This window comes from Chenopodium album, chromosome 9, assembly GCF_948465745.1.
Source record: "Chenopodium album chromosome 9, dcCheAlbu1.1, whole genome shotgun sequence".
NCBI lineage: Eukaryota > Viridiplantae > Streptophyta > Magnoliopsida > Caryophyllales > Amaranthaceae > Chenopodium > Chenopodium album.
Window position 1 is genome coordinate 58643192 of NC_137842.1, and position 72089 is coordinate 58715280.

Consider the following 72089-nt stretch of genomic DNA (forward strand, 5'->3'; position numbering starts at 1 on the left):
AACGTACCTAAAGTTTCATAATATTAAACTAATCTAATATACTTTAGTAAAACTAAACTAAAATAAACTAAACTAAAGTTTCATAATATTAAACTAATCTAATATACTTTAGTAAAACTAAACTAAATTAAACCACATTATATTAAAATAAACTAAACTAAAGTTTCATAATATTAAACTAATCTAATATACTTTAGTAAAACTAAACTAAATTAAACCACATTAAAAAGTAAACTAAACTAAACTAACATACTTACACAAAAAAAAGTAACTAAACTAAACTAAAACACATTATATTAGGGTTTGTAATGTGACTAACCTTTAGATCTGCACTTGTTTTTGACAAATTGTACAAATCCTACATACAAAATATTTTAAAAAAATAATTAAATTAAATAAATAAGGGTTTATTATTAAAAAAAAAAATTGGGGAAAGGACAACTTACCAACTGCTTCAGCCACGGCGAGGGAAGGGAGGAGGCCGGAGGCTGCGGTGGTCAAGGGAGGCTGCGGTTGTGGTGTCAAGGAAGGCTGCAGATTTGAAGGTGTTGTAAAAAAAACCGAATAAAAAAAAAAAAAAAAAAACAACAACAAAAAAAAAAACAACTTACCTAGACGCGGCGCCGGCAACAACCAGAAGCGTCAACGGAGGGTCGCCGGAAAACGGAGGCTCGACCTCTTTCTCTTTCTCCATTTCGTCCTCTTTCGCTTTCTCCTTTTCGTCCTCTTTCACCTTTTCGTCCTCCTTTCGTTTTGGTCTTCGTCGGCGGCAGATTGGTGAAGACCGGCGCCGGAATCGGGACGGCCGGCGACGGATGCCCCTTTTTCTCTTTCCCTCTCTCTTTCTCTCTCCTTCTCTTTCTTCTGTTTCCAATTCGATTTTTTAGGTTTAGTCCAATTTGGGTATTTTTTAAAAAACGTATAATCTTGCGACGGAATTTTTTTCCCTCGTAATTTTAATTTTACGACGGAATATTCCGTCGCAAACATATTTTCGAGGAAATATTCCGTCGTAAAAAGAAAATTACGAGGGAAAAAAATTCCGTCGCAAGATTACTACGGAATTTTCGTCGTAGATATTTAAATCCGTCGTAAAGTTGCGAGGGAAAAAAATCCGTCGTAATATTTGAATTTTGCGACGGAAAAACCGTCCGTCGGAAGTAAACCGTCGCTATTTTGCCTATTTCTAGTAGTGTAGGGTTGAGGAAAACTTCGGATATTTAACTATACGTTAGGTGCTGTGGACTGTAGTGTATTTTTAGCTAGAAAAAGGTTGGTCTTTTATAATCCGAGTTAGCCATAGAGGCATATCGAATTAAATTTAATTACAACTGAAAGCTAGGGAAAATTTAAACTTGTGATCTATAATATGTCAGTACTCTCTCCGTCCCTAAATTACATTCCTCTTTGGAAATTTACACGGGAATTAAGGAAGAAAGAATAAGACAAATAACAATAATTAAAGTACTCCCTCCGTCCCTAAATTACATTCCTGTTTGAAAATTTACATGGGAATTAAGGAGAAAAGAATAAGATAAATAACAATAATTAGATAATGCAATGGGAAGTACAAAACATTAAATAATGTTTTTGAGTAAAATAAAGATAGATTAGTGATTACTCATGACATGTCATCAATCCTTAGCAAAAAAAAAAAAGGACCAATCACATGCTCCTAATTTAAAATTTTTAACCAATCATATTCATTGTAATTTGGCACAAGGATTCTGAAAAATTAAAGGCTGAAAAAGTACATTAGCCAACCAAACATTAAAAGTGAAATGTAAATACATTAATTATACATTAAAAGTACAACTGAAAAAGAGAGTGTATTTAAGATATTTACAAAAGAAAAACTTACTAAAAATAGAAAGTTAGAATGTAATTTTGGAATACCTAAAATAGAAAGGAGAAATGTAATTTAGGGAAGGAGGGAGTATTATATTATCTTTGTTTCTTATTATATGCAATAAATTAATATTATTTGTAAGATATTAAATATTTATTCATTACCCAATTACACATTATAAGAAATTAAGGTAGTACAAAGGTCAATGTTGGTTACTAGGTAAATGGAGTATTTCATTGATTTTGTATGGTGTCAATTGTATATTTGTATGCATCTTATATTATGCGTTCTTTTACAATGATCCGCGTAGTTGTGGAAAGGGAAAACTCTTAAGGCTGTAGAAAGGGCAAAGTCCTATTAGTCTATTGCACAATTCTATGGGATTACGATTACCAATATAACAATGTTAAAGTCTAAGTTTTTAGCTAAAGTGTTTTTTATCCGTTCCAAATACTCGTTCGTTTAAGATACAGCCATATTGTTTTTTTTTTTTTTTTTTTTTTTTTTTTTTTTTTTTTTGACATAATGAAAATAGACAGAATTTTAAAACATAGAATGTCCTCTAGAACTATGCCCTGTGAAGCTGTGAAGATCCTTTTTAAGACCTGTTGTGTGCTTCAGTAACCAAATAACATATATGTGTATGTGCATGGAGAGAGAGAGAGGGAGAGGGATAAGTTCATTAAAATAAAAAGGATGAGAAAAAATTAATATGCATATTTTTATACTGAATGTGTATATATTTTGAACTAAATGTGCAAAAAACTTAAAAACTATGACCTCAAATTTGATGTGCATAAATTTTGTACATAATTTCAGTTTTTTCTTGAGTACTTAATATATATATATATATATATATATATATATATATATATATATATATATATATATATATATATATATATATATATATATATATATACTAGTTTTGTGCCCCGTGCGATGCCCTGGTTGTTTATTAAATTTTAAGATAAATTTATAATTTATATGTCAAATTTTAAAATATATCATTGATACAAAATTAGTTAGGAATTGATGTGTTTTTTGACAATTTGCTATCTAGTAGACATGTAATGACTAATAACAATGTTGGTGAAAATGTTCGCTTTAATACATTAAAAAAAATTAGCAAAAAATAAACTAAATAAAATAAGTGTTGTAAGCACGTTGGATTGACCCAAACTTTGGGCAAGGGTTGAACATTTCTTGACTCGTAACCTGAAGTGATCGACCCAATCCGAGATGTTTCATGACTCAACCCTAATTGACATGTATCCATCCTATTAGATTGTGAAGTATATAATTTTAACCGATTATTTGTACATATGAAATATTGATATTTTATAGATAGTAAAACTCTAAACTAACAACTTTATCCTAGAATTTTATCCATTTAGAATTCTTAACTAACTTTTTTTATCTTACGAATTCTATTTAAATCTATCCAATGTGCCGCGACACTTGACACTTGGTGAAAAATTAGAACGCCAAGTGTCGCAATGTCGTGACCTGGCTAAAAGTTTAGCTTTATATATTAGTTATATGATGGTTACAATTTATGTTAAATTATGGGTTTGGGTTGCACTCGGAACCAAAGAAGAGAGTCCACTTTATAAGACCAAAGAAGGTTTCATCCCACAATCATATACCAATGGGAGGATTAACCCCTTAGCCTTATAAAATGATGTCTCACTTCTCAATATGGGACTTTTTTCACTCCCCCTCACATAGACTTACATATTTTGACCTAGTGTACTCCAATCATTAAAGATCCCAAACTATGATGAGTCTAATTCTATACCATGTTAAATCGGAGTTTGGGCACATCCGTAGCTAAGAGAGGGTGTTCACTTCACAAGATTAAAGATTAAAAGGAGGTTCTATACCTAAGCCATATGACAATAGAATGATTATCCACTTAGCTTCATAAATTATTAATTCACTCTCTCTTCTTTTTTCAATAAATGTGAGACTCTTACATGTATTGTTTAAGAAATTTATTGTCCAACCATTTATAAGCTGCTCTTGCATTTATTAAAGGCTAAGGATAATGGGAGTAAAAATATGGAACAAAACCCTAAATAAGTTGACTCCTTATTAATATAAGCACTCCGAAATAATTCCTCCGTTAATTGTTATTTTCAATTAAGGGGGTTTTCATAGACACCTAGGCAAAACTTCTTAAGCAAGATTATTGAAAGTTATGGGCTTGTGATTAAATATTACTCCGTAATAATCAAACAAAAAAAATAAAATGCAATTAATCAAACCAAAACAGCCAATACACGCCCCCAAGAACCACTTCCCACTCCACCCAAAAGCCAAAACCCACGAACCACCACCCATGCCACACGAAACCCATCGAAACCCACTCATAACCCACGAACCACCACCCACGCCACCCTAAACCCACCTAAACCTAGGGGGCTAGGGATGAGCATGGGACGAGTACCCGTACCTGTTGGAAATAGGTAATGCAAACGGATGACTCGCGCCCGATCGGGCGGAGATGGTCAAGGAAAAATAGGGAACTTTCGCGCCCGATCGGGCGGGCTTCGCCCGACCGGGCGACGGACAAGAGTTTTTCTGCGAGAACTCTCGCGCCCGATCGGGCGGGCTTCGCTCGACCGGGCGGCGCACTCGAGTTTTTGACGAGCCCGATCGGGCGGCTTCGCCCGATGGCTCGCCCGGGATGGGGTTTTCAGATCGCCCGACCGGGCGGTGTCCGCCCGATCGGGCGCGACACAGCGTCTGGAGAAATTCGATTTCGCGCCCGATCGGGCGGCAGCTTGCCCGATCGGGCCCGCCTTTTTTCCTAGGTCGGTTTGCTTTGCGTGTTTCCTTTTCCGGGAGTCATATAAATACGAGTCTTACCTTTTCATGAGATCAATTCACTTTCTAGCCGAAAAACACAAACCTACCTTTTGAGATCTGAACAGTTCTTGAGCAATTCCACTTTTCGAGTTCGGGTGCACGGATTACGGAGAGAGTTGCGTTAAACTTGGGGGGCGTGCGTCGCTAGGAAACTTGTACCGGTGGTGGCGTATTTCGCGTCTAAGGCAGTGGATTTTGTTCCACGACGCGACTGTGAGTTTGAGATCTTCAATCCAGGAAAGTTCTAATCTTTTTGTTTGTTTTGTTCCACGACGCGACTGTGAGTTTGGGATCCACGACCCTTATTTTGTTCCACGACGCGACTATTGCTTTTGAACAAGTAGAAATTGATTATGTTTTGTTTAGGGATGCTCCAAAACCCATTGAGCAAACCAATACCATGATTGAAATTCCTAGTACTCCTACTTCTAGGAATAAAGAATCTAGCTCTAGTCAAAGGATCACTACTGTTATTGCTAATGAATCTGAAATCAAGAAATTTGATCGTGATAATAAATTCGTTAGAGGTCATCTTTTGAACAGCATGAAAAACAACATATTTGATTTGTATGTTAATATGAAATTTGCTAAGGAGATGTGGGAGTCTTTAGAGAAGAAATATGGTGCTGATGATGCTGGGAAAAAGAAGTATGTGACTGGAAATTGGTTGAATTTCAAACTGGTTGATACAAAGCCTATTATGGACCAAGTCCATGTGTATGAAAATTATGTTGCTGAAATTCTTGCTCAGGGTATGAAGATGTGTGAAATCCTTCAGGCTAATATTTTGATTGAAAAATTACCTGATTCCTGGTTTGATTATAGAAATCACCTCAAGCATAAAAAGAGGGATCTAACCCTAGAAGAACTTGTGAGCCACATGAAGATTGAGGAAGCCAATAGGCTTAAGGATGTTTCCTCTAAGCCTAAGAATGTGTTAGCAATCAAGGCTAACCTTGTTGAATCTGGTGCTGACTCTGACAAGAAAACAAGTGATAATCGTGCCAAGAAGGGGAGCTCTGAGAAGAAGGGAAATCTCTAATCTAAGGGCAAGATTGGGAAGAAAGTCACTGTCAAGTGTTGGTCGTGTGGTGAAGTAGGGCACTTTGCTTCACAATGCAAAAACAAGAAGAAGAAAAATCTGAAATCGAGTGGAGGAATCAAGGGTCATGCTCATCTGGTTGAGAATGAGGATGAAGATGTTATTGCTGCAGTTGTTTCTGAAGTCAACCTGGTTGAGAACAACAGTGAATGGATCGTGGACACTGGTGCATCTAAGCACTTCTGTGCCAACAAGGACCTGTTTGTAAGTATGGAAGATGCAAAGGAAGGTGAACAAGTCTACATGGGAAATTCAAGCAGCTCTGAGGTACTTGGAAAGGGCAAAGTGGTTCTGAAGCTGACTTCAGGGAAGACCTTGGCTCTTCACAATGTGTTGTATGTTCCTTCTATTCATAGATACTTAATTTCTGGTGCTTTATTGAACAAAGTAGGAGTTAAGTTAGTTTTTGATGCTAATAAACTTGTGTTAACCCGTAATGGGGAGTATGTTGGAAAGGGTTACCTTAGTGGGGGCCTATTTGTTCTTGAGATTGTAATTGTTCCTTCAATGAATAAGATTTCTACTTCTGCTTATATTGTTGAGTCCTTTGAATTATGGCATAGTAGGTTTGGTCATGTTGGTGCAACTAAATTGAAACAAATGAAAAGTTTAAATTTTCTCCTAAATATGTCATTAGATGGATTCGAAAAATGTGAAGTGTGTGCGGAGTCTAAATTCGTGAAGAAACCCTACAAATCTGTCACGAAGAGAGAGACCACACCACTTGAGCTAATTCATTTAGATTTAGCAGACTTTAAGAACTTGGAAATTAGAGGCGGGAAACGCTACTATATCACCTTCGTCGATGATTGTTCTAGATATAGAAAGGTGTATCTTTTAAGGACGAAGGATGAAGCTGAGTCCAAGTTTCTTGTGTATAAGGCAGAGGTAGAAAATCAGTTGGAGCGGAAAATAAAGAGAGTTCGCTCAGATAGGGGTGGAGAGTATGACTCCGATTTCCTCAAGGACTTATGTGAAAGTGAGGGAATCATTCACGAAGTATCGGCCCCGTATACTCTGCAGCAAAATGGTGTGGCAGAGAGGAAAAATAGGACTATGAAGGAAATGATGAATGCAATGCTCCTTAGTTCCGGGTTGCCAGACAATTTGTAGGGTGAAGCGGTTCTATCAGCTAATTATGTACAGAACAGAGTAACTCACAAGAAGTTAGACAAGACTCCATATGAAATATGGAAGGGTTATGCTCCAAACTTGAATCACATGAAAGTGTGGGGGTGCCTAGCTAAGGTGGGCTATCCATCGTTCAAGCGTTCAACTATAGGTTCCAAGATCTATGATACAGTTTTCATTGGCTACGCTGAGAATAGTGCCGCGTACAGGTTTATGAGTCTGGAAGATCGCTCTATATCTTAATCTCGTGATGCAGAGTTCTTTGAATAGGTATTTCCTTTGAAGAAAATCTTAGTTTTTAACGATGTTTCTTCAGTTTCTTCATCTGCAGAGCCATAAGATACTTCCCCTAGGATTGAAAGTGAAATTCAACCTAGGAGAAGTAAAAGGCAAAGAGTGGAGACAAGCTTTGGACCTGATTTCCTAACAGCCTTTATAGCAGAGTGCGGAAATCTAGGTGAGTTCGAAGATGATCTAGATGAGATCATGCTGTGTCTACAGGTTGTGGATGAAGATCCGAAATCGTTTGAAGAAGCTATGGGTTCAGTAGATACAACATTCTGGAAGGAAGCTGTAAACAGTGAGCTTGACTCAATCATGTCAAATGGAACCTGGGAGCTTGTGGACCTGCCGAAAGGGAGCAGAGCTATTGGGTGCAAGTGGATATTCAAGAGAAAAATGAGAACCGACGGCACCGTGGAAAGGTTCAAAGCTAGATTGGTGATAAGAGGATTCACTCAAAAATTTGGCCTTGATTATTTTTATACTTATTCTCCTGTGACTAAAATTGCCACTATTCGTGTTTTGTTTGCCTTAGCTTCATCTTACAACTTGATTGTGCATCAGATGGATGTTAAGACAGCTTTTCTGAATGGCGATTTGGAGGAGGAGATCTACATGGAGCAACCTCCGGGTTTTGTAGTTCCTAGGATGGAGAATAAGGTGTGTAGACTGAAGAAATCCTTGTATGGCTTGAAACAAGCTCCGAAGCAATGGTATGAAAAATTTCATAAAACTATTCTTAGTTTTGGTTTTGTTGTCAATGGTAGTGATGCATGTGTGTACTCTAAGATTTTTGGTGCGCAATGTGTGATATAATGCCTGTACGTTGACGACATGCTCCTGTTTGGCACAAACATGTATGTCATAAATGAAACTAAGAAGTATTTAAATTCAAAGTTCGAGATGAAGGATTTGGGAGAGGTAGATGTGATCCTTGGTGTTAAAGTTACTAAAACCAAGAAAGGGTATTTTCTGTCTCAGTCTCATTATGTGGAGAAAATTTTGAAGAACTTTAATTGTTTTGATTTGCCTCCATTGAGAACTCCTTTTGATCCTTCTGGAACTTTGGTGAAAAATGTGGGGGACGGTGTGTCTCAAACTGAATATGCTAAGGTGCTTGGTAGTCTGATGTTTTTGATGAATTGTACTCGCCCTGATATTGCTTTTGCTGTTAGTAGACTTAGTCACTATACTCATTGTCCTAGTAAGCAACATTGGGTTGCTTTGAGGCGTGTGCTCAGATATCTATGTGGAACCATGTCTTGGGGATTGAATTTTGTTGGTCATCCTTTGGTTCTTGAAGGGTATTGTGATGCAAATTGGGTAACGGATAGTGATGAAACAAGCTCTACAAGTGGCTATGTGTTTACCCTTAGTGGGGGTGCAGTTTCATGGAAGTCTGGTAAGCAGACGTGTATAGCTAGATCAACAATTGAAGCTGAGTTCATTGCATTGGATCTTGCTACACAAGAGGCAGATTGGTTGAGAAATTTGCTTATTGATATTCCTTTGTGGGGGAAGCCGTCACCACCTGTGTCTATGCATTGTGATTCACAAGCTGCCATATGTGTTGCTAAAAATAGCGTTTACAACGGTAAGAAAAGGCACATAAGAGTCAGACACGAGTATGTGAGGCAGTTTATTGTGAATGGGGTTATTTCGTTGGACTATGTTCGGACAGAGAAAAACCTGGCAGACCCTTTTACTAAGGGGTTAAGTCGTAGACTAGTGGTGGAGTCATCAACTGGTATGGGTTTAGGACCTTTGTTGTAATGACCTGAAATGGTAGCTACTCTAGCTATGTGACATGATACATTGGTTTTAATAAATCAGGAACCTGTTTTGGTTTATTTGTTTCATTGGTATGAATCATGTGGATTTGTTATATATGCATCATGTGTTTGAATCTATTACTCTATAAGAGTGGTAAGTTTTACCAGTTAGATTCTGTTAGGATGAGTTTATCTCTTAATGTCATTAGTCCAGTTGTTTTCTGAGCAGGGATAGATGGAGGTTCTTAAGAGAGTTAAGACCTTTGTCCCAGTAGTTCTTAAAACAGGATAGATAATGACACCGAAAGTTGAAGGGTTGAACTTATGTTCTTAATGTTCTAGTTCCATTGCATGTAATTCTCTGGCTTGCAAGGTGCTTAAACATGTTTAAGCCTGCAGGGAAAGACCTTTGAATTTGCTGGGAACGTGTGTGAGTAACACATAGGATGAACACCTACGTGAGTACGAGAGGTGGCCTCTCTCAAGGGAAGACTGGAGTATTGTTTTCCTGAAGTACTCATGAGAGCCCAAGTGTTGGCCAAGATTGGCGGAGTTGCTTAAGCTCTAAAGTCAAGGTATGTGCATTCAAGGTCCCTTCCTCACTCCTAGGAGTTCAAATCTTAGGATACTCACTAGGGAAGTGTTGAAAACCTTGTGCACTAATGTGTTAGTTCAAACCTTTGGATACTAGCCTTTAAGTACTAAGACTTTCATTTACTGTTCACATTTCATGTTGAAGATCCGCTCGCATTAGTGGGGGATTGTTGGAAATAGGTAATGCAAACGGATGACTCGCGCCCGATCGGGCGGCTCTCGCCCGATCGGGCGGAGATGGTCAAGGAAAAATAGGGAACTCTTGCGCCCGATCGGGCGGGCTTCGCCCGACCGGGCGACGGACAAGAGTTTTTCTGCGAGAACTCTCGCGCCCGACCGGGCGGCGGACTCGAGTTTTTGACGAGCCCGATCGGGCGGCTTTGCCCGATGGCTCGCCCAGGATGGGTTTTCAGATCGCCCGACCGGGCGGTGTCCGCCCGATCGGGCGCGACACAGCGTCTGGAGAAATTCGATCTCGCGCCCGATCGGGCGGCAGCTTGCCCGATCGGGCCCGCCTTTTTTCCTAGGTCGGTTTGCTTTGCGTGTTTCCTTTTCCGGGACTCATATAAATACGAGTCTTACCTTTTCATGAGATCAATTAACTTTCTAGCCGAAAAACACAAACCTACCTTTTGAGATCTGAACAGTTCTTGAGCAATTCCACTCTTCGAGTTCGGGTGCACGGATTACGGAGAGAGTTGCGTTAAATTTGGGGGGCGTGCGTCACTAGGAAACTTGTACCGGTGGTGGCGTATTTCGCTTCTAAGGCAGTGAATTTTGTTCCACGGCGCGACTGTGAGTTTGGGATCTTCAATCCAGGAAAGTTATAATCTTTTTGTTTGTTATTGATTTCAACAGTTATTTTACCAACAGTACCAGTAGTACTAACGATTTGGGTACCCGATAACCAAAATCCATAAAAGTGATATCCATAACCAGAACCGATAAGTTCAGGTACCCGGACTTCGGGTACCCGAATTTTCGGATCGATTATCGGGTACCCAATAAGATATCTAATAATGATAATTACACTTAATTATGTAGTTATTATGATATATGTTACCTCTAATCAACACCAATATCATATGATTTTGACCAAATTATTAATAATATTACTAATTATTGATATTATAAAATAATTATGAAGTAAAGTAAGAGTTTTGATTTTTAGAAAATAGATTTAAGTAGGGAAAAAAGCAAAAAAATGATTATCGAATCGGATCGGGTAACCGTTAATTTTAACCCAATAACAATACTTGATAACAAATTATCAAAACGGGTACCGAACCGTTTTGGTTATCGGATCGGGTACCCTAATTTTCGGAATTGTTACAAAACGGTTTTTCAGGTAGTTTTGCTCAGGCTAAACCCACCCACAAACCACCGAAACCAATCAAGCACCACCACATCTTCCACTCACAAACAACAATAAGGTTTGCATGATGAGGATGTCTTGACGTAGGTTTGCATGATGAGGCTGTCTTGACGTCTCGTTTTAGCATGATGACGTTTGTGCTGTTACGCTGCTGATGTATGCTGTACACGTTAGTTTTTCAGTTAATTTAATTAACGATAAGGTTTATCGTTGACCACTTTGTTTAATACGGAGTACTTGTTAATTGTTATTATTCAAGGGGATAGATCTACTTCTAGATCTATAATATCTGCAATTAAAGTATTGGTATTTATGTGTCACTACTCACTGTCACTACGACACTACTAGACCTTGGGAGTTAGCCCAGTTAGCATTCGCATTTTTTGTCGAGCATTATTAAACATCATCTTAAAATTTTTAATTATTAATCGTGATTAACAATTATCCACCGGCAACCCAAAAATTTAACAATCTATAACTATGATTAAAATATAAATTGCTTACATCATCACTTTATACATGTCAATTTCTCATAAAAAATTTTCCCACCAAGATTGTTATGACATCATTTTTATCAAATTTTTTTCCTTCCAAATTCAATATTAGGAAAAGAATTTTTAATAAATAAACGAAATTTTACATTAAACCACTTTTTATAACACTTTAATTGCAAGAAACCACCTTATAAAAAAAATTTCGCAAAAACACACCTTAATCGTAAAATTTTTTTGCAATCACACACCTTCTCCCGGAAAATACCCATTGACTTGGTTTTCAGGGGTTGACTCGACCATGAGACGCCCTAAAAACGCTAACCCTCCCTTTTCCCCAGCCACCCACTTCCAGTGGCCGGCGACCACCTCCCTCCTTCGTCGCCGACGACCTCATCCCCTCCCTTTCCCAATTCCCGTCCTTAAACCCAACCCTCAAGCCCTAAACCCAATTCTCGTACCTTCGTGAAGTGCAACATCCATGGCGGTTGACGAACAACGGAGTTTGGGTCTGGGCAATAAATCGAACGACGACGCTTTAGGAGGAAGAGGAGGAGAGAGAATTTGTGGGCGGCGCTTTAGGAAAGTGGGTAGTGGTGGTGGTGGATCTTGGGTTCGGGTGGTGAGAGTGAAGGAAGTGATGGTGGTTAGGTGGAAGAGGAGGAGAGAGAATTCATGGGTTGGGGGAAAGGGAAGAGAGCAAGAATGCCGGCGCTAGGGTAGGGAGGTGGTCGCCTTCGCCGGCAGTGGGGTGGGAATTTGGTTGGCCGCTGGAAAAGGGAGGGTTAGTGGTTTTAGGGTGTCACGTGCGAGGCACGTGGTCGAGGCATTTTCGTACAAAGGCAACAATTTTAAAAGCCAAGGTAAAATAATACCTAAGGCAACATTTTTACAAAGGCAACAAATGAAAATTGTTGCCACCTTAGGAGACGATTCAAAATTATTACCTTTTGTCATAATATAAAACAATCTTTTCACATGTTGTATTTGCTAGTAATAATACAAAAGTGTTGCCAAATTTTGTAAAGACAACATTTAGAAAACTGTTATATATAAATTAAATGACTACAATGAATCGGCTATTTTTGTTTTCTATTGCAATATATTACTATATTATATTAAAGGAGTGAGAATGTGTCGTACTATTTTGAATTTGTTATATTAGAAAAATGTTGAACATTAAAACATGTAATAAGCATTTGACTACATAATCCCAAACTTATAAAATTAATTAGTAAAACAGTACAACCAAAACAATATCAACTTGTTTTCAACATCAAATCTATCTAAATAATCTATTGTTTAATAGAATGTTGTAGGCCATAATATTAATTAGTCTAACTAAAAAATAGAAGAAATAATAAAAGGTTAAAGCAACTTCAAATTGAGCCATAAAGTCATATTCTTCTTCTTCTTACTCGCAGCCTTCTTCATCTTCTTCTTGTTCATCTCCCTGTACAAAAAATAAAATTAAATAGATAAATATTTCAACTTAGTATCGCTCAAATACAAAAAAAAAAAAAAAAAAAAAAAAAAAAAAAAGAGAAAAAAATTGAAAGCCTTGGCCACTTTTCTATCTATACTTTACGTATATAGAAATCAAAAGGTTTTTACCTTGGATGTAGAAGCCGAAGATTGAAATCGAAGCATTTCTGTTGTACTACCACCATCCTTCTCAGATTGATTATCAAGAAATAAAGAGCCAAGCATACTTAAATCAAAAGACATTTGTGGATTTTGTTGTTGAATTTGAGAAAGGATGGAGTTAAGACCATATGCTATCTCCCTTCTATCTTGTTGCCTTTTGTCCTCATAATCTTTTTGTAGAGCTTGAACCTCCTTAGCATGCTTCTCTATAGCTTCCTTCATAAAGGCCTTCTGCTTTAATTAAGTTGATGAAACACCTCTTCCATGAAAATTTAATCGAGACTTTTTCTTGTTATCAGAACCAATAATAGTTGAAATCACACTTTCAACCTCCTCATCTGAATCTAATTTCTCAAGTTCAGTCTATATTTTAAAAGATAAAGGACAAAAATTAATATTGACAAAATTAAATGCAAAAAAATTAACATGAAATGACAATGAATCTTACCATCAATTTGTCCCTTAGGTCACCAGGCTTTCGCTTTGTTAACTTCTCCTTGCGTGTTGCTATGAACATTTGAGCTAAATTAGGATTTTTTGTTGTTTTATTATCCTTTTTCTATACAAGAGTAATGAGTGTCAATCATTTTAATGCAGAAATAAAACCAATAATAAAAGTGATGAGAAATGTAAACAAGCAAACAAACAAACTCACCCACTAACATCGAACCCTAGCAAAACTCTTTGGTCCTGAAGTATGCATAATGTTCTTTTCCTTTCCAACTAATCGATTTGCTTTATTTTGCATACATCGTTCCTGACAAATTAAGACGGTGAACTAATGAATAACATTTTTCTTAAGACAAGAAATATACATTTGCTATAAAGGCAGGGAAATATAAGAGACTTGTATAAATGTAATACCTCATATTTGACATCATTCCAAATCTTTAACAAGTCTTGGAACATATTTTTTGGGACTAGTTTTGGTCGTTTGATCATCCTTGTTTTATCATTGTCATATTTATGAAAGTGTACTCTTTTTAAATAACATTTGTACCTTCTCCAAGCAGCACCAATGGTTTGCAAAACCCATTTTTTCCCTCAATTGGGACAATAAAATGTTTCTACAACAATACAAAAAAAGTTATACTAAAAAAAATACAAAAAAAGTTATACTAAAAAAAATACAAAAAAAGTTATACTAAAAAAAATACAAAAAAAGTTATACTAAAGTGATCATATTGGCACTGTTAAACAACTCACTGCCAATTAATTAATCTTAATCACAAATCAAGAACATAAGAAAACAACTCACTGAAAGTCTAGAACCTATTCTAGCACTTACAAAACAAGTCACTGATCTTAAAAAGTAGAAGGCAGCCAAGCAGAACACCATGTAGGCAGATCGACAACAATAATGACAGTTGGGGTTCATTTTTTTTTATTGACATATGCCAATCAAGAAAGTTTAACATGACACTTTGACATGATAGCAGAAACCATATAGGACAAGTTAAGCAATTATAAAACATTTCTACCATATTTATTTAATTGAATAAGTAACTCACCAAGACATAATCCCAAAGTTCTTCTTTCTTCTCGTTCCTTAGTATGGGACAATTCTTGACAGTCAGTGGTAGGATATTTGCTTTTCGAGCTATTGTTCCTAAGAAGCTAATGAACTCATTGCATGTACTGTCATCCGGACCAACAGGTTGTCCATGCTCATTCAAGGTAATTTCCAAGCGTTCTTCTTCGGTGCATCCATGGACTTTGTAGCACATAGTGGGTCCTCTTCTAGGCTTATCCTTTTCAGCTAACATGAGCAAAGAAATTCAAATGTTAAAAAAATGGCTTATCAAGCATGTAGGTAAAGAATTTTAATTACAAATACAAACGATAGCTTGCCATTTTCTTTATCATTCTTGTCATGATTTAAGTGTTCAACTTCTAATCCGAGCATTTCAACTAGTTCTCTTGTGGTTGAATAATGCTGATGTAATGTATGATTAGGGGTAGATGAGCCACCATGTGAAGAATCCAAATCAACATTTCGCCGACGTTTTGCCATCACTGCTTTTCGAGTCAGAGCCTTCATTTTACGAATCTGAAATTGGGAACAAACATGGAAAAAAGAAAGACATACAATACTCTAATATATGTACGTACAAACATTATACAAAAAAAGTTTCACACTTCATAACTCTTGTTAAATTGATAAGCAATTAATTGATCATAGACCACACATTCATAAGGGCATTTATAAGCAATTAAACATTAATGTCTAACTAAGCATGTGCTTCAAGTAGCCTTGAGAATTGTGTTCTTTACTGTTTCAGACACCATATTGACATAAGAGGTCAAATTTGAGCTGATCTTTAGGTATATGAGCATACAAGGAAAATATCACCAAACTGACGGGCCACCAAACCTCAAGCCCAAACCTCTATTGCAATATCAGAGAAGAGGAAAACCACAGCAGCACAAGGGAACAAATTTAATTAATTGTTGAAGGACAAAGGGTAGGGGAAGAGGGGAGTCTCCAGGAAGGGGGAACAACACTCACTAGTGGAGCAGAAAACTTGGAGCAGCATATCAGAGTACATAGAGATAAACAAAATGAATTAAGGCGGCCTCTTTTGTGTTGGACAAAAGCCTTGTATATATAAGAATGTTTTTGCATTGTCGAGAATTCTGTAAGAAGACTATTGTATTGGATATTTGGAGCTTTGTATCCTAAAGATACTTTGGGCAGTAGTAACCTAAAGTTACTAAAGTATCAATATATTTCAATCCATTGGCTATCGAATCTTTGTTCTTGCTGATTATTCTTGTTTTGTATGTGCTTTCTATTGAGTTAGTTTAAGAGTGTGCGACTGTTGAGTCTCTCAGAAAATGTATATGTGCATCAAGATAGACAAAGACTAGGCTATTAGCACAATGCTTACGCAATTTCACACTTTTGCAAATGACATGACAAACCATCCAAGTTTATTTTGGATTAAGGTAATCACTAATGAATGTAATCAAAATCAGAACATCACAATAAAAAAACATACATTACATTATTACAGTACAACTCAATCATGAATCATTCAATCTAAATTGAAACTTGTAGTTTAACTGCTTACAGCGCAAAGCAGAATTTGTGTTAAGTTCTAGAGAAGTATTTGGCAGTAGATTGCAGAACAAGTGTACAGTCAGCAAGGCAAGGGGGCAGCAACTCATGACAATAGAGCAGTAGAATTAAAGTTTCAACAGCCGCAAAGCAATAGGCAACAACAACATTATAAAGCAACAGCAGCACACCAAGACATTTTTCTTACTACTTTCTAAATCTGTAGAGAACTAGACAAATTTTCAATCAATACGTGTTCATAGTTGATGGCAAATCAGAACATTCAAACATCTATTCCTAGTTGCATATGTAATTGCATGAGATAATAGAGTTCCATTCTCAATTTAAAACCTATATTTTAAATTTTAAACCCACATATGACATATATATAGCAGCACAACACATCATCTTGATGCATACAGAATTACATGTGTAAAGAATAGAGACATGCTTAATTATGAATGTACAGCTTAGAAAAAACTACCTTCCATTGAATAGCATTGGACTTGTCTTTACTTTTAGACTGTGGAATGGGTAACTCTTCATCGGTGGAATCAAGCTCATGCTCCATATCTTGGTTAGGCCTATAGAGCTCATCGTCTCCCGAAACCTTTTTCTTTTTATTCTTACTTTGATTGCCTTTATTATTTTGAACTTGCGCCATCAGTGACTTAGCCTGTTCCTTCAAACCTAATTCTTCCATTCTTGTCATATTTTTTCTAATTGTTTCCATTCTCAGCCTCTCATATCCTGACATTCTTGGTTCATGAGTTTGATGCTCATCACCAGAACCTCTTATAGCACCAAGCTTAGTCGAGAGGTGGGAAAATTAGTGCAGATGCATATAACCCACACATAGTGTAAGCAACCCCACTAGCTACCATTAGTGAATTCGTTTGTAAGTTAATTCGACCTAGGAAAAATATCTTAGCATCTGTCAGCAATTACTCAGCAATTACTCAGTTCAGTAACAACTAGACATCAGGGAATAAATTGGCAGTCCTCAATATGCTTTAATTTTTAAATCTTTTCTAGCTAAAACTCTTCTGTTCAAGTTACAAAACAAGTAAGGATAACCATCTATTTAATAATCTAGCTAATTTCACAAAAGGGTTAGCATGATTGAAAGCTTAACAACTAACCTCTATTAACTTAAATTTTAGTGGCAAATTATGTTCGGTACGTTTTTTAGACTAAAGTAGAACAAACAAAATATAATTGATTTCTATAGTGAACAAATCAGCATATATCTCAGAACCCAAGACTCCAGGACCTTTTATGTACTAATTATTGATGTATGAATTGAAGTTAAGATCACATTGGAGCTTGGTCAGATTGGCAACTATAACTGTAGACACCCATTTGTGTCTCCCCAAAACCAAACCCAGTGATGAGTACCTTTCGCGTCGAATCATAATCGAATGAAGTGAAAGTGTGGAAAGTCTAGTGTTGCAGATAGTTTTAAATTCTTTTCTCTTCTCTCTGTTTTTGAAAACTTATTTTAAGAAAACAGCCAATCCAGTTTGGTTGGTCTATGATGTGGGTCCAATAGTAGTGTAGTTGGATGGGGCTTGCAAAGACCTTTCCAACGATATATTATAAGCCCAATTCCGATGAATATTGAGGAAGTTATGGCCAATTTACTAGACTGGGCCCGGTTTGAGCTTTATGTACGGCCCAATGATCTTGGGAAGGGCCTAATATGATTTATCATTCCTAATTCAATTAGCATTGATAAATTGACTTTTGTTGACTTTTCAGAATTTTAATCAAAATCAAATAGCATTTTTGAGGAAATTATATGATTTTATCCTCGAGTACGGTAAACTTATCAGATTTTCGAAAACGCGTTAAATTTAAGCTTGGTGTCTGACCCCAGGCCTTGGCACCTGAAACCAGGCCTGGCGCCTGGCGCTAGTGTTGGTGCCTGGCGCCAGCTAGCCAGGGTTGGCGCCAGCTCTGTTTTCTATGCGTCAGACTCTGTTTTGTTTAATTTATCTTTTTGGCTGATTTCTCTATAAATATCGTATTAAAAACTCCGTTTTCATTCACCAATTCTCACGAATATTCTCCTACAATCAGTTTTCATTCGCAATCATTAATTCTCTAATTTTCTCTAATTCATTCATCTTTTCATCTTTCTCTTTTTCTAAACTTTGCTTTTTCATACAAAATTCCGCATTCACAAGATCTAGAAACACCTAGCCATATTCGAAGTTGCCTTCGCCCTAGACGTGAAAGGTTTAATTTCTGAGGGTTTGGTCCCAAATCTCTCTTTCAATAATTTAATTTGATTGTTTTTATTATTATTTTCCTTGAAGTTACTAACGTGTGTATTTTGTTATTAGAAAGAGGTACGAAGCATCAAAGTAAGTACTTTAATTGATTTTTATTGATGTTATGATGTAGAAATCATGTTTACATTGTCATTATGATATTCCTAGTATCATGTCTAGGGTAATTTTAATATTAAATATGATTGCTATTATGCTTCCTATGTTCTTCCTAATATTTATGATTGTTAGTATCATGTTAGGGTTAAAGATTTGATTTTTATTGCTTAGTGACATGCTAGGGTTTGTTATTAATCTTGTTAGTATCATGCCTAGGATCTTGCTATTATTATGCTTTAATATTAACATGAACATGATTATGATTATAATTTATGATTATTATTATTTTGATGATGATTTTATTATGATTATAATTTTGTTATCACTATAATAATTTTTGATTATTTATTATGTTGCTTGATGCTTATTTATTTGTTATTGCTTGATCCCGCCTTTTATTGCATGTTTAAAGGGAATTGGTATTTGTAATCACGCTTAATAAGATATTTAATAATCTTGTTAGGGTTTATATGATTATAATTTCAAGTGATCGCCAATAATAGTTTATTTGTGCATTAAATTCAACCAACATAAATAAACAGGTTTAGGGTTAAACCTATTGATTGCATGTTAATTAAAAAGCGCACATGAATACGATCAGAATAAAGTAGAGGCCTATTATTAGGGCAGGTTCAATCTCTTTTAGGTTGGATTTGTACCTTCATCCCCGAACCCTTATTTGGTTCTAGACCTTATGGAGTTGACGATCTCTTGGATCGTTAAGGGGTGTAACCTTCACCTCGTGAACGGTTTACAAGTTCCTAAAAACTTGTTGGCGACTCTTTTGCTCTATCTTCTTCCCTTTTGGACGCCACCGTACTTTAGTGTATGATCACAGTGGGGTTCAAGCTCGTGGGATTTTACAGGCTTGAAATTATTCCCTACAGTAACATTTCTAGACAACCTAATAAACAACCTAGACTGTGCATCAGATTGAGAAAGGTGAGGTTTTGCAATGTTCAGAGAGCAGGTTCAGGTACTATAAGTCTCTAGATAGTATAATTCACAAAATTGATCAAAATTGGACTCAAATAAATGGCCTGAATTTTTGGATTGCCCTTCATAGCTGCTAGTGTAGTGAATGTGGCCATTGGAAAGTAAGAAGAGAGATGATCAATGATAAACTAAGGGGATGACAGCCTAATCACACGAACACCGCCTAAGACACCCGAAAAAATGGCCTCGTTAGCTTTCGAGGGTGTCAGCAAAACACCCTAAAAAACGCTCTAAAACTCACACCCGTTATCTGATGTCATGCATCTACTCATATTAACAAGTGCAAATGTCCATGTCAATCACTAAGCAGCAACAGAAATACAGAGCTATTAGTAAATCATAACATGTAAATCATAGCCATTAAAATCATCTTAACCCATAATCATATTAAATTACAAAAATAAGACAACCCAGAATATATTACATCTAAAAATCAAATCCAACATCAAATTAACCAGTTATAAATGCCAAATTCACTTCAGAGATTAAAAGGGCAACGATGACTTACATGAAATTCAGAATACAACAACGATTTCGCCGGCATCAAACCCAACTAGCCAACCATAAATCCAAAGAAAGAAGTGTGAGTAGAGAGCAAAGCAACTAGTTAATTACGAATTGAAATAGATAATCTATACTCTTAATTAACTCTCACCTAAGTAGAAAGAAAGGAGGTGAGTAAGTAGAGTAACCGATTGGGGGATATGATGATTTTAAGATGATGAGTGTGTTGTATAATGAGATCAACAACTGAAAAGTGGAGTAACTGCTTATTCATGATCAAAAAAATTTGGAGCCAAAAATAATTTACAATTTCGCGGGTTTGGAGAAGAATATGGAGTTGAGGCGTTGAGGCGTTGAGGAAGAGTTGAGGTGTTGAGGAAATGAGGGTGGAGTGACCTGTTGAGGATGATGGGGTTTGGTTTTTTTTTTATTTATTTATTTTTTAACTTATTTTCTATTTTGAGAACTAAATGTGGACTACTAGCTAATGGTTCTTCTTTTTGGAATAAACTAGGGGATCTTACTTGGGTGGGATTACAAATATCTTAAGGAAACAAAGTTGTAATCTATTATTGGATTATGATGAAGAAATTATTGGATTAAAAAATATGATGAATTAATTAAAATGGGTATTGGTAGCAACTTGCTAGTTTCTGGATGGTAATCTAATAATATTAATAATAATATAAAAAAAATATTAAATCAAACTATTTATTTTAATTGTTTCAAAAAAAAAAAAAAAACTATTTATTTTAACGAATAAAAAATGGAAAATTTGACTTTTACCACCAAAAAATTTGGACAAATTGTTTTTTACCACCTACTATTTTAAAAGTTGTATTTTACCATCAAATAAAACTCAAAAAATTGTTTTTTACCACCTATCGTTTAGAAAACCGTTAAATCTATCCTCTCCATGCTCAACATTGTATGTAATTTAGGCATAAGAGCCGCTATGAGCATCCTGCAAATTTTAGTTAGCAAACTTTGAGTAGCTGAGCTATATTCTTGCCTGATGGGCTCATAAAATTCTGCAATTTACAGTTCCAAGGCAGACTGATGCTTTGGATCTGTAGAGATGATACACCTCAAGTAGGAAATATTGCTTGAGTAACTACCTTGAACCTGTCTACCCCCGAGCTGCAATGTGCTTGCTGATACACGCTATAAAGAAGCTCCATAAGGCACTTTTTGAAGGTCTAGCAACATTTTTCAAACCTTATGGTCTGAAATTGATCTTGCTTTCCTATCCTCACAATGCTGACCAGACGATTGAGTAGCTTGAATTACTAGACCGCTTGAAAGTTTTCTAGCAGATTCTCTGCAATCTCATTGTATTCATAATGACTCGTCATAGAACTTGTATCATCTAAACTTATGCTTAGGAGGATTCTCAAGAAACTCATGAGTAGCTGAAGGTAAGAAGTGCCTATTTATGCCCTGCTGCTACCTATTTAGATGAATTCAAATTACAATAATTTAGAGTTCAGAATCTTACAGGTTTAAAATCATACTGTTTTCTTTATTTTGTATTTTTTTAACTCGAAAGTTGGGATTTTCTTACAGTTTAGATGAATTTAAATTACAGTAATTCTTCATTAATTAACCTTTAAACTAGATATGCATGCTCTTCACTCCCTTTTTAGACATATAACTCACTATGTTGCTTCAGGTCTCAACTAAAGACACCGATATGGCAAACATGCTGTTGAACTATGTGCCCGTCTATGCAATGATACCGGTAAGCCTGCATTAATCAGCATTCAGCACAAGTATTTCCCTAATTAAGTCACATAACAAATTCAAGCAGCAATTCAATGACTAATTTATTTACTTGTTTTGTGGCCTGCATACATTAATCATCAATTCAGTAAGCCTGCATTAAACAACAATTCAGTAAGCCTGCATTAATCAGCATTCAGCACAAGCATTTCCTTAATTAAGTCACATAAAAAATTATTGTAAGGGCCTATTTTATGTAGTTATGCTTCTTGTATCTTGCTACTTGACCATATATTTACAGTGGATGTTTTACATTGAGGCTTTCTTCATCTGTTGTAGGCATATGAGAAATTTGAAGTCTAGGAAATACGACTCCTTAATCAAGGCCATTTACAGATTCACTACGGCCAAAATTATGGTAAGTCTTTTATATGTAAATTGTTTGTTCTATTATCTTTTTACTTGTTAAAACATTCAGAAACTGAAAAGGGCTACCCTGTTCTGTGGGGCTACCCTGTTCTGTGTAATGATAAGTACATAAGCAAAAATAATTTTTTCTATCCCGTCAAAGCGTTCTGCTATTCATAACTTGAAAAATTATTGATGGTTGTTATAATGTGTGAAGGCTTGAGATTAAACATATTCTCTATCAGCAAGACTTTCAATATTCAACCATTTGGCTGATTGAATGTTCAGATTTTGAGAATGGACTAGTTGTGCTTTACTTCACATGCTATAAGGCATTGTTTCTGATTTTCTTGGCATTTGTCTTTTACTCTTTTCTCAGGTACATAGCATATAATGATTATCACTAGAAGTGCTACTGAGTCAGATAAAAGGCGAAGCATTTCAAACATGCCAGAACACTATATGGATGTATGAGTAGGCTTAACACTATACCACAACATTCTTATGGGGAGGGAGAACCTTAAATACATGAATTGTTATCTCCTCCCACAACCCCCAAAATAAGAAAGATGGTTCCCGTTTGTAAGGAGGCGATCATTTTGTACTTCTTAAAGTTCTTGTTAGTTTGGCACAAGGTTGTAAATTGATTGAAATTGATTTGTTTATGAACGTGGACGTCCATGAGAAGGCTCATCTTGAACTATAATTTATGAACATAGACTTGTTATTGCAATAGTTTATCATGATGGAAATCATTGCAATAGTTTCTTGTTATAGAAACTTTTTATCAGTCATACCAGTCCAAATCTTGTTCAAGCAACAAATTGTCTGCACCTCTCCCTCTCTAATTGCAAACCATTCCTGCTAGAAGCAGAATTTGATTCTTGTTTAACAAAACAAATTCAATTGGAACATTACTTGCCCACAATTACAATTTGATTTTCAAAAAAATTGAATTCTTTGAAGATATACAAGGACAACAACCATGTCCCTTCCAATTACAATGTTGCAACTTAGTTAGTTAAGCTGAGATTGCAACGCAACAAAATTAGTATTGGAAGACTAGTGAAATATACTTCGTACAACAGCTATAAGAAAGGTGCATCCATGAAATGGTTGCAACATGTCATACGCAGCATCCTCAATACTCTGTTTCCAAAATGCCATCTATAAGACCAAACTCCATTGCCTGCACAAGGAAGGAAGGAATATAAACAAAGGACTCAATCTTGCTGATAAGCCAAAGAAAGGCACGTATGAAGACTTTTGTTATAATAACAAAATCAGCATATCAACAAACACACATAAGATCCGTCTCTGCAAAATATATTTTAGGTAATGGAACATTAAAGAAAAGGCTTATGGATTTTCCACCTCCGAAATCACGAGTGATGACCTAAAAAATCCAATGTGAGTTCAAACCAAAATTTTGTCGATATCAATGTGTACTGTGAAGATAATGCAAAATGGATAGCATGATCCCATTTATTAAGCACTTTTTTTCTGCCAAACTGTTGCAAGGAAAGGATGAAGCAACTTTTAAATACAGGTGAGACATAAATTTTGTGAAATATATTTACTAAATTTTGTGAAATACATTTACTAAAGGAATTCTAGAATCTGAGATGATGGACAAAATTGCAAGTAAATGTTATAAATAGCTTAAAAAACAAACAAAGTTCAGTGCCAAAATTTGCATATAAAGATTTAATTTTTTAATTTTTTTATACAAAGACTGCTAGCCTTTTGTAATTTATTTGTACTGTATAATTTCCATCAATTCTACTCGTATGAAAATAGTAACTTTTACATATGTGTTGTATTTTCTACATTGATTTAGCTTAAAAAATGCTGTTGTGAAATGTGAAATCCACCAACCACAATTACCGGTGCTAAATTATTTTTTCTAATCATCAACTATTGTTGTCATACACACCTTTATGAATAGATAATAATTTGTTCTTATTGACAATAATTTGTTTATTATTATTTTTAAACGAATGTTCTAAATAATAACCTATCTTATGTAAGACAACGAAAACACATGAAACATTCTTGTCTTAGATACCTTGAAAAAGCGTTTTTAAAATTATTACATAAGCAACAATTTTATTGTTATCTTTCTTGGCAACATTTTAAATAATTGTTGTCTTTTGTAAAATAAATAACTACATTTTACATATTGTTTTCTTACATAATCTAAAGCAACACTTTTCAAACCGTTGCATTCTCATATAGTACAGATTGTTCAAGATCAAGGTAACAAACAAGTATTGTTGCCTTTTACTACAAAAGGCAACGTTTGTCATTTTGTTACAATTTTGTCCATTGCCTATTCTCATTTTTTTTGTAGTGCTTGTTGGCGACTCTTTTGCTCTATCTTCTTCCCTTTTGGATGCCACCGTACTTTAGTGTATGATCACAGTGGGGTTCAAGCTAGGGGTTTAACGGTTGAAATCTATTCCCTACAGGTACCCTAATTTTCGAAACGGTTACGAATCGTTTTTTCGGGTTTTTGGTTTTTCGGGTAGTTTTGCTCAGCCCTAATATAATATCATTGACTATGTAGTGATACTATTTCTACGCGTAGTTAGTACCACTGAATGAATATACAATACCATTGAATGAATATATAGTCTCACTGAATGTTCAATGATACTATTTGATCATCTAGTGATACTATTAATCACCCATTAGTACACTTAAATTCAGCACATGAGGGTGAAAGAAAGGAGGAGAGAGATGGGTAAATTTCATGCGAAATGTCTCTTATGCCCCTTAATATGTATGTCCAGGTACCTATCAAACCTCCATTCAGAAGGCCTCCATCTAGTACCTACACAATAACACAATTTAAAATACCTTAAAAATTTAAAATACATAGGATAAATACTAGTAACACAAGATGTACGGGGTGATATCGGCTATCATCGGTCATAGCGGCTAAAAAGGTTTAAATAAGCCATAAGCCATCACATCATTTAATATATCTTACCGGCCATTTTATACAGAGAACAACAGGCTACGTGTAAAGTATTTAGACAAGGTTCCTTGAAGTCCTCTTATCCGTACACGTGGCACCTGCTTGGAAATGTCTATATATATATAGAGGGTAATAAATACTCTCTTAAACTCTTTCTACTTTCTTTCTCTAAAATTAAACACTTTTCTTTCCATTCTTTAGCTGACTTTAGCATCGGGGCGGTTTTTCTCGGAACAAACCCCGAGGGCAGCTAATCCTTATTACATGTGCTGATTGAAGCCGGCAATTAGGCGATAAACCTTTACCGGCCCATCAACATCATATTGTACCGGATCTCAACCCGGAACAATTGATGCTAGAAGGAGGGGCTAGCTTAAAACACTATCAGCAATTGGCTACTACTGAAGATGATAGGGCATTACGGGTCAAGGCATTGAATTTGGAAAAATTGGCGGAGGTAGCAGCAGAATATGACGGGAAAGTTACTGACGACTTTGAAGACGATGATGAGGAAGATGTGAAAACATTGAACATGTTCAATGCAGATGGAATCCTGGCAGCAATTGCCGACAAGGACAAAGCTTTCCAAACCCCAGAAACGATTAGTTACTTCACCCCCTTGCAGCTCGATGTAGCTAGAAGGGTGATTGCGGCATGTGAGAGGGAAAAGAAAAGAAAGTTGCTGGAAAGCAAGCCCCTCACACAAAACTACGGTAAAAAAGTCCGACAATAGGAGGGATTCAAGGTTAACATGGTGACGAAGTTCTAAGAGGTCGCAAGCACACATCCTGAATCTAAGAAAGCTGAATCCGGACCTAGCAAGAAAGAACCAGAATCAAGGACCCATAAGCAGATTGATTTCGGAGCTAGAAAGATCCAGACGTGTAAGGAAGGAGCGATACCGGTATCTAAGGCACGAGGTGCCATACCGGAAGGTAGTTGTGTCGGGGATTCTAGAGCCGCCCAGAACCCAAGGAAGAGGGTCTTAATAAAACCTAAGGACTCACCGTTTGCACAGAATATACTGGAAGAGCCCATGGAAAAAATTAAACTACTGACATGTCGTTTTGACGGAAGGATAGACCCGAAAAGTTACCTGTCAACATACGAGGGTTACATGATGTTGTACTCGATCTATGACGCTACATGGTGCAAAGTCTTTCCTTCCACTTTGACCTGTAGTGCCCAGGAATGGTTTGGTCATTTGGAAACGGTCTGTAGACACCCAAATGTGTCTCCCCAAAACCAAACCCTGTGATGAATACCTTTTATTTTGTTTGATTATTGAAAAAAGTGAAAGTGTGGAAAGTCTAGTGATGAGGATGTTTTTATTAAAATATTTCTCTTTTTGTTTTCAAAACTATTTCTTTTCTTACCCTATTTATAAAAATAGCCAGTCCAATTTGGTTTGGTCCATAATAAGGGTGCAATAATAGTGTATTTGGACTGGGCTTGAAAAGAGCTTTCCAATAATATAAGCCCGATTGTGATGAATTATGTGGAAGTTATAGATTAAATTAAATTAGGTCCAATGATTTTTAAATGTGGCCCAATGATCTAGAGGAGGGCCTATTAATTATTATTCCTAAAGTGATTAGGGTTGATTTTGATCTTCTAGGAATATCTAGAAGGTTCTCTTTAGTTCTAATTAATGAGATTAGGATTGATAATTATATTTTTAAAGATGTTTTATTTTGAATAAAATATAGTAAATATGATTTTAAATCTGTTTGGACGCAGAATTACCTGTAACTGGTTTAAAAGGTGATTCCGTGTGTAAAAGCGCATTGTACTTTTGAACCAGCGTGAGACAACAGAGTCGTCGCCCGACGCTGACTTTCATCACCTAGCGCTAACCTTCGTCGTCTGACACTGACTCCTGTCGTTGGCGACATGAGGTATTTTATTCTGAATATGATTTTCTTTGATCTCGTGCTATTTTTCCTATAAATAGGGGTCGTATTTCCCTGTTTTCGGATCAACAATCATCTACAATCTCTTTCTCTCTCTCTAAAAGCTAGAAGCCTTCTCTGTCTTTTCTTTTTCTAAACCTTCCCTCTCTCAAAATTCCTCACTCATTAGTCTTAGAAACACCTAGCCAAGTTCGAAGTTGCCTTCGCCCTAAATGTGAAAGGTTTGATATTTCTGAGGGTTTTGTCCCAAATCCCTATTTTAATTATATAATTTAATTGTTTTTTTTTATTATTTTCCTTGAAGTTATTAGCGTGTGTATTTTGTTATTAAAAGAGGTACGAGGCATTGAAGTAAGTACTTTAATTGCTTTATTGATCTTTTGATATAGAAATCATGCTTAGATTATTTTATTAATTCCTAGTATCATGTTTACGGTAGTAACTAATATTTCTAATATCAAGTATGTTTATTATGATGTTTCCTATTTCTTTCCTAATATCATGTTAGTATCATGTTAGGGCTTTGATCTTTTATGTTTAGTGACATGCTAGGGTTTGTTATTAATCTTGGTGTATCATACCTAGGATCTTGCTAATAATATTATGCTTTAATATGATTATGATAATTGTGATTGTTATTATGATGATGATTATTATTATTGTTGCTTGATATTACATTATATTATTTATTGTTATTTCTTGATCACACCTTTTTTATGCACGTTTAAAGGGAATTTGTACTTATAATCACGCTTAATAAGATAATTAATAATCTTGTTTAGGGCTAATATGATTATAATTCAAGTTATCTCCAATAATAGGTTTATTTATGTATTAAATATTTAACTAACATAGATAAACAGGTTTATTTATTGATTGTATGTTAGTCAGAAAGCGCACATGAATATGAGAAGAATAAAGTAGAGGCCTATTTTTAGGGCAAGTTCAATCTCTTTTAGGTTGGATTTGTACCTTCATCCCCGAACTTCCAGTCATGGTTCCAGACCTATTGGAGTTAACGATCTCCTTGATCGTTAAGGGGTGTAACCTTCACCCTGTGAACGGTTTACAAGTTCCTAAAACTTGTTGGCGACTCTTTTGCTCTAGCTTCCTTCCTTTTGGACGCCATTATGCTTAAGTGTATAATCATAGTGAATATCTAGTGTGGGATGACTTGAAATGTTCCCTATAGGGATCCACAATTATGCACAACTGGCGGCAGAATTAGAGGTACAGTATATCAGCAACGTCGCCCGAGAGAGAACTAGGGATTTGGGACCAAACCCTCAGTTTTTATCAATCTTTCACGTCTAGGGTGAAATCAACTTCAAACTTGACTAGGTACGTCTAAGACTCGTGAATGCGGTATTGTATTTTAAAAAGGGAAGGCTTAGAAAGAGGGAGAAAGAATGATTAAAATCTTTTGTAGATTAAAAGATATGGCCGAAATAGTGGAAAGGTGTCAGTTTTGGATAGAGTTTCGTATCTCTTTTATATCTTTTTCGTTATAGATCGGAATTAATATTATAATATATCGTTGGAAAGATAATTTCAACAGCTATCTGACCATATAAGATTTGGATAAAATTTATAAGGCACAAAAATAATATCTGACTGTCTTTGAATGTCTTTCATTTCGAATATAATAGAATTAGGACTTAAAAAAAGAAAGTTTTATTCAATTTCAAACTCTTTAATCTTATCTTTTCAAAAAGGATAATTAAGATCTTTTAGAAACTTATAGAAGCTTATAATAAATCCTTATCGATTTAGGAATATAATTAATATTAATGGAGTCTCTGTTTCAAAAAAAAAAAATATTAATGGAGTCTCCGCATGGAGTCTCTGTTGCAAATGTTTCGATGATACAATTGCAAGTATCGGTGTTGCAAGATTGATTTAGGATCGCAGAACGTTCTGAATCATTCTCCGTCCCTATCGATACTTTGACTTTTGTTTTCGAAACTTGCGTTTCTCCAAACTCAGTCAAAGTGGGGGCTTCTGTAGACACCCATTTGTGTCTCCCCAAAACCAAACCCAGTGATGAGTACCTTTCACGTCAAATCATAATCAAATGAAACGAAAGTGTGGAAAGGTCTAGTGTTGCGGAAAGTTTTTGTTTCTTTTCTCTTCTTTCTATTTTTGAAAACTTTATTTTAAGAAAACAGCCAATCCAGTTTGGTTGGTCCATGATATGGGTCCAATAGTAGTGTAGTTGGATGGGGCTTGCAAAGACCTTTCCAACGATATATTATAAGCCCAATTCCGATGAATATTGAGGAAGTTATGGCCAATTTACTAAACTGGGCCCGGTTTGAGCTTTATGTGCGGCCCAATGATCTAGGGGAGGGCCTAATATGATTTATCATTCCTAATGCAATTAGGAATGGTTTTAGTCTTCTAGAATCTTTTAGAAGGTTCTTTTCATTCCTAATTCAATTAGCATTGATAAGTTGACTTTGTTGACTTTTCAGAGTTTTAATCAAAATCAAATAGCATTTTCGAAGAAATTATATTATTTTATCCTCTAGTACGGGAAACTTATCGGATTTTCGAAAACGCGTTAAAATCAAGACTGGCGTCCAACCCCAGGCCTTGGCGCCTGGAACCAGGCTTGGCGCCAGACGCTAGCCATTGGCGCCTGGCGCCAGCTAGCCAGGGTTGGCGCCAACCTCGTTTTGCGTGCGTCAGACTCTGTTTTGTTAAATTATCTTTTTTGGCTGATTTTCTCTATAAATATCGTATCAAAAATTCCGTTTTCATTCACCTACAATCATTCATCATCTACATCTATCATTCACAAGTTTTCATTAACATTCAATTCTTTCTTACTTTGTTTTCATACAAAATTCCGCATTCGCAAGATCTAGAAACACCTAGCCATATTCGAAGTTGTCTTCGCTCTAGACGTGAAAGGTTTAATTTCTGAGGGTTTGGTCCCAAATCTCTCTTTCAATTATTTAATTTAATTGTTTTGATTATTATTTTTCCTTGAAGTTACTAACGTGTGTATTAAGTTATTAGAAAGAGGTACGAGGCATCAAAGTAAGTAATTTTATGGTTTTAATTATTATGATGTAGAAATCATGTTTATATTGTTATTATGATATTCCTAGTATCATGTCTAGGGTATTTTTTAATATCAAATATGCTTAATATGATTGTTATGATGCTTCCTATATTCTTTCTAATATTTATGATTGTTAGTATCATGTTAGGGTCAAAGATTTGATTTTTATTGCTTAGTGACATGCTAGGGTTTGTTATTAATCTTGTTAGTATCATGCCTAGGATCTTGCTATGTTTATTATGCTTTAATATTAACATGATCATTATTATGGTTAATATGATTATTATCATGATGATTGTTTCATTGTTATAATTTTATAATCATGATTGATTATTTATTATGTTGCTTGATATTTATTGTTTATTGCTTGATCACACCTTATGCATGTTAAAGGGAATTGGTACTTGTAATCACGCTTAATAAGATAATTAATAATCTTGTTAGGATAACTTTGATTATACTTCAAGTGATCGCCAATAACAGTTTATTTGTGCATTAATATTCAACCAACATAGATAAACAGGTTTAGGGTTAACCTATTGATTGTATGTTAATCAAAAAGCGCACATGAATACGATCAGAATAAAGTAGAGGCCTATTATTAGGGCAGGTTCAATCTCTTTTAGGTTGGATTTGTACCTTCATCCCCGAACCCTTATTTGGTTCTAGACCTTATGGAGTTGACGATCTCTTGGATCATTAAGGGGTGTAACCTTCACCTCGTGAACAGTTTACAAGTTCCTTAAAAACTTGTTGGCGACTCTTTTGCTCTATCTTCTTCCCTTTTGGACGCCACCGTACTTTAGTGTATGATCACAGTGGGGTTCAAGCTAGTGGGATTTTAAAGGCTTGAAATTATTCCCTACACTAGGTCTTTTAATTAATTGTTTTATTCCTATTTTAATTTAGGCTTGTAGACACCCATTTGTGTCTCCCCAAAACCAAATCCAGTGATGAGTACCTTTCATGTCGAATCATAATCGAATGAAGTGAAAGTGTGGAAAGTCTAGTGTTGCGGATAGTTTTTTGTTCTTTTTATTCTCTCTGTTTCTGAAAACCTATTTTAAGAAAACAGCCAATCCAGTTTGGTTTGGTCCATGTCAAGGGTTCAATAATAGTGTAGTTGAGTCGGGTTCGAAAAGAGTTTTCCAACGATATATTATAAGCCCAATTCCGATGAATAATGAGGAAGTTATGGCCAAATTACTAAACTGGGCCTAGTTTGATATTTATATGCGGCACAATGATCTAGAGGAGGGACTAATATTGATTTATCATTCCTAATGCAATTAGAATTGATTATAGTCTTCTAGATTCTTCTAGAAGGTTCTTTTCATTCCTAATTTAATTAGCATTGATAAATTGACTTTAGTTGACTTTTTAGAGTTTTAATCAGAATAAAAGAAGTGTTTTTAAGGAAAATACGATTTTGCCCTCCTGTACGGCTAAATTTTATCAAATTAAGAACACGCGTGGAAACTGTTGTTTAGCGTCTGACGACAGTATTAGCGACTGGCGCCAAGGCTTCGCGCTAATGTCTAGCGTCTGGTGCCAATTGTGTTTTATTCTCTTCGAAACTCTGATTCGTTTTTCTATCCATCATGATGATTTTCTCTATAAATAGCCTTCTAAAAACCTCCGTTTTCAATCATCAACAACAATTAATTCTCAATTTTCTCTCCCTCTTCAAGATTCTATTGATTCTCTCTCTCTTTGCTAAACTAGTGTTTTGCATACAAAATCCCGCATTCACAAGATCTAGAAACACCTAGCATTATTCAAATTTGCCTTCGCCCTAGACGTGAAAGGTTTTAATTTATGAGGGTTTGGTCCCAAATCTCTATTTCAATTATTTAATTTAATTCTTTGATTTTATTATTTTCCTTGAAGTTACTAACGCGTGCATTTTGTTATTAGAAAGAGATACGAGGCATCCAACTGTAAGTGCTTTAATTGATTTATTGATATTATGATATAGAAATCATGTCTAGGTTGTTATTTTGATTCCTAGTATCATGTTAGGATGTTTTTCTTAATTTGATGTTTAGAATGACAACAATAAGTTCCTAGTATCATGTTTAGGGTAAAGAATATAATATCAATTATGATTTCTATGATGCTTTTTATTGTCTTTCCTAATATTGATGTTAGTATCATGTTACGGTTAAAGCTTTGATTTTTATTGTTTAGTGACATGCTAGGGTTTGTTATTAATCTTGTTAGTATCATGCCTAGGATCTTGCTATTATTATGCTTTAACATGAATATTATGATTATAATTGTTATGATATGATTCATGATTATTATGATTATGATTATGATTTTGGTTTTTATTATGATTATGATTATTATTATGTTGCTTGATTTATATTTATTGTTATTGCTTGATCACACCTTTTATGCATGTTTAAAGGGAATTGGTACTTGTAATCATGCTTAATAAGATAATTAATAATCTTTTTTAGGGTTAATTTGATTATAATTCAAGTGATCGCCAATAATAGTTTATTTGTGCATTAATATTCAACCAACATAGATTAACAGTTTTAGGGTTAACCTAATGATCGCATGTTAGTCAGAAAGCGCACATGAATATGATCAGAATAAAGTAGAGGCTTATTATTAGGGCAGGTTCAATCTCTTTTAGGTTGGATTTGTACCTTCATCCCCGAAATATCAGTCATGGTTCCAAACCTATTGGAGTTGACGATCTCCTGGATCGTTAAGGGGTGTAACCTTCACCTCGTGAATGGTTTACAAGTTCCTAAAACTTGTTGACGACTCTTTTGCTATATCTTCTTTCCCTTTGAACGCCACCATGCTTAAGTGTATGATCACAGTGGGGTTCAAATTTGGGGTAATGCTTGAAATATTCCCTACAGTTTTTGGCGACTCCACTGGGGAGGATTTCTATTTTAATTCCTGAAATTTATTTCGGCAATGATTTAGAATGAGTGGATGAGACTCGAAAAGTTCTAAGTATTTCATGTGCGTAATTTTGATTAACATTATTGTCATATGCATAAAAAAGATCTCATTGGAAAGTTCATCCGTAATGAGTTAAAAACATAGGATTTTTACACGTAAGAAATTTGAGGAATATCTTTCACAACTAGGATTGAAATAATGCTGCGCGAAACTGGAAAATTTTATTGAGCACATAAAGCTATTATTATTATTATTATTATTATTATTATTATTATTATTATTATTATTATTATTATTATTATTATTATTATTATTATTATTATTATTATTATTATTATTATTATTACACATAGTTATTTTTATTATTATTATAATAATTATTATTATTATTCAATATTAATTATTATTAAAATTATTAAATATTATTATTTATTATTATTATATTAATTATTTATTATTATTAATAAATATTAATTATTTATTTATTATTATTAAATAAACAATTATTATTATTACATTAATTTAATATTAAGTATTATTTTTAAGCAGAGCAGGGCAGAGTAGAGCAGATTGAAGCAGAGTAGAGCAGATTTCAGCAAAGTAGAGTAGAGCAGCTCTAAATAACAGGGCCTAAGTAATTCATTTTGGATCGGATTGAAAAAATTTAAAAATTTGGATTTCGGTTTTGGGTTTTAAAAAACTGAAAACCGAATAAGAAACTGAAATTTTGGCCCAAAAGAGCATTAGCCCTCGTACTTACCTAAGCCCTTAGTCATCAGCCTTTCCTCTGCCTTTCCTCTACCTTTGTATAAAACCTAAAAACCCTAATAGTTTTTATCTCTCCTCTTATTCTCTTAGATCCTCACTACTCTACCTCTTTCCCTTACTTATTTTCTTTCTCTGCCCTTGTTTTCGCCGCCTTTCTCATTCTCAATTCCTCCTCCTCTCCTCTCCTTACTAGTTTTATGGCCCTTCAGTAATTAATTATATTCATTTCACATATTTTTCTTTGACTGCAACCTTTACGAAGAAACCCACGACCACCGCTATGGCCATCGATTGCCTTGTGTCGACCTTTGTCAAGGACTTTGTCAAGAAGCATATGAACATAAACTGTGGGTGAAATGATTAAAAATTGCAAATTTTAATTATTTTATGCTTAATTTACAATTTAATTATTTTTATTTTGTTGATTAGGTATTTTAAATTTCTGGGTAATGTTGAGGGTCACTAGATCTGAAAATGGTCACTAGATCTGAAAATGGTTTTTAACACCTTCTTCATACAAAAAAAAAATAAATAAATAAAAAATTAACACAATAAAATTTTTCGAAAATTTGATTTTACCACCACTTAACAGATTTCGTCCATGAATTTGTTAAGTGAAGTGAACACTGCCATGTGTTGCTTTGTGGTTAGTTAACAAAATAAAAGGAAAAAAAAAGAAAAATTAAATAAAAAAAATCTAAAACTACGTGCTACCCCTGCGCCACCACCGCCTCCTTGTTTTCCGCCCTTAGCGTAGTCGGCGGTCCCCACACTATGGTTGCCAGCGGAACCTCTCCTAGCCTAACCCAGCCCACCGGAACCCAAACCCCTCCGTTTCCCGCATCTAAAACCGTCGCGACACCACCAGATCGTAGGCCCCTTTTCCTTAAAAACGACCACGATTTCGGCCACTAATGGCCAAAATAATCTGGTTAGGCCACTCATCCCCAAAACCGGCCGATTTCGGCCATTAGTGGCTGGAATCGTGGTCGTTTTTAGAATTTAGGGTTTTGATGTGGACAGTTTACGGAAGCGGGAATAGAAGGGGAGATGGGTTCTGTAATACCCCGTATTTTTATACGTTTTTTTATTTAAAAATAAATATTTTGTGGGGTATTTAAATAAATTGAAATGAATTATTTATGATAATTTAATTATTTATTTTAAATAAGTTTGGCAATAATTTATAAAAGGAAAGTTTATTTAATTATTTATTTTATTAAAGTTGGGGTTTAATTTAGGAAAGTTTTATTTTAGTAAAGTTTTATTAGGAAATGGATTAGGAAAGATTAAAAGGGGAAGTTTAGATGAGAAGGATTTCTTGAGAACGGGGTATAAATATTCAACACTTCGGCAAATTAAGCTTTCCCCTTCCCCTTGTTTCGGATCACCACCGCCGGCCACCACCACCACCGCTGGACCGCCGGCCACCAGCAGCAGCGGCGACCACCAACAGCTGGCAGTGGTGGCCGGCCTGCTGTCCAGCCTCCTTCCCTTCGAAAAAAAATCATTCTTTTAATTTTTGTTTAAACCTTAGATCTAATTGATAAATATGAGTTTTGTGATTAATATTATGATTATGATTTTGGATTATAAGTAGTATGTAATTTAATTTTCAGATTTTAATCCTAATTAAAAAGCTGTAATTTTGAAACCCTAGATTCATAAATTATGAATTTTTGAAGGATTATGATTTAGGGTGACTTAAGCCTTTACTTTAAGTGTTTAAAACATAAATACAACAAGTTTTCATTGATATATAATGCTGGAATTTTTGGTAGTATATTAAAAATTAGGAAATTTTACATTAAACCACCTTTTATAACACTTTAATTGCAAGAAACCACCTTATAAAAAAAATTTCGCAAAAACACACCTTAATCGTAAAATTTTTTGCAATCACACACCTTTTCCCGGAAAATACCCATTGACTTGGTTTTCAGGGGTTGACTCGACCATGAGACGCCCTAAAATCGCTAACCCTCCCTTTTCCCCAGCCACCCACTTCCAGTGGCCGGCGACCACCTCCCTCCTTCGTCGCCGACGACCTCATCCCCTCCTTTTCCCAATTCCCATCCTTAAACCCAACCCTCAAGCCCAAAACCCAATTCTCGTACCTTCGTGAAGTGCAACATCCATGGCGGTTGACGAACAACGGAGTTTGGGTCTGGGCAATAAATCGAACGACGACGCTTTAGGAGGAAGAGGAGGAGAGAGAATTTGTGGGCGACGCTTTAGGAAAGTGGGTAGTGGTGGTGGTGGATCTTGGGTTCGGGTGGTGAGAGTGAAGGAAGTGATGGTGGTTAGGTGGAAGAGGAGGAGAGAGAATTCGTGGGTTGGGGGAAAGGGAAGGGAGCAAGAACGCCGGCGCTAGGGTAGGGAGGTGGTCGCCTTCGCCGGCAGTGGGGTGGGGAATTTGGTTGGCCGCCGGAAAAGGGAGGGTTAGTGGTTTTAGGGTGTCACGTGTGAGACACGTGGTCGAGTCAACCCCGGAATACAAGGTCAATGGGTATTTTCCGGGAAAAGGTGTGTGATTGCAAAAAATTTTACGATTAAGGTGTGTTTTTGCGAAATTTTTTTTATAAGGTGGTTTCCTGCAATTAAAGGGTTATAAAAGGTGGTTTAATGCAAAATTTCCTAAAAATTAAGTTTCTTTAAGGAATTTTAATTACCCATTAATTGGGATTAAAGTAGGAGGTTTTAAATAAAATTTTAGATTATTTTAATTAAATTATGAGTGGCTTAATAAGAGTATATATTGCAGGAAATTTTGTGTAGAAAGGATTTTAATGCTGTATTATTACTTTAAATTGTAGGAGACTTTGAAGTGAGTGATTTCTATTAGCCGTGGCGATATTAAGATCGTATTCAAGGTACGTTCGTGTACTTAGCATATTTTTGATGATGTAGTAGCATTCTAAATGTGATTAATTAATTACAAGTAGTATCATGCTAGAGTATGTGTGGAAATTGTGATTGGGTTGATATTGGTGATTGAATTATGAAGCCTGATTTATTTTTGATGGATTAACGATTGAAAAATAATAGTTTGGCATGTGAATATGAACCACACTTTTATTTATGGCATGATAGAAAGCATGTCTGATTAAATTAAACCTTTAATTTTGATTGGAAGATTAAAAGAGAATTTTATTATGGTTCATATAATTTTTAATTGATGCTAAAAACATGGGAAAGAAGCTATGTAAATGTCTATGTACACGAGGAATAAATTGTGTGTTGGTGCCTTAGTGCACTTAAGGTGTTTTTAACCCAGAGGGATAGGATTTTGGCGCATTAACCGTTTAAGGTGTCTTTGACACCGAGGTAGATTTAAAAAGGGGTTCAACATTAGATATTATGTGGTCACTAATTATTCAAGAACTAGCATTTTGGCCCGTTCAATGCACTGGTTATAATATAGGTTATTTTTATATAAATGTATGCTTTTCAATAGTTGAAACTACGAAGTTATTGTTACATGACTTTTGAGGTAAATGCTTGTGAAAATTTTATTTTATTTTATTTTTTTTAAAAAAAAAAAAACAGGTGATAGTGGAATTGTGAAAGAATAATTAATTTAGTTAATTATATATACATGAATATTGTAGAATATGAAATGACATATTAGTTTAAGCTATATTTAAGTTTAAGAGATAAAAAGACTATTTTTATTATACTTCATATGTTTATGTAATAGTTAATTCAACTTTATTCTATCATGGTAGAAATTAAACACTACATTTTTTTACTTAAATGTGCAAGTTACGGAATGCACAAAGACTTTAACATTGTGTAATATTTTTAATTTAATTTTTTTAATATTGAAAAGGTAAGGGAAGTAACATTTGCATATGAGTGAGTTTTGAGGACATGTGACATATGAATTATTGTGGTTTGAGTTTTTAAATACTAAGTATAGATTAAATTGGAGTGTTTAATTGTTTGAATAATTATTATGTTTGGTGTTATTATGATTTGAGAGTCATCACCAAGTTTAATAAAATGTAAATAACGTAAAGTGAAAGAGATTACACACCAAAACTCTTGGAACGTATAAACCTTCAGTATGAACATATGGGGGGAGTTATGGGGTTTTATATTTAACCATAACTTCTACTGGGAGTACAGGACGCTGTATTTTCCTTTTATTATTATGTGCAGGAATTCCGCCACTTACGAGTGGTTCTTTTATACTGGCACGGTAAGCTCCCGTGTTAGTACCCCTTTATTGGGGAAGGTCAGGGGGAGACCCGTTCGATGCGTAATCAAAACTAAATAATTTATTTAGTTACTTAGTTGAGAAGTTTTGTTGTATGTTGTGTGCTTGAAAACAGGTGCAACAAGGAAAGTTGTGTGTTGATAGGTAAAAGCATGTTAGTGTGTTTAAATACGCTTATTGAGACACCCAAATGTGTCTCCCCAAAATCAAACCCGGTGATGAATACCTTTCTTGTCATTTGATTATCGAACAAAGTGAAAGTGTGAAAAGTCTAGTGATGTGGATGTTTTTATTAAAATATCTCTCTTTCTGTTTTCAAAAATATTTCTTCTTTCACTCTATTTATGAAAATAGCCAGTCCAATTTAGTTTGGTTCATGATAAGGGTTCAATAATAGTGTAGTTGGATTGAGCTCGAAAAGAGCTTTCCAATGATTTATTATAAGCCCAATTCCGAAGAATAATGAGGAATTATGGATTAAATTAAATTTGGCCCAAAATGATTTTACATGTGGCCCAATGATCTAGAGGAGGGCCTATCAATATATTATGCTAAAAGACAAGCAAATCAATGTGAGGCTGACACATGTCACTCTATGATTTGCTTGTCTTATAATGGTAAAAATTAAAATAAAATAAATAAACCTTAGAACAATAATTTTGGTTAAAATTTATTATATAAATCATTTTGATTCAGAATTTTTGTTAATAAATTTGATAGAATCTAAACTATCTAAACTATTTGGAATTAAGTTCATTTATGGCAACTTATATATTTATAATTTTATTATAACTATAATACAGAGTATCTTTTTTCATAGTATATATAATAAATTTTGGAATAATAATATTTGTCATCAACTTTGCCACTATATGTAATATTTTTCTTAATTAAACTACACTTATTCACGTTCAACAATATTTTACCTTTTTCACTTTTACCTTTTAATTGATAATTACTCTATTTCATTATCTTCGTATTTTTAGTTTATTTTAGGGTTACTTCTAGGCTAATGCATAATAGGCATTATCCGGAGTAAAAAAATAATTTTTTTTTTTTTTTGAATAAATAGACATGATGAGAACAATGTACTAGGGTTGTACTTGACTGAACCAATTCTAAAATTTATATGAACATACTAATTAATGTTCAACATTTTTTTTTTTAAAAAATACTATCCTTGCTTCTTATTACTTGCAACAAAGAGGTATAATATATGGGATATAAAAATATTTTTTAGTTGCAACTAATAAAAAAGGGAATTAGTATTAGTTTTTAAAAGTCAAACTTAAATTTTTGTGTACAGTAAAACCTATATAATAGGAAAAAATGTTTTATTATGATGTTTATAATTAATTTATTTGACTCTTTTACTAGACTAAGAGTCTGTTCTCTTCCGTTGAAATTCAGTTCAGTTCAGTTCAGCTCAATTCAGTTCAGTTCAACTATTAATTTATGTCTAATGATATTGCTAATGATATAAAGCCAATTTTATTCTTTTAAGCTCTTATTACAACAACAACAACAACAACAACAACAACAACAACAACAACAACAACAACAACAACAACAACAACAACAACAACAACAACAACAAAAACAACAACAACAACAACAATAATAATAATAATAATAATAATAATAATAATAATAATAAGAATAATAATAATAATAATAATAATAATAATAATAATAATAATAATAATAATAATAATAATAATAATAATAATAATAATAATCAATAAATAATAATAATAATAATAATAATAATAATAATCATCATCATCATCAATAATTAATAATAATAATAATAATAATAATAATAATAATAATAATAATAATAATAATAATAATAATAATAATATTGATACAATTCATTGTTCAAATGGTTCTATTTTTTTGATACACATTTCTAATATTAATCTCATTGAGAAAATCAGAGTACTACATAACTTAAATGTTTATGTGTTTAAAATGTTTAGCGGTTTCAAGTTTTTAATATATTATACTATAATTTTTATAATTATATAGTATATTTTTCGTAAATATTTTAATATGTACATTTGTATATACACATATGTATAGTAATAGATAATCAATAAATAATCAAAGATCACTAATCCGTAATTAAAAATCACTAATTAATAAGTTCAGTTCAGTTCAGTTCAGCTCAGCTCAGTTCAGTTTAGTTTAGTTCAGTTCAGTTCAGCTGAGTTCAGTCAATCAGAACAGGCCCTAAAACCTACAATTAGGAAAAATTAAAAGTAAATTAGAAATGAGAATAACGTAAAATTTTATTTTATATTTGACGGGAATGTAAAATATTATTTGCATTGTCATTTCTTAATCCCTTGGTCATTATGTGAGTCTATATTTGTGTGTATGTTCATTGTCATTTTCGAGATAATGCAAAACGGGTATTATGCGGGGATTAAAAATAGAAATTTAATTGAAAAAAACATGATGAGTAGTATGTACTAGGGTTGACTAGGTATTTGAGTGAACATATTATAAAATTTATATGAATCATACTAATGTTCAACATATTTGGTTTTTAATATTACCCCTGTTTCTTTTGCTTGCAAGTTGTAACAAGGGTGCATTATTTATGGGATATCAAAAATTTCTTATTAGTTGCAAATAATAAAAAAAAATAGAGTTAGTTTCAAACTTAAATTTTTTGTTGTAAGTAAAACCTACATAAAGTCTTTATTCATAGGAAAAAAAATATTTTATCATGATGTTTATTATTAGTTTGCCTTTTTCACTGGATTGAAACCCACAATTCGGAAAAATTAAAAATAAATTAGAAATGAGAATAACTTAAAAAAAATTTTTTTTTAAGGGATCGTAAAATATTACTACAATGATGAATGTTTGTTTGTATATGCAGTATTTACATTGTCATTTCCTAATTTATCCATTGATCATTATTGTGAGTCTTTATTTGTGTGTATATACAGCGATGAATGTTTAATTTGTTAATTTTAGTGATTCCGTTATTAATCATTAAGTTAAATTATAAATTAATATGTTGATTGTAAACCGTGCATCGCACGGGAACTATGATAGTTAATTATTATTCCTAAAGTTATTAGGATTGATTTTAATCTTCTAGAAATATCTAGAAGGTTTTTTTTTTTTAATTCTAATGAAATTAGGATTGGTAATTATATTTTAAAGATGTTTTATTTTGAATAAATATGTGACTTGTTACATATATGATTTTAATCTGCGTAACGCGGAATTAGTTGTTTAATAGTATTAAGAAGATGATTTTGTGTACAATGCGCGTTTTAATTTTGACTTAGTGCGAGATGACAAAGTTGTCGCCTGGCGCTGGCGCTGCTCTTGTTGTCTGGCGCTAACTCCTGTCATTGGCAGCAGGAGGTATTTTATTGCGAATATGACTTGATTTGATTCCGAGCTATTTTTTCTATAAATAGGGGTCGTATCTACCCGTTTTTCATCGTTCACAGCCATCATCTCTCTCTTTCTCTCTCTAAAATCTAGAAGCTTATTCTTTCTCTCGATTCTTTTTCTAAACCTTCCCTCTCATAAAATTCCTCATACATTAGTTCTAGACACACATAGTCAAATTCGAAGTTGCCTTCGCCTTAGACGTGAAAGGTTTAATATTTCTCAGGGTTTGGTCCCAAATCTCTATTTTATTTAATTTAATTGTTTGATTTATTATTTTCCTAGAAGTTACTAACGTGTGTATTTTGTTATTAGAAAGAGGTACGAGGCATCAAAGTAAGTAGTTTAATTTCTTTATTGATCTTTTGATATATGAATCATGCTTAGATTATTATATTAATTCCTAGTATCATGTTAGGATGTTTTATTGCTTCCTAGTATCATGTTTAGTATTAACTAATATTTCTGATATTATGATGCTTCCTACTTCTTTCCTAATATCATGTTAGTAGCACGTTAGGGCAAAAGCTTTGATTTTTATTGTTTAGTGATATGCTAGGGTTTGTTATTAATCTTGTTAGTATCATGCCTAGGATCTTGCTAATATTATTATGCTTTGAGAATATTATTATGATTAAGATGATTATTATTATGTTTCTTGATGTATATTATTATTGTTATTGCTTGATCACGCCTTTTGCATGTTTAAAGGGAATTTGTACTTGTAATCACGCTTATTAAGATAATTAATAATCTTGTTTAGACTAATATGATTATAATTCAAGTGATCGCCAATAATAGATTTGTTTGTGCATTAATATTCAACCAACATAGATTAAACAGGTTTAGGGTTAATCTATTGATTGCATGTTAGTCAGAAAGCACACATGAATACGAGAAGAATAAAGTAGAGGCCTATTATTAGGGCAAGTTCAATCTCTTTTAGGTTGGATTTGTACCTTTATCCCCGAACTTCCAGTCATGGTTCCAGACCTATTGGAGCTAACGATCTCTTGGATCGTTAACGGGTGTAACCTTCACTTTGTGAACGGTTTACAAGTTCCTAAAACTTGTTGGCGACTCTTTTACTCTAGCTTCCTTCCCTTTAGACACCACCATCCTTAAGTGTATGATCACAGTGGGGCTCAAGTGTGGGATGCTTGAAATATTCCCTACACCCCTTCACGATCCATAAGATCGCTAACTCCATAGTGGTCCGGAACCAAGACCGAATATTCGGGAATGAAAGTACAAATCTAACCTAAAAGAAATTGAACCTGCCCTAAAAACAGGCCTCTACTTTATACTTCTCATATTCATGTGCGCTTTCTGACTAGCATACAATCATTATATTAATCCTAAACCGGTTTAATCTATGTTGGTTGAATATTAATGCACAAACAAAACTATTATTGGTGATCACTTGAATTATAATCAAATTAGCCTAAACAAGATTATTAATTATCTTATTAGGCGTGATTACAATTAAATACAATTCACTACTACAAAAATGGCCAAAGAGACCAAAGATAAGAGACCGTTTGATTAAATAACCGGTCTCTCTGTTTCAAGAGACCCAATATTACAAATAACGGGTCTCTCTTATACTATTTTAGAAAATTGAAATTTAATAAAGACCCTTTATCAAAGATAACCGGTCTTTCTTGATTTTTTTATTAGTAATTTAAATATGGAGAGACCCGTGTTCTTAAAAAAACGGTCTCTAGACTAACACCTCAAACCACCTATTTAAGTTAGGCGGTCTCTGCACCTAATACCTTAGACCACCCATTTAAGTTAGGCGGTCTCTAGCTTTTCTTAAGAAAAAAATTTATCATTTTCCTTTTAATCCCCTTTTGGCCTTTACATCTTTACCAACCTGCTCCTTTATACTCTCCCTATTCATTAAAACCCTAGCTTGCTTGAGTTGCTTCTAGCAGCCTCCATCCTTCCAATCCTTCCCCTAATTTTCTCTGTCTATTTTGATGCAAGTCATGCAATCACTCTCTTCCTCTTCCTAGTGTTCTCACTGGAAACCTCCGCTGGAAAATCTACTCTGGTCGCCGGAAGATTCTCGAATGTTTACAGTGAACTTCAGAGGAGTGCATCGATCACTCTCTTCCTCTTCCTAGTGCTCTCACCGGAAACTTCACCGTCGTTAATGGTTCCAACAGTTCCACTGCCGGAAATCCTGGTATTTCTCGCTCTATAACATTTGATCTTGATTAATCGAAATATATCAATATTTTTTTTGGGTGAATTTTTGTTTCGTATTGATTAAGGTTATTATTATTGTTGCATATATATTTGAATCGATTAAACAGAAATTATAGGATGATTGAATTTGATCAAATTTTGAATGCTTGAAGTTTTGACACTTTTACCTATTCGAGTGAACTAGAGGATTCAATTTGATAATGATTTGAATGTTAAGTAGTAAGAATTTAATCTGGAAAGTGTTTGATCCGAAGTTTTAATTTCTCTATAATATCTGATATTTAAATTGTTTATTATATTGGATCCGTTTGTTTGATTGGGAATATTCTCCGGTTGCGTCTACTCGGTACTCTCTCTTTGGGTTTAAAGGTTTTTCTCTATCTCCCTTCTTCATCCTTTCTTTCTGTATAATTAGTTTTCTGAATAAGTTGATTTTGGATTTTTGATTTTCTGTAAAATTCTTTCACAGTACAATTTATTTCATTTATCTTATTAATTAGAGAGGTTTGATTTCAGCAAACTGGTTGTATTTTTTTCTCAAAAGAGAATTATGTTTAGTTATATGCTTTTTCTTTAATTTTTTGTATGTTATTTGGCACTAATGATATTTATCAGTTCATCAATTGGAATGATTAGTTTTTCTAAGGTGATTAAATTTTTATGTTTTTGAATTTCTGGATTTGAGATTTTTTGACGTGAAGGTAGTTGTTATTTACAATTTTTTGGGTTAGATCTTTGAGTTTTTCACCTAATTCTTTTATGTTAATTGCAGCTTATGAGCATATGAAGCATATGGATGAGTTCATATTCGAAGCTAAGACACTGTCCAACATGATAGAATATTTGAAGCTGATGCGTATTAGGATTTAAAGATTTTTTTATACTTTGTACATTGGGTTGTGTAATTTGTTGTATGTACCATATATTTGTACTATATAAAACATTAAATGCAATTATAATTTAAAATTGAAATATTAAATTAAATTAGCTATTTTTTTATTTTTAAATGACACCAAGAGACCTGTTAAGTTCTATAAGCGGTCTCTCTTTTCTCAAAAAAGAGATTACCTAACTTCAATAGGCGGTCTCATTTTTCTCAAAAGAAGACCGCTTTTCTTCAAAAGGCAGTCCCACTTTTCCTATTCTAGAGACCGCTTTTCTTCAACAGGCAGTCTCACTTTTTCATTCTAGAGACCGCCTCTAATAAAGCAGTCTCTTTGCCAAAGAGACCGCCTCTAAGGCAGTCTCTTTGACTTATTTGGACAGGTCTCTTTGGCCTATTTCATCCGGCAATAGAGGGCGTGATCAAGCAATAACAATGATAATATCAAGCAACAATATAACAACAATCATCGTCATAATATAATATTCTCATCAAATTAAAGCATAATAATATTAGCAAGATCCTAGGCATGATACTAACAAGATTAATAACAAATCCTAACATGTCACTAAATAATAAAGATCAAAGCTTTATCCCTAATATGATACTAACATGATAGAAGAAATAGGAAGCAACCTAAACATGATACTAGAAAACAATAAATAACATCCTAACATGATACTAGGAATTAATATAATATAAGCATGCTTTCTATATCAAAAGAATAATTAAAGTAATTACTTACTTCGATGCTTCGTATCTCTTTCTAATAACAAAATACACGCGTTAGTAACTTCAAGGAAAATATTAAATCAAACAATTAAATCAAATAATTGAAATAGTGATTTGGGACCAAACCCTCAAAAATTATCAAATTTTCATGTTTAGGGTGAAGAGAACTTCGAACTTATTGGCCAGGTGTGTCTAAAACTTGTGAATGCGGAATTTTGTGAAAGGGGGAGGTTTAGAAAGAGGGAGAAGAACAAGCTATTGCTTTTAGAGAATTAAGGAAGATTGTTGATGATTGTGAATGAATAAAAACGGGGAAATACGACCCCTATTTATAAGTAAATAGTCTTGAATCGATAGAAAAGAATCAAAATTTGAATCCGAATAAAACTGACCCCTGTCACAAGCGACAGAGCCTAGCGCGAAACGACAAGCATCACGCATGGTGACATGCTTTGTCGTTTGGCGCTAATTAAAAGATAAAACGCGCTTTTGTACGGAATCCTCTTCTTAATAAAATTAAGCAATTAAATTTCGTTTTAATTAATTTTAAATCATATTTTATCATAATAAAACAGTTGTTTTATTTTGAATCAAAGTTATTATTTTTCTAAAAAGAATAATCATCAATCCTAATGTTATTAGAACTCAAAATAACCTTCTAGAATATTCTAGAAGATTAGAATTAATCCTAATAATTTTAGGAATAATAATTAATGGGCTATTCACTAGATCATAGGGCCATAAAACCATTTCAAACCCAATTTAGTATCTTGACCATAACTTCCTCATCATTCATCGGAATTGGGCTTATCATATATCATCGGAAAACTCTTTACGAGCTCGACCCAACTACACTATTATTGGACCCTTGTCATGGACCAAGCTAAATTGGACGAGCTATTTTCATAAGTAGTAGAGAAGATTTTCGAAAAAAAGAGATTTTATTAAAACGTCCACATCATAAGACTCGATCTTCACACTTTCACCTCATTCGATAATTAAGCGACTTGAAAAATATTCATCACCGGGCTTGGTTTTTGGGGAGACACATTTGGGTGTCTACATAGGGAAAAACAGATATTTTAAAAGAAAGGAATTTCTAAGGTGTTACATCGGTGGTCGGGACTGGGGAGGAGATTGGTTATGATGGTTTAGGCTAAGGAGGGTGTGGGCTACGGTTCTGGTGGGTTGAAGCCTTGCGTGTGGGGTGAGGATGTTGTGTTAGCGGTGGTTGTGTTTGGGTGGTTGTAGGTTTTTTCAATTTTTTTCTGTTTTTTTTGAACTAATAGTATAACAACACGTGGAATTATGGACCCCACTTAATGGATTCTTGGACGGAATCTTTTAAATTATGGTAAAATTAATTTTCTTAAAAATGTTTTGGTGTTAAAATAATTTTTTTGATGGGGGTGTTAAAAACCATTTTGAGTCTATTTTCTGGTGTTAAAATCAAAAATTCCTTAACAAATTAAAATCGTAAATATATAAAAGTAGCCCAGAATTTTTTCGGTTTGTGGATTGGATTCGGTTTCTACCTCTTAAATTCGGTTTGGTTCGGATTGGATTAAATTGTTATTCGGTTTGGATTTGGATTGAAAATTTGGAAACCGAATTTTATCGGATAGGATTCAGTTTGGTGTGTAATCCAAATCGAAAACCGAACCTTTACCCCTACCTATATTGACCCTACCTAATAAGGGCTCATTCCATTAAAGGCTCTATCCATTAAAAGGCCTTTAAACTTTGCCCTTACCCTATTATCATTGTGCTACCCTACCCAATAACCAGCTTTATTAGTTACCAAAGATAATAGCTATTTTAACAAAATTCATTAACTATGATTAATTTATTTTATTTTTTAACAAGTAATTTAATTTATTTTAGAAAAAAAATTAATTGTTTTAAAAATTCACCTTCTTCCACCACTAGCTAACCACTGCTAGCAACCCAATCATCGATATCCCAACTCCCTTCCCTTGGCCGACGCCCATCCAATCCCTAGCTCCCCCAGCCAAAGACCACATCCCCCTCCTTTTCCCTCACTTTCGACACTTCCACCCCTCCCTTTCCTCGGTACGACGACCACCCCTCTCTCAACCATTGCCAAACGAGCCCTCCAAACCCTAAACCCCACCTGATTAATCCTACTTTTCACTTATTTAATTGTGTATATAAGGGTCCTGATCGCCTAAAGATTCACAAATTTGTTTGAACGTTCGTATGTTTTGAGGATGGTGAGGTGAGAGGAAGGAGAAAGTTGAAAGGAAAGATCACCGGCGGTCAATTGGGAATTTAATAGAGAGAGTTGTAATACCCCGTACTTTTATACGTATTTTAATTTGAATAAGTATTTCATAAAATATTTAAATAATTTAAAATTAATTATTCATAATGTTTTATTATTTAAAGATTTTATTTTTAATTAAAGGTCCAATTTATTTATGTAATAATTTAGGGAATGCTTTATCTTATAATTTAAAAACTTTGGGGCATATTATTTTATAAAAAAGCAATTTAAAGTCAATGATATGTAAGGAAAGCCAAAATACTAGTTTGAGTAAAAGGGGGATCATTAAGGGTAAGAAGGGAATTTAAGTACAGGAGGGTTTTTGAGGGAGAGTATAAATACCCATCACATAGGCAAATTAAACCTTGCTCAAGGTAGAGAATACCCAAAGGTAACTCTTTCTTTCTTCTTATTTTCTCTCCCATTAATTTCCCCCCTCCCCTTCTCCATTCACACACACACATGCACGGTGGTCATCCACCATCGCAACCACCACCAGCCGACCACTACTGCAGCCACTAGCGAATTCCGGCAGCAACAACACTAACTGGAAGGCGTGCGGTAGCATCCTTGCCGCGGTGGTGCTGTGCGGTGTTCGAACAAAAAAAAACTTCTCTTTTGTTTTAATTTAATCTAGCCTTGTTTAATTGTTAATTTTGGGTTGTGTGATGATTTTTATCATGTTTGATCATAAGTATTATGTATATGATTTTCAGATTATGTTTTTGAATTAAAAAGCCCCAAATTATAAACCCTAGGTTTCTAAGTTTATGTATATTGATGGAAATGGTTTATGGATGATTTAAATTATTGAAAAAAGTGTTTTAAAAACACAATTACAGAAATTTTAAATGATTTAATAAAGCTGGAATTTTTGTATTTAAGTTATAATTAGGTTTCTTGAAATGATTTTTAATTACCCATTAATTGGTGTAGAAACCTAAAAATGTCTCCCCAAAACCAAACCCGATGATGAACAACCTTTCACCGTCATTATTGGTCAGGTTGAGTATTTAATCTTTGGAGTGCTTAAATCCATATTTCCATTTCATAAAACAACCCAATCCTATCCCATTTTCCCAAACCATAACTTATTTTCCTCTTTTCGTGCCTTTAAACCCAAAATAATTCATTTCGTGTCCTTTAAAATCATTCTTTTCGTGTCCTTTTTATAAAAACGTTTGATCCAGTTTATTTTGGTCCATAATCTGGGTCCAATGATAAAATATTTGGATGGGGATTTAAAAGAGCTTTCCAACGATATATTATAAGCCCAAATCCGAGTTATAACGAATAAGTTATGGCCAAAATATTAAACCGAGCCCAAACCGAACCTAAGCCCACCTTACCTACGACCCAATGATCATGTGGAGGGTCCAAATTATTTAATCCCATTCCTAAACCAATTAAGATTAATTGGAAGCTTCTATAAGTTTCTAAAAGATCTTAATTATCCTTTTTGAAAAGATAAGATTAAATAGTTTGAAATTGAATAAAACTCCTTTTTTTTTTAAATCCTATTTATATCTGAATTGAAGGACGTTCAAAGATAGACAGATATTATTTTCGTGCATCATAGTTTTTATCCAAATTTTATATGGTTGGATAGCATTTGAAATTATCTTTCCAATGATATATTATAATGTCAATTTCGAGCTATAACAAAAAAGATATGAATTAAATAAAAAACTCTATCCAAAACTGACACCGTCTTACTATTTCGTCCATATCTTTTTATTCTACAAAATATTTTAATCTGATTCTAATTGGGTTAGAAATTAGAATTCAAGAGCTTTCCAACCATATCTTATTCATCTTATTCCAATTTCTGGATAAAAAGATATGATAAAAACAAAAACCGCAAAAACTGCTGTCTATCGCAAGAGTTTTAATCCGTTTCGAACTCGATCTTATCTTAATTTTTCGACCCTTCTTTTTTCTCTATAAATAGAGGTCATATCTCCCCTTTTTTCAAACATCAACAAGCTTGATCATCAAATCCTTATCTCTTTCTCTCTTTTACACCAAAAATCATTCTCTTCTCTCTCTCCGATATTCTAAGCCTTAAACCTATATTCCTAATTACACCATTCTTCCCTTAAGCACTCCAAGGAGTCCATACTATACCCAAAGTTATATACTTAAACCAAGGCGTGAAAGGTATAATTGACTGAGGGTTTGGACCAAATCAACTCTACTTTAATTTAATTTTCATTTGATTTATATTTTTATTGAAGTTACTAACAGTTTATTCATGATGTAGCAATTTATAGGAACGCGCAGAATGTGAGTAATCAATTAATTGAATTACTCTTATTTTATTTTTAATATTGCTAGTATCATGATTAGGGTTGTTATTATTATTATTTGATTTGGATAACACTATTATTGTTAAATTGCTTCCAATATTAATGTTTATTCTATTATATTTTTTATTGATCACCATATTGCATGTTTAAAGGGAATATGTAATTGAAAACCACGCCTAATAAGATAATTTGGACAACCGGTTTAGGTTCCTTTTTAATCTTGTTGTTTAATTCAAGTGATCACAAATATTTTAGAATTATATGTTGCATTAATATTCAACCAATTTAGCTAAATAATAGTTTGGAGCGAATTGAATATTTTGTTTGTATGCCTTTGAGATCACATGAATGCTTTTCAATTTAAGAATCGAGTAGAGGCCAACACGGGCGAATGTGACTCCACGACTCACTTCGTACCATCATCCCCGATCCTCCTTGCATGGTTCCGAACCATATGGAGTTAGTAATCTCATGGATTATGAATGGGGTGTAACCTTCACGGGTCAATCGTTGTTGCCTTCGTTGTCCCTTATTCGTGGTTGCCTTTTATGATCCCTGAACGGTTTACAAGTTCCTAAAAAAACTTGTTGGCGGCTCCCTACTTTATTTGTCCCTAATCGTTGTCCCTAATCGTAATGTCAATTCCCACTTCCTATGAGTGCCAAGCATATTCACACATGCTTTTAACGTAGGCGCACTTCGAGCGACGCCTACAATTTGGCGACTCCACTGGGGAGGATTCTTGGTAATTAAATCGAACCTAAGCTCCCAGATACCACTTTGTAACACCCCAATAATTCTCTTTTAAAACCAGTAAATACCCTGAAGAAAATCCAAGAGAATTACTGGCGTGCTACCGCCACGTGTTCAAACGTTAAGGTTTTATCAGAAAATAGCAGCGGAAAAACTAACTCAGTTATAAATAAGTTTCAAAACCAATAACAAAAACCAAATTAAATGATACAAGCTGGAACCATTAAGGTCCTTATTCAAAATCCAAACTAGAAGAAATAGTATAAAAATAAAACTGAGTTTAAATAAATTCAAACTTCACTAGTGGAAAAATAGCTATCCGTAACGGGCAAAAATAGCCTATCCGTAACGGGCAGCGGGCGTTACGTATGCTGCCGTTACGGATAGGCTATCTTATTCGTAACGGGCAGCGCCCGTTACAAATAACAGGTTATTCGTAACGGGCAGTCAAACTGGCCGTTACGAATTACCCGTTATTTGTAACGGACAGTTTGACTGCCCGTTACGAATAACGGGGTTATTTGTAACGGCCAGTCAAACTGTCCGTTACAAATACTATTGAACCCAAATTAAAAAAAATGCAGCAGGTGATACCTGCTACACTACTAACCAGATAATCTTCTATGATGCCAAATTTTAATTACTATTATCAATATTCAATAATTATAAATGTAAAATTTAATTAATTATAAAATCAAAGATACAAACTTTAACAAATGTCCAAATTGAATTTACAACAACTCCCTAACATGAGTCAAAAGCTACTATATGAATAATACTCTGAACATCTGGTAGATTCTCAATGCCCAAAAGTAAAGCATCCATCTCATGTTTAATAGGTAAACATGTAGAGCCGTAGAGGTGAATTTGAAAGGTCCATCATGGAGTTGCCATTCCTTAGAGATCATGCTGAGATTCAACCCTAATGTCCCTCACAAGTTTAACATCATTTATCCCAAAATAAGATTGTAGAGATAATGATACCTCCTTGCAAGATGAAAGTTGTTCTCTTGTTGGACTGCAGTAAGATAATAGTGAAAAATAAAAAACAACAATCTTCTTCTAAATAGGATCAATATCCAACTAATCCAAACAATGTGATGGGAAAGATCATTCTATCAATTAAAATTGCTTGAAATGACCATATAAAGCATGCATGTAGACTTCATGACATGGATGAGAATCAGACAGTGATTCAAGCCGCATTATCAATAATCAGTCCCTTTAAACTCTTATATATATATACACCCGGTTTACTCATTTGATGATTAAATGAGCACTAATCACTATAATGAGAAAAAAATACCCTTGGTTCACCTAGCTACTAATCCCCACCTCCTCGTCTCAACGTCATGGCCCATCTATTTTTATAAGATGGCACAAGATTAAGCCTGTACTTTTCAATTTCAAAATCCAAAAAGCCAAAAAATAGCAAAATGCTTCTTTTTTCCTCCACACTCATTCATATATTCACAACCATACATAATGGGTTACACTGAGTTACTAATAACATGAATAACGAATAGGCACCTGTTGCTCCCACAAAAACAAAAACCTAAAGAAAGGGCCACTGAGTTACTAAAAAGACTCGGTGGTTAATCTGCTAGCATAATAAGGAAAATTCAAATAACACTGGACATGTGTGTAAGTGGCAATAATGAGGCCTCAAATCATCCCAAATCAACACATAACAACTTCAAACCTTACATAATTCAAGATTCCATAATACAACACCAGAATTCTGTTTTTAGCATCTGAAATACGAATCTCTAATGCAAACAAAACAAAATCAACAAACTGCAAGAATCTTCGCATACAAAATTTTAAAAAAACATTTAATAGGCTTATTGTAATCATTGAAAATGAATCTAAAGCATAAGATCAACCAAAATCTAACGTAAAATTCGTAGATATTCAGATGCATAGATGTAAGCAATTTGAGGCAAAATAAGCTTAAAAAATCGCAAAAAAACAGTACTATAAAAAAAGTTCCATTAAAAACAGCAGCAAATCACAACAACAAAGTACAACTACAAACATCTAATAACCTAACATTTATGACGATTTAATAACAAAAAAATAGCAAATATTTTGCAACTAAACACAACAGAACCAGGATTCTAGCGTCGATCTAAACCGAAAACATCAAAAATTGAAGAACAAAATAGAAATCAATCCAAAAACATATATAAAGAAATCATAGACCAGATCCAATTTCAAATCAAACTGAACAAATTCATCAAATCAAAACAAAAGATAAAAAAAGAAGCAATGATAAGCGTAATACAAGTGAAACAGATGATCACAGATACCTTTACCTTCAAGGAAACATGCACCTACAAGCGTAATACATTGGCTCTCCCACATACTTGACAGCTTTCTTGAAGTACTGATCTTGATTGAATACCTTTTCAGCCTACATTGTAAAGTAAGATTCATAAATAAATAACTAAATAAACAAAAAGGGAATAAATAGGCATGAAGACAATATTGAAAAGGATTCTGCATGGTGACAAAGCCCCAGATATTCAGTTTACCTCGAAACAAATCCTATCAATAGTTGGGGAATGAATAATGCTGGGGAATGGATAAAGAGGATTTTAGAAGCTCATTATTGTGGAATGAAGCGTGATGGCTCATACCTCAACATTTTCAATCTTTGCAAATATCTAAGATCACCTAAACTTGCAGCAGCTCACGTGCGTAAACAAAAACAAAAAGATACAATTAAATATAGGAATGCATAGGAGGAGATTACTCAAAAGATAACCATATTGCACCACCTAATACTTGGCGAACATGTTCTGCATGACGAGTATATGATAGTGAAAGGAAGTCAATTTTGTTTTGAACACCCCATGTGCTTATAACCTGAACAACATTGAAGAGGTCAAATTATTGATCCAATAAGAACAAGAATGCTGGAGATAAAAGGCAAAAATCAAGCATAAAATAAACCAATAAAAACCTGCAACCCAACAGCACACCACCATCAGCACACACCTACAAAATTCATCAAATCGCAAAGTCAGATTTGATTGTATTTCAATAATACAAGTGCTTCAGCACGACAAATACATACCCCAAAATGACAGTATATCTCACCCATCAGCTTTAATTTCAATAAAAACAAGTTTTAACTACTACCTAACTCAAAGTAATCCAGCATACTACTTAATTCTCATTTCATCAACATAAATCTCACAATAACATATTCAATCAACCAATCCAAACTATCTAAAAGATTCAACTGTAGCACAAAAATATAATTAAGCCCAGAAACTTGAATATTTGCAAGTTCATATAAGACCCAGAAATATAAATTGATAAAAAAAAATATCGAGAAAAAGTAGAAAAATTAAACTTACTTATGCTTCTACCTCCGAACCTTCTTCAGTTGTTCTTGGCACTAGCGGCACACATTTTGAACAAAGAATCACGAGAAATACCTGTCACAAACAAGCTGAAATCAATAAGGCCAACACTTATAAAGATCAAATTGTACCATTATTTTATAATCTATGATCTTAAAAATTCAACAATCACAAATATAATTCATAGAACAAAACCCAGATCTAGTAATTTTTTCTTCCTCACCCTCAACACTGATTCTTTTCGTATTTCCAGAAATACTGCTACGTACTTTGCTGCTTTGAAGGCTACACTTTTCTCTTCATCCTCTTTGATAGCTTCATCTCTATTCAACTTTAAAATCGATTTAACTATACTGAAATTAGGGTTTAGGGTTCATAAAAAAAATAAAAACAATTGGAAAAATCAAATTCAAAATAAAAAAAAAAAAAAAAAAGAATTCTAATAAAAAAAATTAAGGTTTTTCCCCCGATGAAAATCTGCCAATTGGGGCTTACGAAAAAGCAATTCAACAAAAATGAGGGAACCTTAATTAAGAAATCGATTTGGGGGAATTAAGAAAGAAAAAAAAACAATATTTTGCTCCAGATCTAGCGAAAAAAACACCAAAAATTAAAAAACTTAATATCAAAACACCAAAAATATAGAATACCTTGGAAGTTTGAGGGGCAACATTCCCTTCCTAGACGACATTATAGCATGTTTCGACCCAAAACAGCTCAGTTTCCAACTTTCCATTGTAAGAATGAGAAGAGAGAGAAAGCTAAATCATATGAGAAGAGAGAGAAAGAGTCAATTGAGGAGAGAGAGAGGAGGAGAGGAAAATAAGAAAAGTGAAGTTAGACGGCTAGGGTTTTTTAACATCTACTCCGTAATTTCGCATATTGTATTGTATCGGGCAAGTTTTGCCTGTTACGAATAATATAATTATCGTAACGGGCAAAACGCTGCCCGTTACGAATAACATATTATTTGTAACGGACACCTTTTTGCCCGTTACGAATACATATCCTCTAAATCTCCGCGCTGTTTTAATGTAACGGCTAATTATTTTGCCCGTTACGGATAGGTTTATAGTAACTGGCATACTTATGCCCGTTACAAATAGGGTGTTACAAATAGGAATTTTTCCACTAGTGCTTGCAAAAGAAAACAAACTGCGAACAATAACTAACTCTCCACTCAAAATCCCACAACCCTGATGCGAATGCTGCGTATGTAAGAATCTGTGGTTAATCTGCTCCCCAATATTACAAGTGTAAAAATTGGATCGTCACAGAGTCATTGAAAGGCGAAGGCCATGACCAAAGAAAGACACACAAAGCACGCAATCAGCAAAGCTGAGTACATACAAGCTGCAAAATAAATTAAGAAATCCATAACATGCTACTAATAATCAATCATCATGCATCATTAAATTATAGACTCAACACACGACTCAACTATTTATATTACTAAGACTCCATTAATTAATAATAGGTAAATCATTATTTTTATTCATTGGATTACGCAATAGACAAGGTTGTCCAACCCATGCTCCATTTGGAACATCAATAAAAGAAAAACCCCATGCCTCCTTTAGGAAACATCAATAAACATCCAATGACCACGGGCGCGACTCCGTGACTGTAGTTAGTATGAGATCTCACCTAACTCCTAGTTTTGAAAAATATTTGAAATAAGAGACTCGTAGATCAGACGGCCTCGAGAAAAGTACACGGCTAATACCCCATGTACCCCAACCCCTGATTGTCATTACTCCAGAATTGGTGATGACTCATATACATAACAATACAAACATTCTAAACACAATTTAATCAAACAAGACAAGTTTCCAATTTCAATTCTTGATTTATTAGTGACAAACAACACTTATTATTTACTCCTTTACTACCTCGGTGTATAAACACCTTGAGTGCATAAGGCACCCCAAAACCTTAACCTCGTCTTATAAGACTTAAATCCTTCATTTACTCATCCTGTTTGCATAATCATGAATGAGTAATAAATTAATCTTTTTACCAATCACATACCTTTGCCTCTAAACGCACCTTGCATAATTAGAGCACAAATAATACTTGCATTATAAAATAGTGCACATCATTTGAAATTCGCAATGTATAACCAAACAATTTAACCCAGTCAATCCTATACATGATACTAAGTTCTCGATCCGTCCTTAAACATGCACCTAAAAGAAAGGTTTCGTAACTCGTACGTACCTTGAGCAAACGAATTGGTATGCCACTTTACTAACTAGAAATCACCTTCAATAAACTCCTCTCCTAAGACAAATAATAACATCTTAATCAATACCCAATCAATCAAATTTACAGCAATACTAACTTACTTTAAAACCTTCAAAATCCAAATCAAACAACACTTTAAAACCCTCCCTTTAGTTAAAATTAAAGGCTTATATATAGTTCTTTAAATTTTTTCATAAAAACCTTAAAATACACTCTTATACATGAAATTACAGCAAGTTTAAAGTTTAATAAAAATCTTTAAATTATTTAAAAACCCCTAATAATCTCCCTTTTTAATAAAACATCAAAAGTAGTACTTAGAAACTATTTCTAGCACTTAAAACTTCAATAAAAAACATATACTTAATTATGCTTAATTAACTTTAAACATAATTAATTTTATCAATCAAACTCAAGGATAATATTTTTGAAAATTTTAAGGTACAGTCGCCTGTACCTAGCAAGGTACAGGCAAAAAACGCGAAAAGAACATGTAGCAGTTTTTTAAAGAACATAAAGTTGTTTTGTAAAGAACATATAACTGTTTTGTAAAGAACATCCAATTTTTTTTTTTTTATACATCTAAAGAACATCCCTAATATTTATAAAGAACATGAAAATATTATGTAATGAACATGATTTATGCATATTCACCATAATTTTTTTTAAAAAAAATCAAAGAACATTTCACAATAAGTAATTAACATTATATCACAAATAAAAGTACATTACACTGACAATTAAAGAACATGAACATATGTTCTTTTCACTCTTTTTTAATATAAATATGTTCTTTTTTACTTTAGATATGTGTTCATTACTTTTTAATAGTATGTTCTTTTCATTACAACAGTATGTTCTTTACATGTGTGTAATATGTTCTTTTCGCGAAACGGATGTACGATGCAAGGTACCAACGCCTGTAGGAACCACACATTGAATATTTTAATTATAAAAAAACTTCGTTAAAATGAGTCTTTCTTAAAACGTTGTTTCCACATGAAAACACTACTTTTTCATCAAAATCGAATGAGATCAGAATATGATCGGGATTAATATTAACGAACGAAAATCAAAAAATTAAAACACGAATCTACGTGTTTAAAATAATCTGGAATTAAGTTAAACTAATCAGTAGTTATTATCACCAAAAATTTCAAAACGTCATTACAATAAAAGCCCTAAATCAATTGTTCATAAAAACCCTAAAATCATGATTTTCAATAAATTGAAACCCCAGGTTTATAATTCATAAAATATGAAATTTATAACATAAATATAATCTGAAATTTATAATCTTTTAATCATACTTAATATTAAAGTTACCCTAGACATGATACTAGGAATCATAATAACAATCTAAGCATGATTTCTACATAATAATATCGATAAAAACCATTAAAGTACTTACTTGGATGCCTCGTACCTCTTTCTAATAACAAAATACACACGTTAGTAACTTCAAGGAAAATAATAATTAAAACAATTAAATCAAATAATTGAAAGAGAGATTTGGGACCAAACCCTCAGAAATTAAACCTTTCACGTCTAGGGCGAAGGCAACTTCGAATATGGCTAGGTGTATCTAAATGTAATGAATGCGGAATTTTTATATTTGAGAGAAGGCTAGTTTAGAAAAGAGAGAGAGAGAGAGAGAGAGAGTAATTAAGAAAATCTTGATGAGAGTTGGTGAATATTGGTGATTGTTAATAATTGAAAACGAAGTTTTAGAACGCTATTTATAAAGAAAATCAACCAAAAAGATAAAAAAATCAAAACAGAGTTCTGACGCAGATAAAATTTGATTAGCGCCAACGCCGGCCATTGGCACCAGACGCCAACATTAGCGCCAGGCGCTAATCCCTTTTTTCACGCGTTTTCTAAAATTAGATAGAAATTGCCGTATAAGAGTATAAAATCGTATTTTCCTCAAAAATGTTCTTTGATTCTAATTAAAACTTTAAAAAGTCAACAAAAGTCAATTTATCAATGCTAATTGAATTAGGAATGAAAAGAACCTTTTAGAAGAATCTAGAAAAATAAAACCATTCCTCATTGCATTAGGAATGATAAATCCATATTAGGCCCTCCTCTAGATCATTGGGCCACATATAAGGCTCAACCCGGGCCCAGTTCAGTAATTTGGCCATAACTTCCTCAATATTCATCGAAATTGGGCTTATAATATATCGTTGGAAAACTCTTTTCAAGCCTCATCCAACTACACTACTATTGGACCCATATCATGGACCAAACAAACTGGATTGGCTGTTTTCTTAAAATAGGTTTTCAAAAACAGGGAGAAGAGAAAAGAAATTAAAACTTTCCGCAACACTAAACTTTCCACACTTTCACTTTATTCGATTATGATTCGACGTGAAAGGTACTCATCACTGGGTTTAGTTTTGGGGAGACACAAATGGGTGCCTACAGTTACATAAGTTTTTTCTTGAGTTTAGATCAATTCAGGTAACCCGTACGGGCTTAAGGGGATGCCAAAAGCTAGCCTCACTCTCGTATCTTTTTACCTTTCTACCACTTATACACGTAGTAAAGTTTTATTCAATTTTGTTAATTTACTCTCTTTGTTGTTTTTAATTAAGCCTACTTGTGTTTTTAAAAAAATTTATTATTTTAAATATTAAAAAAAATTAAAAAATACTGAATTATTTAACTTTAAATTACTTAATATAGGAAACATATATAGTACGCAAATTTTGAGTTCCCTATTAATACACATGATTATATGTGTAATCTATGTGCAATATATATAGTATACAAGTATTTTAATGTAATAGGTTAATTTAATTTCCAAATAATTTCACATTAATATTTACATCAGTGAATAATTTAAATATTATTTATTTTATTTAAATTTTAAAATCTTATTAATGAATTATAACAAATACATTTTTGTTTCTTACTGAGTCATTTTTTGATGTAATTCCTTAATTATAGTGTATTTATAAATATTTTTATTAATAATTTATATCCAAAAATTTATTTATATTTGATTAAAAATTTAGTTTTGATAATTTGAACCCAATTAAAGGAAATGCTAGATTCGCAAAAGCTCGATTGTATACCAGTGGCAGTCATGAGCCAAACTCCATGGATTGTAAACTCAGTAGAGGTGGACATCTTTGTGCAAGTATTAGCCTTGTGCATTGGCTCTTAGGCCATTGCAAGACTAGTATTGCAAATCCAATGTTAAGTGGAGGAGAAGGATGAAGGGGGAGGCGCTGCTTTTTCATGAATAAAAGTGCGAGGAAAGAAAAGGAAAATATCATGGTCGTTATTATCTTTTGAAAAGGTTAGGATTGCAGTTTAGAGAATCAATGTGGATTTTCAACTTATAGAAGAAGCGATTTGATTGAATAATGCTAAAATTATTGTGATGAAAGTAATGTGTGACTTCTCAATTGAAGATTAGGAAACATAGTTTTGTAATATCGTTTATCTATAACTCTTAATGCCAAATTGGAGAAAATTAAATCTCCTTTTGAATAATGTGTCGTCCCTTTTACCCCTTAAAGTGTTCAATTACTGTCTTTCCCGTTCCAAATTTTTCTCTCTTTGGTTTTCCCTGGTTGAAAGTCATTCAACAGTATTATAAACCGTTTTGCTTTCCCTTGTTCTCTCACCACTTTTTGACTTGATCACCTTCATGGCCACAATTGTAAAATGTTTATTCGGAAGGCAGGACGAATTACAAGTAAAGAAAGGATTGTCATCGTCATCAGATTCATAATCCTAGTACATGCAGAACCATTTTTAAAATAATTGGGTCAAATGACCAAACTTATTAACTCATTCTTGTAAAAGTTTGCTACATTAGTTATTTATAATAAGAAAGAAAGCAATTAAATTACTTTTCTTGGAGAAACAATCTCCAAGTTCGATCGACATATATAAGGTACCCAAACTTGATTCGATGAGTCAATTAATGTGCGGATGTTATACGTGCACATCTCATGTGTGCAATATTAATATATGTGCACGTACTACACATTTGCAATGGAGCAAGTGTAAGCTTTCCAAATAAAGGAATGAAGCAAGTATTTAAAAATGGAGGGAGTATGTGCAATATATGTACAATATGTGTATAAAATAGTATGATAAATATATTTAAGTTAAATAAGAATTTAGTATCTATTAATTTATTTAAATCCACTTGAAAAGATTGCTAAGATCGCCACTGGGTCCAAAACGTACTGACCAATCTCCTAATGAAATTAGCACAGTGCAGCCGATTGATCATTATTATGATCAATGCTAAATTTTCAAGCAACACTAATTCAAATACATGTTTCTTAAGTTCATCATTTTGACCATATTATTGATATTATATGCCAAGGGGGATTATTAATTAACACGCACATTCAGCAGCAACAAACTCAACAAATTACCTTCGAATTATTATTGTTGTGACGAGTACAATCGTACTCACAAATCGTCAAAAGGCTAAGTTAACTCTCATGTTTTCATTTCGATCTTCCATGTACGAATATGCAACTACTGTTAGTCCCGTATAAATCTCGGAAGAAATTATAATGAAAACCCCAAGTTTATACATATTTCATTCATATTTGATTAGTAAGGATTAATAATACACATGATTTTTTTTTTCAAAAGAAATAAATGCTGAATCCATGTACATATAGGATAGAAACGAAATCAATTTTAAAGAATTGAAATTATTAGACTTATTTTTACTAAATCAAAATTATTTTTATTGATTATTATTTTTTTATAAGGTGAAGTGAACAAGACCTAACTTGATTCAAACTCATATGGTATATTAGTAATAGTTATGCCTTGTTTACTCAACCCAAGTTTTACTGAATTGAAATTATTTTTGCTGAATCGGCATTATTTTTTATTGAACTAAAATTATTTTAATGATTATGAATTATATTTCTTCTTAAAAGTTAAAGATTTTTACTTAACTTTTTTTTTTTTTGAACTGAACTTAGTTTTACAATTCAAATAACATGTTTTATAAAAAAAAAAAAAAAAAAAAAAAAAAAAAAAAAAAACCTAAGAGAATATGAGCATTAGCCTAGGATTAACCATATTAAACAAGCTAATAAGTGACTCAATTCAACCACATTATAATTACAATCTTAATAACCTTATTATATAATCTAAAATATCATTCATCAACAATTTCAACTGTTTTATTTACATAACTTTCATCTGAGCATTGATCTCCCACCTCCTTCGCCGCCTCAGTGAACTCGAACAATACCTTCATGGACTGCAAGTTCTGCAACTGATCTTTCTTTGTCATAGAAAGTTGATCTTGAACTTCAATAAGCTTTGCTTCACTTTCCTTGACACATCTTGAAAGTTTTTCCTCAAGTTCAATAATCTTTTTGTGGGAAGACTCCAATTGACACTCAACCTCTTTTATGCTTTTGTTCGAAGATTCTAGCTCAATCTTGGTAGATTGTAACATGGTATTTAAAGATTCTAACTCAGATTTATTTGATGAAAGTTCATTACTTACCTTTTGTAATTCTACTTCACGGTCCTTTAAACAAGTCGAAAGCTCCTCTATCTCTTTCTTTGAGGCTTCTAATAAGCTGTCCTTGTTCGTCGACATCACCATTAATTCTTTGTCCTTCTGTTGTACTTCTTTTCTTAAGAGATCATTGACGGAGTTTGGTACTATCACTCCAAAGGAAGACCAATCAAATATTACATTATTAAGTGGCCGAAAAAAGCCCTTACTTGTCACCCAAATGTAACATTCTCCATTACAATTAACAAAAATTGTTCCATTGTCCCTTAAACGTAGAGAATTATACAACTTTTGCAATAGAGGTTCCTTAATCTCAATACCATATATAATTAGTTGATCTTTGTTCAAGTATATATCGCGAATGATTTTGTATTTTGGCCACTCGTTGAAGGTAATCATTTGGTAACGGATCGTTTCCTTAAGATAAGGAGAAACAAAAACATCAGGAGTTTCTTCTAGTTTATATGTGGTCATTTTGAAATAGATGGTAGTATCAATGAGAGAACAATATGTTACCAGAAAAAAAAAAAGAAAGGATTCAAAAAGATGAAGTAATTTGGTTTTAATTTGGGTTAGATCAATGCAAGGAAATGAGCTTTACAAATAAACATCTACATATATGCTCCTAATAAGTTTACAAGATCTTTTATTTTTTGGGAAATTGATGAAACTATTATTCCATTCTTTGCTTGTCTTGTAATGCAACCAAAATAGGGTGGTAAGTGCTAAGCTAAAACCCTTATTAAAATTAAATTAAATGGTACGTAAAAGCCACAACCTTCATCTTCTCAATTAAGATTATTGATTCCTGGTTTAACTAAAGGAAAAATAAATTTGACGTGTTATGTGTTATGCTAAGGGAACAATATTATAAGCTTGTAATCAGAATTTCACATTACAACAATCAAAAATGTTAGAGGACCAACTTAACCAAAAGCTTAAGTTGATGGTTGAGGCCCAGGAATATGTTATATACTCTATCACTCCCCCTCACATGAAAGGCCCTTTGGGCTTGAAATGTGGATGTAGCACGGGCACATGCACCCATACCTGGTGCGAATTAATTCCACTTTGAAGGAGGGGCGGATGAGATTCGAACCCGTGACCTTTGTGTCACGCTGGCTCCGATACCATGTTAGTGGACCAACTTAACCAAAAGCTTAAGTTGATGGTTGAGGCCCAGGAATATGTTATATACTCTATCACTCCCCCTCACATGAAAGGCCCTTTGGGCTTGAAATGTGGATGCAGCACAGGCCCTCTCATACCCGGCGCGAATTAATTCCACTTTAGAGGAGGGGTGAATGAAATTCGAACTTGTGACCTTTGTGTCACGCTGGCTCCGATACCATGTTAAAGGACCATCTCAACCAAAAGTTTAAGCCCCAAAAAGAGAAACAATTACAAAGAAAACACATAAAACAAAATAAATAATAATAAAAAAAAAAACAAAAACCCAAAAACACATGTACGGGATTGGGACAAACCTTGACCTCGCAACACCACTCAAATCCTCCGATTAAGCGGCCTGAAGATCTTTCGTGACCGCCTTAAAAATCATTATCTTCTAATCGGAGTTCAGCCCAAAATTTACTAACCAATCAATTGCTTGATTAGATTTCTAATAGCAATGATCGACTATAACCTACCAGTCCTTGCCTAGCAATGAGAGCCTTACAACGTTGGATGATGTGAATAAATGAAGAGTCAGACGGATACTCACATCCGACTTAGATCTTATTACACTCACTATCAAAAGCAATTCTTACCATTTCTTACTACCTCACGTCTCACTTAGAACTTATTATACCAAAGTCAGATTAATAATCAAAAACTATATGTGCTCATTAAAATGTAACACTAAAGTAAAATGTTTATTAGAGTGAGCCATAATATAGCTAGAAAGTATATAGTTACAATCTTATATAAATTCATTCATCAACAATTTCAATTGTTTGATTTACATAATCACCATACATAATTGATCCTCCAACTCCTTTGCCTCATCGAACTCAAACATTATCTTCATGGATTGTACTTGATCATCCATTGTCATATTAAGTTGATCTTGTACTTTAATAAGCTTTTCTTCTTTTGCTTTGCTTTCCTATAGACAGCTTGAAACTTGTTCTTCAAGTTCTATATACTTTTCGCGAAATGACGACTCCAATTAGCTATTAGTTGATTGTAACTTAATCTTACATGAAGAAAGATCATTTTCTAATTCTTTGATAATAACTTGATTTTCTTGTTTAGTAGAGGAAAGTTGGCACTCTAAAACTCCATCCTTACAATTCTAGCCCGTCTATAATTTTATTTTATTTTTTCATAATTTGAAAATTACCGATAACAATCCATTTTACTCAATAATTATCCATTTGACTTGATACATTAAAAAGATCTACCTATTCTATTACATTATCCAATAATTTTTTTAAAAAAACCCAATATTATAAGGAACATATCCCATGTTTAGTCTTAAGCACAGGTAATTATTGTTAATTTACAGAAGAAGTATTGTTGGAATAATAATAGTTAGTGAATTGTTTAGGATGACACAATAATACAATGATAATAAATTGCTGATGCTTAATATATCAAAATAGTGAGACATACTTGTTTCAAAAAAAATAGTGAGACATGTTGACTTCTCTTGACTTTGGTACGCCGGGAATAAAGGGCTAGAAATTAGTGGTGTGTGTTGAAAAAGTCTTTGCAATGAATTAATTACCCCTTCTGTGTAAAAAAAAAAATAAAAAAAATAAAAAAAATAAAAATTACCCCTTCAAAAAGAACAGTTAAATTCACTCTTCTATTTCTATATATACTCCGTAATATTTACTCATTCTAAGGACGACGAGAATCTACCCTACACCCACAATTTGGCATGTGAGTCGTACTATTTTTGAACTTGCGATGTAAATTTACAGTAGCCTGAAATGTACAAACAAAATTATGATTTTCGTTTCATGTACGTCGTGACTTGCAATTGCTATTAATTTTGGAGTTGGTACAAATTTGACGTAGTCTACTCGTGATGCAAATAGCTTTGATAAATATAAAGATCCTAAGCTAGTGGCCATGGATGGGCAAAGGATGAAGTTGATTTTTTGTTTTTTTTTTTTTTTTTTTTTTTTTTGGAAATTCCGTTTTAGTAGAACGGGTTACAAGTCATAAAACTTACAAGCTATGGTCTTGCAATTAAGCTTGATAATTTTTAAATGTCAATAGGCAATAAGAATAACATATCTAGTACTTCGTAGTATCTTTGAATAGTACATACGTAATTTAAAATTTTTAATTAGTACGGGCTTATATCAAAACAAAGAAAACTTGCTAATAAAAAGAAGCTATGCATTACTTAAAAAAAAAAAAAAAAAAGGGTAAATTCATGTAAAAGAAAGTTAGAAATATCTGATAACACGTAAATGACTTCTTAAACATAAAAATTCTTACATGCATCATACTTCATATATATTAGTGCACTCATTAGAAAGAACGTACATTAGCGTCGCCATATTTGCGTCACTCATTAGAAAGAACGAAGAAAATGTTAAATTTTACCATCCTGAAAAGTTATTTGCGTCGCATATTTATCAAGAAGCGACGCAAATAACTGTTGTATTGCAGATTTTTATTATTTGCGTCGCTCTTATTTATTGAAGCGACGCATATAATAGTCTTATTTGCGTCACTCATTTATTGACAAGTGACGCAAATGAGTGAGTGAATAAATTGCGTCACTCTTTTAATAAATGAGCGACGCAGCGCAAATGACTAATGTACAACATTATGTTTTTGATATTTGCGTCGCATTTTAATAATGAAGTGACGCAAATGTATCTTTTGCATTTAGGTTATTTCAGAATTTTGACCTTAGTTTTTCACGCCTACCTTCCACTAAACAAAAAGAAAAAACAAGTTGCAACTCCAGTGAATTTCTACAGCCAAAACACCCACAAATTCGACCCTTAAATCCAACAAATTCGGCCAAAAAAACACCGATTCCTCAGCAAATTCAACATTCAAAATCGCAATCAAGTTGAAGACCTATAATCGGCAGCAAATTGAGCAATTTTGAGCAAAAATTTGGACCAAAAACCCTAAGAAATCTGAACCCAAAAACCCCAGAAAAATTGAGCATTTCCCACAAAAATTCCCCCATTTTGAGCAAAAAATCTACTCAAAACCATAGGAATTCGAACCCTAGAAACCCCAAAAAATTCAATTAAAAATCCTGGCCTCATATTCGAGCAATGACTGAAAGTTTCGACTGGAAAAATCGATTAATTTCGCACCCCAAAAACACCGGGGAAGTTCTAGCAAATTACAGCAACAATGATTGAAAGTTTGATTAGTGTAGCAGTTCGACATTGTTGAATTTGTTGAGTTTATTTCACCTAAGGTAAGATTTCTTGTATTTAGTGAAGTTGTATTTTTTTTCGTCCAATTCATTAGTTCTGTTCTAGGGTTTTTTTTTATTTTTGATTTGTGTTTCTATAATGCGAAAACATTATTTCATGAAATTGAAGTCATAATTGCTATAGAACTCAGAATATGGTTTGAGGGAATGGCTCATTCATTTAGTTTAAAATGCAATTTATAATTTCTGAAAATGGTTTGTAGTTTTGTTCTCTGAAAATGTGTTGAAAATGTCAATGAAAATGTCAAAAAGTATTGAGTATGTTACAAAAGTTAAGTTATAACATATCAGAACAGAATCTGATGAAGAGACTAGAAAACGCTTACTTATTTTGATCTTAGTCAGAACACTCATAAGAGATCAGAATCTATAGATTGAGACAGTCATCATCGCGATCAGCTGAAATTTATGAACTTTAATGATGCCCTTGGGAGAAAGCAACTTTCTGGTGAGCTGGTCATTTTGAGAGGAGGTTCTCAAGTTTTCGGAATGAAATTTGTATCTTAAGTAGAGTTGGTTGGTATTAAGGGGGGTGTGTAATCTGTAAGCACTTTATTGATGGCCATAAGCTTTGTGCAATAAGGCTCTACAGACTTTTACTTTATATGAGTGGTAATTGGCTTGAAGCCTTGAAATGAATTTTAGTGTCACTGTTGCATCTGCAAGAACTGTAAATGTTGGAGTGTATCCTAGTATCAGGTTTTTATTGTGATATTTTAACATGTATTGTTGTTATTTCTAGAATGGATGGAGAAAGCTGATTTAAGATTCTTATCTGTTTTATTTGCTGGGGAAATTTTATGTTGAAACACGTTGGATTTTTTTTCTTGAACACAACACAGGGGCCTTTATTTTAGCTTTAGCCATTAAAGCTGTGTATTAGAATTGTTAGTCTTGGTTCTTTATGACATGGTTGACTGATTGATACTTGAGCATTGTTGTGTCAAGTATGGGCAAACTAGCCATTTTGATATGCTTGTGTTATAGTGATCTCTTGTAATCAGTAATCAGATTTTGTGGTTGTTTGACATTTGTTCTGCTTACTGGTCTTCCTAAGACCTATTTTTTTCCCATTGAGTACTGTTAATTGTCATTCATGCATAACTGATGTACTGTTGTTCGATATTAGGAGCTTACATTGACAAGAAATGTCCCTTCACCGGCTCTGTTTCAATCAGGGGCCGTATTCTAGCTGGTACTTGCCACAGTGCTAAGATGCAGAGAACCATTATTGTTCGCCGTAACTACCTTCATTACATCAAGAAGTACCAAAGGCAAGTATTAGCTATTTTGTTTTCCCAAGTGCTGTTGTGTTATATGTGATTGTTCGATATTCTTATTATTTTGTTTGCTGTTATGTTGCTTGCAGGTACGAGAAGAGGCAGTCAAACATCCCTGCACATGTGTCACCCTGTTTCCGTGTCAAGGAAGGAGACCACGTAATCATTGGTCAATGCAGGTCAGTTGCTCTTGGAGCACTTTGGTTGATATTGTGTTATTTGTGTATATTTCTAACAGATCTCAGTGTTTAACTTGATCATATTTCCCTGATAATTATCCAGGCCTATCTCAAAGACAGTGAGGTTCAATGTGTTGAAGGTGATTCTAGCTGGAGCTGCTGCTGGTGGAAAGAAGGCTTTTGCCGGAATTTAAGGTGTTTTTTTGGATAGATATTGTGATGTAGCTAGGATCTATCACAGGGCTTGGAAATTAGTATTGTTTGCAGACCCTTGAATTTTGATACTTGAAGCATTTTCATGATTATTGAATACTATGTTTCTTTTGTTAAAATCATATTGGGAAATTGTAGTACAAACATCTTTATGGTATCAAATGTTTTGTCTCCCGCAAGTTTTGGCAATATAGTTGCAATGACTCCCTTTCAATTATATTAGTGTTAGCATATAACTTTATACCACTAGCAAGGAAAACAGGTACTACAAACATATACAAAGCAATTATTATAATTAAAAAAAAAAATTCACCTCATTTGCGTCACTCATTAAACAAACAAGTGACACAAATAAAGCAATTTTGTATTGTCTAGTCAGTCATTTGCGTCACTCCTATATAAACAAGTGACGCAAATAACAAACAAGAAGTTTATCTGAAGAGTCATTTGCGTCGCTCTTTTATAAAGGAGCGACGCAAATGACTTATTTGCGTCGCGCCTAGGAGCGATGCAAATGACTTTTAAGTCATTTGCGTCGCGAGCAGTTGCGTCGCTCATAGAAGCGACGCAAATACACTATAAATGAGCGACGCAAATGAGCCTTTTTCTACTAGTGGTGAACCCAAACAATTCAAATCCAACAGTATTATTCTTCTTATTTAAATATAGAGTATATTCAAAAGAGCAAAATATATCCCTATGGAGCTAAACAGGTGCATGAATAGGGATTTCCTGTATATTACTTTATTTGATATTTTATATAGTATACAGGCTTATTGAATTCTCATAATTTATTAAGTATTAGTGAATGCCCTAGTGAGCATAACACAAGCGAAGTATTATATGGTTTAACAAGCTAGATAGCTGGTTGATCAGACCAAAAACTCTAGCTAGTAGGGTTTTTCTCCATTAAAATTGCCTCGAGGATCATAGTTACAGGTGATAAAAATCCCACCACCGTTACATAGAACCCTAGCACATCCAACACGAACGGAATTACGCCAAACCACTTGAGTATAATGTCCACACATCTCATTTGGAGCACAAGTATTGGAATCATAGTCATAATTAGCCTTTTCATCAACCCACATTTTAACTGCATCTATGCCACTAGCATCACCGGGACCGGCAACGATATTCTCTCCATAAGGCCCCTCAGAATGCTCTAGAGCACAATCATCCATACGTTGGTTGGCGTATTGTTGGGCGTAGGCTGCCAATTCGTCATCCTACTCTATGTTTTCGACACCCACCTCGGCCCTAGCCGCGTTGTGGGCATCAACATAGTCTTGTGGTGAATTTTGTGCATGACAAAATCCAGCCAAGGCTACCATTGCTATGATGAAAAATGAAAAGGTTGCAATAATGGACTTGAGAAAATTCATTTTCTTTTCTTTTCTTTCTTTTGTTGTTGTTGTTGTTGAATTACACAAATGAAAATAGATAGGCTGTGGAATTTTTGCATAAGATTGAGTGAAATTTATAGAGGAAAATTAATTTTAAAAATATTAGCAAGTAGGAGATTAAATATTTACACAATATGGTTTAGCCGGCTTTAGGAAAATCACTAGTGTTTTACATTTTCTAAGGCAAATGGTTGTGGAAATAATCGTATAAAATTAAACATAAAATGAGTCTATGTACCACGTGGTCAATAATCAAAAGCTAATGATATAAACAAAAAAATAAATTGACGTACGTAACATATTATATGTGTAAAAAAAAATATAAAAAAAAAAAATAAAATAAACATGATATTTGTAAGTAAAAATTTGTTGAAATTTTAGATAGGGCCAAACTAGATTGTGCGATTTTTAAACTCCCTATATCAAGCTAGTGGAACTAACGTTTAATTTTAGACAACTATGCCTAAACTATAAAACTACTATGCGTATATATGCATGTATAATAATTCAAAGTTGCATTTCTTAATTACAAATGAAAATAATTATTTCTAGAATCTTGGTAACAAGCGTCTCAGGTCTCGAATATTAGATAATAACTAATTAATTTATAGCTTAAAATAGTATAAAATTGAGAATAATGTACTGTATGTCAAAATCACAACTAACTCGGTATTGTTATATTGTATGTATATATATTTTTCTTTGATAATTTTTATGTTAGTTCTCTTATCTAACACCCTGAGAACGCTGCTTACTTTTAAGCATCAAATCAATCTCTAAAATTAAAGAAACAATTAATACAATATTGATTTATTGTTTATATTCAATGTAATGCGATTCCAATAAGGTGTACACAACCGTGATCAAGCTAGCTATACGTTTTGACGCATGGCATTGGGTAGGTAACCATGCCTCAAAGAAACAATAGTATAATTTAATTTATTACATTAGGAATTACAAGCTATGTACGTCAAATTATAAAGCGGGTATATAGTTATGCATAAAACTACACCTAAAATGGCTAAAAGTAATAAAAAACATGCATAAATGTATTATATATATTTCATTCGTATCATTATAAATCATGCGTTGAATAATTCAGCCAGCGTACCGGTACAAATTGAATAATACTACTAGTATCTATTATATCAACTAACGGCTGCTTGAATAACTATTATGGATTTTGGAGTTCAAAGTTGGCACATACATAATCAAATATTTACAATCTTCATATATTCATTCATCAACAATTTCTATTGTTTGATTTACATAATCACCAAGACATTGATCCTCCAACTCCTTCGCCTCAGCAAACTCAAACATTATCTTCATGGACTGTACTTGATCATCCATTGTCATATTAAGTTGATCTTGTACTTTAATAAGCTTTTCTTCTTTTGCTTTGCTTTCCTTTAGACAGCTTGAAACTTGTTCTTCAAGCTCTATATTCTTTTCGCGAAATGACTCCAATTGGCTATTAGCTGATTGTAACTTAACCTTACTTGTAGAAATATCATTTTCTAATTCTTTGATAATAACTTGATTTTCTTGTTTAGTAGAGGAAAGTTGACACTCAACCTCTTTCATGTTTTTCTTCGACGATTCTAGCTCAATCTTTGTTGATTTTAACTCATCTTCAATCAAAGAAACTCGATCCTCCATATTCATAAACTTAACTCTCCAAGCATCACTTTCCTTTTTAGTTAACACAAGTTGTTCCTCCAACTCAATCACCCTTTCCTTGGAAATTTCTAACTCAAATTTCGTAGATTTTAACTCCAATTTCACGTCTTCTCCATCCTTTTGACAAGCCAAAAGTTGTTTCCGAATCTCCTTCAACTCTTCCTTGGAGGCTTCCCAACCATCCTTATTCGCCAATGCCTCATCCTTAGCACAAGAAAGTAGGCTACTCATCGACGCCAATTCTTTATCCTTGACTTGTAATTGATTTCTTGAGATATCATTGACGGAGTTTGGTACAATGACTCCAAATCGAGACCAATCAAAGATATTATTATCAATCGTCCTATATACACCCATGTGTGACGAACAAATATAGCATGATCCATTACCATTAACGAAAACATAACCGGGTATTGGCCTTAACCTAAGAGAGTCTTGCAACTTTTGTAACAAAGGTTCTTTTATCTCGGTTCCATGTATAAATAATTTATCTACCCTTAGGTTGATTACGCAAAAACTACTGAAATCGGATTCCGCACGGATAGTAACAATGAGAAATAGGAACTTATCGTCGACATTTAAAGTAGAGATAAATTTACTAAGGTTTTCTTCTAATTTGTATATGGTCATTTTGTTGGTTTAGGACACAAAAATAAAGATGAGAGAAATAGAAGTTAGATTAAGGCTTTGAATCTAGGTGAATAGGTATGAAACCAAATTAATCAGCTGCAAGATATTAAAATTGCAAACCAAATAATTTAATATACTATACATTAGTATTATTAATTACTGTGCGTTATTCCTTGCTTGCTTGCATTGTGGATTGCTCTGGTTACGAATGAAATTCTACTGTTTTCAATTCAATTTTAATGGCAAAGATAAAGATGAGATGATTTATATTGTACTTAATATAATAAAATGTATCAGTAAGCCATACAAAATCACTTCCATGGACCTAGTACACAATAATATTATTGTGGACCCAAGATTTATACACACGCAACTGATATTATATTGAACATAGTGACCTTTATTTTTAACACAGTAATTAAAACTTGTATAACGTTTAAT

General features: G+C 33.6%; 1 protein-coding gene, 2 long non-coding RNA genes and 2 pseudogenes across 13 annotated transcripts; 1 reads left to right on the forward strand and 4 right to left on the reverse strand.

The window, feature by feature from the left end:
• Positions 1–12570: 12570 nt before the first annotated feature.
• Positions 12571–13603, reverse strand: LOC145559967 (uncharacterized). The gene is made up of 3 exons (XR_014093046.1): positions 13566–13603; positions 13085–13480; positions 12571–12923 (listed from the first exon to the last, which is right to left on the reverse strand). It is a non-coding gene; the product is annotated as an uncharacterized LOC145559967 (long non-coding RNA).
• An 896-nt stretch (positions 13604–14499) lies between these two features.
• On the reverse strand, positions 14500–16980 carry LOC145559968 (uncharacterized). Its single transcript, XM_081621231.1, has 3 exons — positions 16663–16980; positions 14969–15167; positions 14500–14876 (listed from the first exon to the last, which is right to left on the reverse strand). Exons 1-3 carry the CDS (start codon positions 16933–16935, stop codon positions 14608–14610), a joined length of 741 nt encoding a protein of 246 aa, XP_081477357.1. The 5' UTR covers positions 16936–16980; the 3' UTR covers positions 14500–14607.
• Positions 16981–51312: 34332 nt separating this feature from the next.
• LOC145559969 (uncharacterized) lies at positions 51313–54923 on the reverse strand. Of its 10 annotated transcripts, none has more exons than XR_014093052.1 (8): positions 54711–54923; positions 54284–54413; positions 54055–54135; positions 53655–53689; positions 53470–53557; positions 53329–53365; positions 53005–53102; positions 51313–51704 (listed from the first exon to the last, which is right to left on the reverse strand). It is a non-coding gene; the product is annotated as an uncharacterized LOC145559969 (long non-coding RNA). The 10 variants fall into 10 exon arrangements; XR_014093051.1 differs by having other exon boundaries at positions 53224–53365; XR_014093055.1 differs by having other exon boundaries at positions 53224–53557; positions 54284–54383.
• A 12441-nt stretch (positions 54924–67364) lies between these two features.
• Positions 67365–68073, forward strand: LOC145557798 (small ribosomal subunit protein uS17x pseudogene; annotated as a pseudogene). Its single transcript, XR_014092319.1, has 3 exons — positions 67365–67531; positions 67627–67716; positions 67820–68073. The product of XR_014092319.1 is annotated as a small ribosomal subunit protein uS17x pseudogene (transcript).
• Positions 68074–68819: 746 nt separating this feature from the next.
• On the reverse strand, positions 68820–69362 carry LOC145559971 (pathogenesis-related protein 1A-like; annotated as a pseudogene).
• Between the last annotated feature and the right edge of the window lie 2727 nt (positions 69363–72089).

Bases quoted from the DNA above. Each gene is read 5' to 3' on its own strand.
- LOC145559968 (XM_081621231.1), bottom strand. From the start codon at position 16,935: ATGTCAGGATATGAGAGGCTGAGAATGGAAACAATTAGAAAAAATATG. The intron at 15,168-16,662 runs GTAGTTTTTTCT...TCCCAATTTCAG, and splicing joins CCAATGCTATTCAATGGAAG to ATTCGTAAAATGAAGGCTCT. The intron at 14,877-14,968 runs GCAAGCTATCGT...TGCTCATGTTAG, and splicing joins CAAGAATGATAAAGAAAATG to CTGAAAAGGATAAGCCTAGA.